The sequence below is a fragment of the Cajanus cajan genome, chromosome 3 (assembly GCF_000230855.2).
Source record: "Cajanus cajan strain Asha chromosome 3, NIPB_CcT2T_4, whole genome shotgun sequence".
NCBI classification, from domain to species: Eukaryota; Viridiplantae; Streptophyta; class Magnoliopsida; order Fabales; family Fabaceae; genus Cajanus; species Cajanus cajan.
The window spans coordinates 33,470,218-33,542,306 of record NC_138519.1 but is presented as its reverse complement, the minus strand read 5'-3'; the positions used below and the strand labels follow the sequence as shown (position 1 = coordinate 33,542,306).

Below are 72,089 nucleotides of genomic sequence, written 5' to 3'. Positions count from 1 at the left end.
TGCAAGGGCTTGTTGTGATTCGGTCCCCCAGCGGGGATCTCTTCATCGGTGAAAGTGAGGTGATCATTAGTCGTGATGTGACTAACAATCCCCTCAAACTTGTCTTGGGAGATAGTGTGCGACACGTATGCTTCGTTCAAGACTTTCAACAGAGCTTGTCGATGCGGTTCGGAGCTTAGGATCAACGACAATAGGGTAATCTTTGCGGGCGTCCTATGAAGTTGATCCATGATGGAGTACTCGCTCTGTCGGATATACTTTAACAACTCATCAGTCTCCTCCTCGGATTCTTTATTTTCCTCGGTTTTCTCTTCTTTTTCTTTCCCTTTATTCTTGGGAGCTTTGTCATGAAGATCTTCGGGAGTGTAGATCCTGCCACTCCTAGTCATGCCCCCAAGTCCAGCGATGTTAGAGATATCGCTGTCGGCAGAAGAATGGATGTCGTATATCCATGGCACAGCCTTATTCGATTCGTAGGGAAAAGGCCTTGGAGTAGTGATCCTTAACGGTGTTGGACCTTCCCCCTTGTTTGTCTTGATTACCAACAACGGAGTTGATGTGCGTTCGCTTGGCACGGTTGTTGGCTTACACTTAATAACAAACGGCGTGCGATCCATCTTGAACATACGCATCGATTAATCCTGTCTTTTTATTAATGTTTATTAATGAATTACTAGGAGGGATGTATGAAATGCAAACCTAGATCCCTCCATGATCTTCGATAAGAATGCATGATATGAGATGATGGCGTTGAATATGCATGCATTGTGTTTATTCAACTAAGCATTATCATGTTTTCGGGGTTTTCCTAAGATGATGCATGATATTGCTTGGTTTGGATAAATAATATTCTTTTTTTATTTTTCTTTGGGTATTTTGTTTTTTTGTATTTTTATTTTTTTGGGTGAAAAGGGAAACTACCTATATGAATGTGATGAAGGTAGATGTTAACACCATGTAACGGAAGATTCTTATTCCTATTTATTCTTATTTTAAAAAGGAATGTTGTATATTTAAAGAATGCAATGTATGCTCAAACAATGTCACATAAACAATGCACAAACAATTCACTCATCCACGAACAGTCACGAGCGAATCACGAGGTAGGGGTATCCTGCAGAAAAGTGCATATTCAAGGTGGTTCTAACTGTTCTCACCGGTCTGAGGCCCCCAAGGTGCCCCCATTATAGGGACCCAATCCCTCTCATCGTAAGTCGATGGAAAGTTCCAACGCACTGTCGGACTTGAGTTCATGGTTATCACCTTGAGTGATGCTTTCCGACAACGGTCTACGGGCACCTATAGACCCATTCGACAACCGGCCGTACTAACATCCACTCCCTATGGCTTTCCACTCATGCCCCCGGGTATAGAGGGAACTGTTGTGTGCAAAGGTTTGTGTGCAGTTTATACTTCAAACAATTGCGGAAATTTAAACATACAGCAGTTATTAAAGCCAAATAGATAAAACATGCTATCATACAAGTGAGGGGTAATGAAGTAATTTTAAACTATTATTTAAAAAAACAATCCATCACTAAATGGGACTGACTCTCGAGGCTTCCCCAGTGGAGTCGCCATCTGTCGCCACCCGCCGAAACGGACCTTGGCATTCGCGACGATGGTCAGACTCTTTTTATAGTTTTGGAAAATGATGGATTGTTAGAACGACTTATTCTCAAACTGAGACCTCATCGAACTAACAATTTTATTAAATGATTCACCAATCCATGTTAATCCCAAGCGGGACCCTCCATGGATTAGTGGTTTTCGCAAAAAGAAGGGTTCTTGGAGTCGCCACCAATGTTTTACTCAAAACATTGGAAAAAGGGATAAGACAATTGATTTTCGCAAATCAACCTTGGCCATTACAACCAGAGTTGGGTAAGGGAGTCGGTTACGTGTGGGGAAGGTGTTAGCACCCCACAACGCCCCTTTCGGGTTCCCTATGACAGATTATTTCATAAATAACAGTGTAAAATTACTAAATTACCCCTATTTATTATAAACGGCTATGAATAAGATATCTACATGATGAATAAATTAAACATGCGATGCAACAATCAGAAAGCAGTAAAAGGAAGGATTTTGAAGAAGAAACCTTTGAAGCGTGCTTTTATATATTCAAATGTTAGGAGGCTTTTTGGCGCTCCCTCCCACTACACGCTCGCTCACTCCTTCCCTAAAAATTAATCTTTACTATGGAAATCAAAAAGATTTCCCTTCGACTAGTTCGAATTCTCAAGCTAAATGCTCAGAACTCAAGAACTTCGTCGGATCGGCTCTCGGAGAGATTCCTAGGGCAGAACACTGCTCAAAAACCCCAGAATACTCAAGAAGAGAGTCCAAGAAGTGTGGAAAAGTGTGGAATGACGTCCAAATGACGTCCTATATATAGGAGTGAGGCGCAGTACGGCCTCTGACATCAATACGGCCCGTACTGAAGATTTGAACTACAGTACGGCCGTATTGAATTCAGTACGGCCGTATTGGTTTGAGTACGGCCGTACTGAAGTTCAAAAACTTCAGTATGGCCGTATTGGTTTCAGTACGGCCGTATTGTAGTTCAAATTGTTCAGTACGGCCGTACTGAACTTCTAGGAGGCCGTATTGAGCTTCAATCCTCCCACATCTTTATTTTAAGCTACTCTAAGACTTCTAAACCTACGAAAAATCATGCTAGGGTCTTCCAGGGTCTTCCAGGAGTCCTTCCGGCTGACTTTCCTTCGGTCTTTGAGAGTCTTCGAGTCTTATTTCCGACCCGGACAATTTTAGGGGTCTACAATTAGGTATCTATTTGTAATTTGTTGACATACCTATGAGAAAGGTATGAGAAAAAGTTTTGAAAAGTATAGGAAACTCTATTGAAATTTAAATGAATTGTAAAACCTTGAGTACATTAATATGCTTAGATTAGAAACATGCATCATATGCATTACAAAAAAATATATTGTTGTTGTTGTTATATAAATTTTGATGTGTCATTGTTAGTAAATGGATTTAGTAAGGCCCTACATGCATGATTATGTTAATTAGAAAAGAAAATAGATTCCCGTTGTATAACATAATGCATATAATCATTGTGAATGACTGCTTTATTTAATTAAGACTTTGACCCACTTTGTGATTTCAAATTATAAGAATCATAAATGTCTCACTCCTTTATTTCTTCATTTTTTTTATATGGTACGATTTTGTGTGAGCAATAGTCAATGGCTTTTCTGGGTTTTCGACTATGATAAGGTTCTCCATGGATTATAGTAATGAGGGATTCTAGACCCATGATGATGTAGATACCTTTATAGGGGTAGTTACTATTTCTTTTATGCCTATGGACTCTATTATTATGGTTTCACCTTTCTTTATAGATTTGCATGTGATATTGACTTCTCCTCCTACTCTTGACTATGTGTGGATACCCCCACCATCTTCACCCCTTCTAATGATATTATTGTTGTTGTACTGTTACCATTTATACTTTGAGTCATCATCTCCTACTAGTATATTACCTAGTTTTCCTTTACCATTATATTCACCTAGTACGTAGTTTGGCTTCCTTCTTGGATGGGCACTTGGATTTGTGATCGAACCTTTTGAACCACATAGAAGAGTGGAAGATGATGACCTTGAGGTTGAAGATGAAGTCACAGAATGATCTTTCTGAGGGATCACAAAAGGTCGGGTAGTGAATGGGTATATATTATGGTATAGATTGACTATTCTAATAAGAACTTTTCCTTTTTGACTATATTATAAACGAGTAAGGTAGGATGAAACTTTTTGTTTGTATTTGTACTTATAATCAATTAGTAGTCAAGCTTTTTGAAATACTATGCTTTAAAATAGTGTGTGTATCTGATGGAAGTATGACAGTCTCGAACGTAAGAGTGTTGATTATGATATATTAATCATACTTATATTGTATCTACCTTAAATTTAGAATACAAAGTACTTGCTAAAAAAATGGTCATAATTTCTTCTTTCTTGATAACCATGTAAGTATAATTATTAAGAATATTTTTCAAAATAATTTATTACAATCTATTGAAAGATTTTGGGTGTTACATCACCTTGTACCCTTTATCACATAGTTAACTTATGTTAAGTAAGCTATGTCTAAGATCTTTTACAAACAAATCATTTTCAATCATAATGGAAGAAAAGTTGCCAATGTTATCAACACTAAGGATTTTCCCTTTGTTGTTATCCCCATATGTCACATATACTTCATGCTTGTAGAAGGATGATGGAGGACCATCCTTGGAACTTTATGTGGGACCCATCACTAGGTCCATGACTAGGAGATTGGAAGAGGATAAGGGGGCTAACAGCCTTAGAGACATGCTTCTTATGGATATTAATCATTCTCCTAAGCCTTGTTAGCATTAAATTTATTATTCCTATTTTACCATGTCTTTAATTTCCTATTTTACCCTTGTATTTTGGGTACCTTAGACATAGAATTTATTTTACTTGTATTTCCTATTTTACCCTTGTATTTTGGGGTGTCTTAGTCATAGGATTTATTTTTACTTATATTTCTCATTTTACCCTTGCATTATGGGGTGCCTTAGATTATAGGATTTTATTTTATAGATAGGGTATTTTATTAAGGTTGGAAACTATGACTAGACATGTTTGTTAGTGGCATTGGATTTATTTTTGGACTTGGCAAGGCTTAGGCCCAAGTGGAGGGCACCTAGGTTGCATGGTCTTATCATGCACCTAGATGTAGCTTAACCAAACCCAAAGATTCCATCCTTGGTCACCAAGTAGCATCTAGGGTTAATTTAGGTTTCATTTGAAGTGCATTTGGCTTGTATTACTTGGCCATGCACTCTCAAATGTAACCCTAAATGCATAATCTCTTCTATAAATACCCTAGGCTAGCCTCTTTGTAAATACTTTAGAATTTATAATATTGAGTGAGCCTTGTGCCTTAATATTTTCTTTAGTCACTCTTGGCTAATATTTGGCCAAACCCTACCATCTTCACCTTGAGATAAACCCTAGAAATGTCTTTCATCATCCATGGAGTGAGCCAAACCCTAGAGTGTCCTTTCAAGCCTTTCATCAAACACCTTCTAGCCAACCTCCATTTTCATCCTTTCCTCCATCAAAGACGTCAATCTTGAAGAAATTGATCCAAGGAGTCAAGGCTTCCTTCACATTGATCTTCATTTCTCCGTCAATTCTAGGAAGGATTCCATCAAAGGATTTGCTTAAGAACTTTGAAGGATCTCCTAACATGTACTTGGAGTAGCCACTATCTAAGTACCATATAAACTATTGCCTCTTACTCACTCCTACAATACAAAAATCTAGAGAAAAGTTTGGATACCCAAGTTGAATTGGGTCTTTGCTATTAGTTATGGGTTTGTAACTCCAAGTAGATGTAAAGGGACATTTATTTTCACATTAAAAAAATGATAGAAGAGCTTGAGGTTTTCTAAAGTTGAATAAGTTTTTATAAGAAATTTGTTAAGTATTGTAACCATATCCTATTCCAATTTTATCAAAAACACTTATTTGTCTTCCCAATATGATGTTCAAATTAGCTCCTTTTCATTTTGTGAATTTTGTAAGAGTAATTTTCAAATCATCATTTTCCTTTTTCAAAATCAAGCAAGCTTCACATAGTATGTTTTTTATTATAAAAAAGGTGATGATGCACAATTGCAACTAGCATTTTTATAGATTGTATCAAGTGATTCACACTCAAATTTCAAAACATTAAATTCTTTTTCCATCATAAATGTGAGCATTTACAAAGGTGACCTTATCTATAAAAGAGGTTTTGCAAACTGATTTCAATTTATTAATGTTATTTTGGACATTTTGTTATATCCTTTATTTTAATGTGTATGTGCAAGGTAGAAGGTGTCTCAAAAAGTGTAGAGAAAGAAATACACTAAAAAATGGGTTGAATAATGTTAATAAAAAATTTAACATTTTTTTAAAACAATGAAGCAGTAGCATAAACCTTAATGAATGCAGATGAAGCAAGAATAAAGAGCACAAAGTATTTTTATATTGGTTCATCTTAACCACTAAAACTACATCCAATCCTTGATCCACTTGATCAATTCCACTATCTTTTACAAAGATACAAGTATTCTTTCATAAGTCACTTTTGGCTCAACCTATGTATACTTTGACTTGTCTCTTCAAGCAAACTACCCTATTATTCTTTGAACAACAAAGTTTCTCTAGACTTCAAAACCAAATATTCTTCAAATAACAAAGCATCTTCAGGTTTCAAGTTAAAACATACAATTCAAGCTGGGTAAGAATAACAAAAGTTTTGTCTATCTCACAAGACATGTGATACAACTTTTAAGTACAAGAGTTTATACAGAAAGAATGATTAAAAATAATTGAAGTTGTTCTTTCTTTTTTTGAGTTTTTCAAGCTTCTTTATATAAGTGCATGATGAAGATGATTATTTCAAATCCTTAAGCTTCATTATTAGCTTGCTTCGTCTTCCTTTCTTGTAGATAAGATGTTTGTTAGTGCATTAAATGTGAACAGTAAATAAATTTCACCAAATGCTCACTTCTTATATGATCAAGGAGATTTCTTATCACCTTTTTAGTATACATAATGGGAGAAACTATTGTGTGTATTAGTTAGAAATGACTTTTAAGTGAATTTGTACACTTCGAGACATTTGTTTATCCTTTATCTGAGGAAAAGTAAATCTTGGTTCCTTTATGAAGTTCAAGTACCAAAAAAGCTTTATTCCTTCAATTTGTTAAGAAATATCATAGAAATAGATGATATGGTCATCAAACATAATAAATGTTATATTTAATGCTTTCGTCTTAGACAGACGAAGTATTCTGTTTTGAGAGATATCAAAAAAGAATATATCATCACAACCAATCATCTTATATGCTATCACCCTAGTTGCATGATTTTAAAAACATTTCTTTATAAAAAAAATGTCACAGTTTGTTATCCTTAAAACACATGTTTCTAAGGGGTCTAAGATCATCCTTTGATCTAACAAAAAACTTTAAGGTATTCACCAACCTTTCTAAGGATTTAAAACTAGAACAAAAAAAGATTAAATGAAAAACTCAAAACTTTTCTCCATATAACTTTAAAATACTTGTTTCTTTGCAAAATATAGTGAAAGTTGATAAAAAAATTGGATGTAGTCTCGAGGATTGAAACGAACTAGTGTAACAACACCTAGTATTTGTTTTTTTGCTTCGTGTGTAATCCTTAAGGCTTACATTACTACTTGACTATGTCGATAAAGTAGTGAATTTTTTATACATTATTCAAAATTTGGATTGACACTATTCAAAATAAATAATATTGTCGCTGGTTCTAATTATACACAACAAATTGGATTTTTCTTTAGTTCTAATTATAAAACAATGATTAGTTTTTAAAGTTACTCAAGGTTAAATTTTGTTTATACTCTTAATTTATTGTTAACTATATTTTTTATACATTCACTTAAAACTAACATCAAATATATTAGTCACTTAAAGTAAAATATATCTTCAGTGTAAAATTTCAATTTACGGCAAAATTAATTAAAAACAACCAATTTAATTACTTTTCTCGTTTTTATGATTTGTCTTATGTTGTTTATAATTAGCACTAGAGGTAATATTATATAATGGGTACCTACGTGTATGGATTTTATCATACTTTTCCATGTATGGATTTTTCAAAGTTTCTTGCACAGCTTTCTTGTTTTTTAAAACTTTTTCTAAAATTTTCCAAAGAAATGTGTTGACTTATAGCTTTTAGATAGGATATTTAGTTTAAATTTAATACAAGTCTAAATTCACTCAATTCTTAATGCAATGAACATACCTAACAACACATATCATTGAGCATGAAAACAAAAATGCAAGAATATGAATTCAAGTGTATGGAAAGAGAAGAATGTGTAATATTTTGAAATTTTCATACCATGTTATAATATTCTCAATTTTATTATCTTTTTTTAATAAACTTAAAACTTTTGTTACCATACTTGAATAATAAATAGAAATACAATGTTTTATTTTTCTTAAAATGTTATAAAAAATGTTAAACAGATATATATAAAATTTTAGTGTTATAAAAAAATTTAGAAAACCAAAATTTTTTATATAGTTATTTTATTTTAAATTATTAATAGGATTCTTTTCAAAAAAAAAAAAAGATAAAACCTGCAACCCATATCTACTACAGGTGTACAGGGAGAGATAATGTTTATCTCTAACAAATGATGCCTTAAAGGCATCCTAACTAGATAGTTATAATTAAAAATAAATTGCCTATAAATAGGCCAACGGGGGACCATGGGGGAAGAAAGGAGAGTGAGCGAAGAAAAAGAAAATAAGAGAGAATATGAAGGAGAGATTGAGAAAGGAGAGGGAAAGAATTAGAGAAGGAGCATAAGAAAAAATATATATACGTAGTTTAAGGAGCAATTCTACTTCTCTATTAAGGTAAGGAGGAGAAGACCTTTATCCTTTTAATTTTATATACTATTATATTTGTTTATTTTATGTTAAATTTATGTATATTTACTTAGTGAGGTGTCCCTAACCTCATTTACTTGCTTAATCTAAGATACTTTTTACTCTTAATAATTAATTAATGAGATATTCCTAGTTTATGTTATTTAATTATTTTATGGTATTTATCACTGTCATTTACTATATTAATATTCTTTAATACATTCCATTTTGTAAACTATATTATATTAAATTTTAAATAATTAAAAACATTCAAATTTATTTTAAATAATTTTAAATTTTTATATTAATACTAACTATAATATAATTTTGTTAAAATATCATAAGCTCATCTTTTTATTATTTCTTCATATATTATAAAGATAAATGTTACTATATGGCCATAAGAAATAAAAATTGAATTAATTTGTAGTTGGAGGTTTGACCTTGGGGATTTAAATGAGTAAAGGACTTAAGGTGAAATATCCTTTTATTGGTTGATATTATGATAATGCTCATTTATCTAGACTAGTCACTACTAAAATAATTCAAATTTTATTATAACAAGAAAATCATATATATATATATATATATATATATATATATATATATATATTTAATGTTGGTTATAAATAATTTTGTACATTCTATTTAATTATTTGTATTTAACGGATATTTGTTCTCTGTGACACCCTCTACCCCAACATAAATATGAAATCATGATAAAAAGAACGTCTTATTGAGTTAAAAATGTTTAAAATTAAAACAACAATTCTAATAACGTGAGAGTAGAGAATTCACATTCATCAACTTAAAACATTATCAAATATGGAAAAGATAAAACATAAGTTTTTCCAAACAAAATACATTAATGAAATCCTAACTACGCCTAGCTATGCCCCGATGTCACATATCCTATCAGAGCATGCCCAACTGAGGTTTAAGCTTCATCACCAACATCCTCATGCTGATAATCACCTGCAACACAATTTTAAACACATACAGGGAACAACAAGGGAGTGAGAAACATCTCACTCGGTTCTAAGTGTAGAAATAATAGTTAGGTAACACACACACAATTCATACAATCAAAGTCATAGCCACACATTATTTAGGTACAAATTTAAATTATACATATAACAATAACACATGCATAATCATTCATCATGCAATGATCTCATGGACTCGACTCATAAATGCTTATGGCGCCAGTCACGTGTCTCATAATCACATTTCTCATCAGTTCATCACTGGTGACCTAAGGTACACCTTGTTAGGTTGTTACATCACTTGGTGACACAATGTACACCTGTTAGCTGGTTACGTCAAAACTTTTCTACTTTCAAAATTAATCACATATTCATACATCTCATTCAATAAGGAGTACAACAGAAGAATCAGAAATCAAAACAAAAAATATTTGTATTTTGCCTGTTTCTAGGAGCATGCATCAGGCAAGGGATTGGGGGCCAATTCGACTACCCAACAATTATCCCCACATCCCGAGCGAGGTTTCTCACTCCCCCCTTACCCGGATAACAGAAGAAGACGCTAAAACTGGATCTTGCTGGTCTCTTTCTCTGGGCTCCCCTTGCTCTTTAGAGAGTGTAGAAGAAAAAGAAGTCAGAAAATGAAAAGTGTGCTTTTAGGAGTGTGAGAGCTCTCTATTTATAGGCATCAGGCGTCGCCGAAACGGCCCGTTTCGAATCCGGAACGGCCCGTTTTGAACTCCTACGTTATGTGTAAAATTCACATCCAGAACGACCTGTTCTCAAACCAGAACGGCTCGTTCTGGGTTGCATTTAACCCATAACAGCAATATTTGGAACGCCCCGTTCTGAACTAGGATTACAAGCCTTTTTAGTAGTTTGGAACGGCCCGTTCTGGGCTACTAAATCACACTCATTTTAGTAGTTTGTAATGACCCGTTCCAATTCTAGAACGGCCCGTTCTGAGCTACTAAATCACCCCTATATATTTATAAAAATTACCAAATTACGCTCAATAATATAAAATAAAATAATATAAAAACTGGGGTGTTACAATTCTCCCCTCCTTTTAGAAATTTCGTCCCCGAAATTTACCTGAAAACAGAAAAGGGTAGGCTCCTCGCATCTTGCTTTCTAATTCCCATGTAGCACTTTCTTCAATATTTCCTTCCCAAATGACTTTAACCAAAGGGATTTCCTTTCCTTTCAACTGTTTTACCCTCTTGTCATCAATCCTCAAAGGGACCATTTCATAGGTGAGATTATCTTTCAACTGAATGTTGTCAGACTCAATGATGCGGGAAGGATCATGAATATAATTTTTGAGTTGGGAAACATGGAAGACACTATGGAGATTTGAAAGCGATGGAGGTAAAGCAATTTGATAGGCCACTTCACCGATCCTTTTAAGAATTTGGTAAGGACCAATGAAACGTGGAGTAAGCTTACGGGATTTAAGTGCTCTACCTACTCCAGTCCAAGGAGTGACTTTAAGGAATACATGATCACCTTCTTTAAACTCAAGCTCTTTCCTTCTCTTGTCACTGTAGCTCTTTTGTATACTTTGGGTTGCTCTCATCCTCTCTTGGATCATCCTGACCTGTTTGGTGGTCTGTTGAACGATCTCGGGTCCTAATATGGCATTCTCTCTAGGCTCTACCCAACATAAGGGTGTCCTACATCTTCTACCATACAAAGCCTCATAGGGGGCCATCCCAATACTAGAATGGTAGCTATTATTGTAGGTAAACTCTATCAAAGGTAGGAAACTATCCCAACTACCCCCATGCTCTAAGATACAAGCCCTCAACAAATCCTCCAAGGACTGTATGGTTCTCTCAGTTTGGCCATCTGTTTGGGGATGGTAGGCTGAACTCAATCTAATCTTAGTGCCTAAATCCGTATGCAAGCTCTGCCAAAATCTAGAGGTGAACCTAGGATCTCTATCAGACACTATACTAGTAGGGACACCATGCAATCTCACAATCTCCTCTATGTGCAACTTAGTTAATCTCTCCAAAGGGTACCTAATATTAATAGGAATAAAATGGGCAGACTTAGTCAATCTATCCACAATGACCCATATAGCATCCAAGTTCTTCACTATCCTAGGTAATCCGACTACAAAGTCCATAGAAATGCTATCCCATTTCTACATAGGCACATCTAAAGGTTGCAACAAACCGAAAGTTTTTTGGTGTTCAACCTTAGCTTTCTGGCATACTAGGCAAGCATACACAAATTTATCTGCTTCCCTCTTCATCCTAGGCCACCAAAACATCTTCTTAAGGTCTTGGTACATATCTTAGTAGCTCCTGGATGGATACTAAGGCTACTCCTATGACCTTCTTCTAGGATTGCTCTCTTTAGCTCAAGTACACTAGGAATGCATAATCTATCCTTAAATCTCAACACTCCATCCACTCCAACTCTAAACTCACTCTCCACACCTTGATTCAACCTCCCTACTTGACTCAATAAGAAAGGATCCACCTTTTGACCTTCCCTAATTTCATCTATCAAGCTATTAGTCACTCTCAAGGCTCCCAACCGAATACTCTTAGGGGTCAATTCACACACTAAGCTCATATCTCTAAACTCTTCAATCATATGCAACTCCTTAATCATCAAAGAAGAAACTCCCAAAGATTTTCTACTTAAAGCATCAACTACGACATTAGCCTTACCAGGATGGTAACTCAATTGAAAATCATAATCCTTAAAGAATTCTAACCATCGCCTTTGCCTCATGTTCAATTCCTTTTGGTCAAACAAGTACTTGAGACTTTTATGGTCACTAAAAACCTCAAATCTAGACCCAAACAAGTAATGTCTCCATAACTTAAGAACAAATACTACTGCAGCTAACTCAAGGTCATGGGTAGGGTAGTTTTGCTCATGGGCTTTAAGTTGTCTAGAAGCATAGGCTACTACCTTACCTTCCTGCATAAGCACTCCTCCTAAACCCAATTTAGAGGCATCACAAAATACCTTAAAGGTCTTACTAGGGTCAAGTAACAATAACACAGGGGCACAAGTTAATCTTCTCTTAAGCTCTTGAAAACTTTCCTCACACCTGGAATCCCACACAAAGGGTTGGTCCTTCTTAATCAACCTAGTCAATGGAAGGGCTAGCCTAGAGAAATTCTCTATGAACCTTCTATAATAACCCGCTATTCCTAGAAAGCTCCTAATCTCAAATACTGATCTAGGTGCACTCCTTTCTAACACAGCTTCTACCTTAACAGGATCTACAGCTATCCCACCCTCAGATGTTACATGTCCTAGAAAGTTTACACTATCCAACCAAAACTCACATTTTGACAATTTAGCATATAACTGCTTCTCCTTAAGGGTTTGAAGGGCAATCCTAAGGTGCTCAACATGTTCCTCTCTGGTCTTAGAATACACTAGGATATCATCTATGAATACCACTACAAATCTATCCAAGTAAGGGTGAAAGATCTTATTCATGTAATCCATAAAAACTCCAGGCGCATTAGTCACACCAAAAGGCATAACTAAATACTCATAGTGTCCGTAACGGGTCCTAAAGGCAGTCTTAGGAACATCCTCAGCTCTCACTCTAATTTGATAGTATCGTGACCTTAAATCTATCTTACTGAACACACAAGCCCCAACTAGTTGATCCATAAGGTCATCCATCCTAGTCAAGGGATACTTATTCTTAATGGTCACTTTATTCAATTGCCTATAGTCTACGCACAACCTCATGCTCCCATCTTTCTTCTTAACCAATAAAACAGGTGCTCCCCAAGGTGAAACACTAGGCCTAATGAATTGTTTCTCTTGCAACTCCTCTATCTGTTTCTTAAGCTCAGCTAACTCCTTAGGAGACATCCTATAGGGTGCTATAGATATAGGTGAGGTACCTAGCACTAAGTCTATGCTAAACTCAGTCTCTCTCTCAGGTGGTAAACTACACACATCCTTAGGGAATACTTCTGGGAATTCTCTCACTAAGGGAATCTCATCTAGCTTACTATCAGTTTCAAGTGTTAAGGAAGCTAAGATCATGTACACCCTTTCATTTTCTTTTACACAAGTTTTAATTTTGGCAGCACTAAGGAATTCTGTCCGCTTACATTCACCAAAAGAAATAGATTTGTCAAAGCAGTTTAAGAGAACATGGTTGGACGATAGCCAGTCCATACCAAGGATAACATCTAATTGACTAAGAGGTAAACAAATCAAGTCAACTAGAAACTGCTTGTCAGAAATAACCAAAGGACACTTTAAACAAACTTGGGATGTAATTATAGGACCATCAGTAGGGGTTTCAACAATTAAATCAAAATCTAAACAAGACACTGGCAGATTCAACTTTTGGACACAAAAGACAGAAATAAAGGAATGAGTTGCACCAGAATCAAACAGTACAACAAAAGGAATCTCAGCTATGAAACAAGTACCTTGTATCAAATTTTCTGACCGAGCAGCTTCAGCACTGCTAAGAGCAAATACTCTCCTAGTAGCCTTCGGACACCCAACTTGATAACTCGATTCCGTAATACGTGGTCTCGGCGACTGTGGACACTGGGTGCTGATATGACCCTTTCCATTACAATTGAAGCACGTGACATCCTTGTCAGGACATTCATAGCTAATGTGGCCTCTCCGTCCACACTTCTTGCATCGATCCGCGGGAGTAGAAACGGAGCCTCCAACACTCCTTGTGCCACTCCCAACAGAACCCCCAACATAAGGCTTGCTCCCACTAGCAGCAGATCGACTCCCTTGGAACTTAGTAGAAGCAGAGTAAGGTTTACTTCTACCCGAAGCACTAGAATTTCCAGCATGCATAGGACCTCCAACCCCCTTGTAGAAAACGGCACGTGCACGGTTGTCACGATCATAGATTCTACACTTGTTGACAAGAGTCGGGTAGTTATAAATCTCTTGATAATTGATTCTTGTCTTTACCTTGGGACGAAGGCCATTCACGAACTTAATGCACTTAGCCCTTTCACCACCCTCACCATGCTAGTAAGTACAATAGCGAACCAAAGCATCAAATTTTGCAGCATACTCTTCCACTGTATCATTCCCTTGCTTCAGTTCAAGGAATTCCACTTCCTTTTGACTCCTCACATCATCCGGGAAATACTTCTCAAGGAAGACCCTCTTGAAGTTATCCTAATTTAAGTGCACCCCTCCATCAATCATCCTTTGAAGTGCTCCTTCCCACCAAAAATAGGCATCAGCAGTCAACATAAAGGTAGCCAACCTCACCTTCTGAGTGAGGGGACACTCCATCGCATTGAAGATCATCTCAATCTCCATTATCCAATTCATCGCAGCATCTAGGTCATATCCTCATTTGAAGGTAGGTGGGTGATTTCGCTGAAATTGCTCCAACCAGTTAGGAGCGACTTCAGCCCTATTGTTGTTACTCATAGCTTGTGTTAACGCTTGAAGGGCATCAGCAATCACACGATCGTTTCTACCAGCCATAATCTAAGAAGAGAAACACACAATTAAGTAATCAATCATCACACTAGCATATAAAATAAGTTCCAAAAATCATTTCATTCCATCATTCAACTACTAAACAAGCATAGTAGACTCATAACTCACGGCCGATTGGATCGACCTGCTCTGATACCACTAAATGTGACATCCTCTACCCCAACATAAATATGAAATCATGATAAAAAGAACATCTTATTGAGTTAAAAATGTTTAAAATTAAAACAAAAATTCTAATAATGTGAGAGTAGAGAATTCACATTCATCAACTTAAAACATTATCAAATGCGGAAAAGATAAAACAAGTTTTTCCAAACAAAATACATTAATGAAATCCTAACTACGCCTAGCTATGCCCCAATGTCACATATCCTATCAGAGCATGCCCAACTGAAGTTTAAGCTTCATCACCAACATCCTCATGCTGATGATCACCTGCAACACAATTTTAAACACATACAAGGAACAACAAGGGAGTGAGAAACATCTCACTCGGTTCTAAGTGTAGAAATAATAGTTAGGTAACACACACACAGTTCATACAATCACAGTCATAGTCACACATTATTTAGGTACAAATTTAAATTATACATATAACAATAACACATGCATAATCATTCATCATGCAATGATCTCATGGACTCGACTCATAAATGCATGTGGCGCCAGTCACGTGTCTCATAATCACATTTCTCATCAGTTCATCCTTGGTGACCCAAGGTACACCTTGTTAGCTTGTTACATCACTTGGTGACACAATGTACACCTATTAGCTGGTTACGTCACTTGCTGACCAAAAGGTACACCTGATTAGCTGGTTACATCACTTGGTGACCAAAGGGTACACCTGGTTAGCTTGTTACATCACTTGGTGACACAATGTACACCTGTTAGCTGGTTACGTCACTTGGTGACCAAAAGGTACACCTGATTATCTGGTTACATCAATTGGTGACCAAAGGGTACACCTGGTTAGATTGTAAATGCAAATGATGCATGTCACACATTCACAATTTCATGGACTCATCACTTCACATTTCACATTCATCACATCTCACATTCTCATAGTTATAACTTATCTCATTTCATCACATTTCATAATATCATGTCTAATATCATTTGTTCCTATTTCACATAGTCAAACTTATAATTATTCCTCATAGGGTTTCTCATAGAATCCACAGACCACTCTAATTCATATTAGAACTAATATAATTTCAAAATCAAATATATATTTACACTATACATCACACAAGGAACGTAACAGAACATTCAAAAAGAAAAACAGAAAATATTTATATTTTGCCTGTTTTCTCATAGGGTTTCCCGTAGGAACACACAGAGCACTCTAATTCATATCAAAACTTTTCTATTTTCAAAATTAATCACATATTCATACATCTCATTCAATAAGGAGTACAACAGAAGAATCAGAAATCAAAATAGAAAACATTTGTATTTTGCCTGTTCCTAGGAGCATGCATCAGGCAAGGGATTGGGGGCCAATCCGACTACCCAACAATTATCCCCACATCCCGAGCGAGGTTTCTCACTCCCCCCTTACCCGGATAAGCAGAAGAAGACGCTAAAACTGGATCTTGCTGGTTTCTTTCTCTGGGCTCCCCTTGCTCTTCAAAGAGTGTAGAAGAAAAAGAAGTCAGAAAATAAAAAATGTGCTTTTAGGAGTGTCAGAGCTCTCTATTTATAGGCATCAGGCGTCGCCGGAATGGCCCGTTTCGAATCTAGAACGGCCCGTTCTGAACTCTTACATTATGTATAAATTTCACATCCAGAACGGCCTGTTCTAAAACCAGAACGGCCTGTTCTGGGGTTGCATTTAACCCATAACAGCAATATTTGGAACGCCTTGTTCTGAACTAGGATTACATGCCTTTTTAGTAGTTTGGAACGGCCCGTTCCAGTTCTGGAATGGCCTGTTCTGAGCTACTAACTCACACTCATTTTAGTAGTTTGAAACGGCCCGTTCCAATTTTGGAACAGCCCGTTCTAGGCTACTAAATTACACTCATTTTAGTAGTTTGGAACAACCCATTTTAATTCCAGAACGGCCCGTTCTGAGCTACTAAATCACCCCTATACGTTTATAAAATTATCAAATTACCCTCAATAATATAAAATAAAATAATATAAAAACTAGGGTGTTACATTCTCACTCCTTTGGTTTTTCTTATTTTTTTTAAATATATTAATTGATATATAGATGGATTCACCTCACATTGGATCTTTTACTGCGTTGCTACACACGCTTTTTCCTAGCATGTAGTGGGCGATTGACACACAAAATAATACTGTTACTTTCCATGGACGAGGATCATCAACGATTATGCTACCAAATAAAGATACTCCAATCTTTTTAGATGGACCTATAACTATTACTTTTACTCTACCATCGACAAGTCATGTTAACCCCTTAGATAATATAATAACTATTATTATACTAATATTGTAAAATAAGGAGGGGAATCATGAAATAGAAACTAATAAACCACTCCTTCTTTTGTAAATAGTTTGTAAAATTTTGATAAATGTAATGTATAATTATATGAAGCAGTAATAACTAAACTTTTTTTGTATGATCTCTAAGCACTTGGGGTTTTATACGATAAGTAATAATTTAATAATATTACTAAAATATTTAATAATTCTTTATTCATTCAAATGAGTGTAATAGAATGCACAAACAATTTTAATCTAATTTAGCCATATCCACTTGTGACCTACATCTAGTCCTCAATCAACCCAATTGAGAATTTTCACTAATAATTAATGTCAGGAGTTTTACAATTACAATAACACATGCAATACACTTTTACACTATTAAAGAAACCATTTGTTGAACCCTAAGAAGCACCTAATTATAGCACCCTACTACAAGATTCTCTTCTTTTAAGAAACCTACTTAAGACAACAATAAATATAGAGAATTAAGGAACGAATTCACTTGATTTACTAAACAAATTAGAAAAGGTGATTCAACCATGTAGCTTACCTTTCACCCTATGAAGATGATGATAAACTCAATTCTTGAAACTTCCTTGAGGTTACCACAAAGGTCAAAGAACCTCTTCTTGTAGAGAGAAATGTGTTATTGAGAGTGCTTTTGCAAAATGATATCACAAAGATTCAAGTCTCTCTATTCAAGGAGTGAAAAATGATATATATATATATACATATATATATACATATAAATATATATATATATATAGGTTTTCTGACTGAAATAATTGATTATTTACATGGAAAATTGATTATTTTGTTCTTAGCAATTCTGGAAACCAACCAAAAATAATTTAATTGATTATTTTGATCAATAATAGATTATTCCAAAGACCTGCTTCTGAAATAATCGATTATTATAACAACTATTCTTCATGTAACTGAACAAATAGAGCAAATAATCGATTATTATTTGAAATTATCAATTATCTTAAGTGAAAACTTAATATCTTGATTTTTCATATCATTTATCCTTATAAATTAATCTTAACACATATCTAAGTCATCAATCATCATCTAGATAAAGATAAAATGCTAAGTTACTTACCAAGCACAAAGCACACAAGAAACAAAGCTTAAAATCACACAAAACAAGATACAACTTGCACTCTTATTTATGAAGAGGTTCAAAACACAACGTAAACTAGAAGTTGCACTCTTATCTCTCAAGATGCTCATTTGTGATTGTCAAAACTAACTAGGATCATGTCTTCATCTTGAGCTTGATCAACATAAATGTCTCATAAGCAATATTTTCTTTAACTTGGATGTTATTGAATTCAAGGATGTGAGAAGAGATATGGACATATTTTTTTAATTGGAAAACATGGAAGACATTGTGTAGGTTTGAAAAAAAAGGAAGTAAGTCTATTTGGTAGGCTACTTTGTCAACTCTTTTTAGAATTTGATATAAATGAATAAAACATGAAGTTGTGACATTTTAATGTCTAACCAACCCATTCGACCCATTAATCATTTCCCTCTTTATACATATTATAATCATATCATAATTACCATAATAAATATGATAATGTATTTTTATGAATAGAAAAAATATTTGATAAAATAAAATAGATAGAATCTTCAATATGTTAGTTGTTACCACCTTAGTTAATTCAAATAAAATATATGTAAGAAAAATTTGAAGATAACTAAATGCAATTACTTTACAATATAACTATAAAGTTCAATTTACAATGTTTACGTTCTTAAACTCAATAAATTTTTATAGATAAATTAAATTAGAAAAAACCAAATATAAATCATTTTAACTAAAAAATATCATATATGAACCATTTGTGTATATGATAGTGCATAATTGATACATCTTTTAGTGCATTATATTATATTGGTTGAGATTTGTTTTATTGGACTATTTTGCTTTCAACTCTAAATTCTAATTAATTTTTGTAATTTTTGTCCACTTTAACATATTGTCTTGCACAAACCATATATTGAGCTCCCAAATTCAAAATTGCACGTTCTTGGTGCCCCTAGGAAGCTAAGAGAAAGCTTTACGACTTCTTTGTTGGCAATTTCACCTAGTTCGAACATCTTAGGGTTCAAAAATGCACCACTTGGGTTTATTTTAAAAACTTATTGCATAAGTTTAACCTTGTTAATTAGTTGATTAGTAGGTCAAGCCTTGTAAAAATTATGATTAGGCCTACTATATTGTTTTATTAATATGTATTGTAAGACTTGTTATGGACATTTTCTTTAATTTTTTTAGATTTTAGAATTACTTCTTCTACAAGATTCTCTAAATTCTCTTTCTCTTTCTCAGATTTTTCTCTCTGTATTTTCTAAACAAATGAACTATAACAATGTGACACCCTCTACCCCACATACATAATACACAATAAATAAATATAAACTACATTCTTGAGAAATAAAACTTTCTTAAAAATAAGGTTTCAAAACACATAGATAGAGAGTTCACATTCATATTTTGCAAATCATAGTCCAATGCAGAAATAAAAACATCAATCTTTCCAAAACACAATAACAGTAATGAAACTCCTATGCTAAACCAAGCTAAGCCCTGATGTCACATATCCTATCAGAGCATGCCCAATTGAAGTCTAAGCCTCATCACCAACATTCTCATGTTGATGATCACCTGCAACACAATTTAAACACATACAAAGAACAACAAGGGAGTGAGAAACATCTCACTCAGGTTCAAGTGCAGAAATAAAGGTTAGATAGCACACACACACACAACAAACATAAGTCACAAGTACAACTCACATGTAAACAATACGCATACATAATCAACATCACTTGCACAGTCATTTATCATGTAATGATGTCATGGACTTGACTCATAAATGCATGCATGTGGCGCCATACGGAAGTTTCACATTTTTCATCACTGGTGACCCAAGGTACACCTAGAATAGTTTGTTACATCATTGGTATGCGGCCTAAGCGGCACACCTAGAATAAGTCATTTCATCACATTGACTGTTACATCACTTGTATTCGGCCTAAGCAGCACACCTGACATAAGTCATTTCATCACATTACCTGTTACATCACTGGTATGTGGCCTAAGCAGCACACTTGGCATAAGTCATTTCATCACATTGCCTGTTACATCTCTGGTATGCGGCCTAAGCAGCACACCTGGCATAAATCATTTCATCACATTGCCTATTACATCACTGGTATGCGGCCTAAGCAGCACACCTGACATAAGTCATTTCATCACATTGCCTGTTACATCACTGGTATGTGGCCTAAGCAGCACACCTGACATAAGTCATTTCATCACATAGCTTGTTACATCACTCGTATGCGGCCTAAGCGGCACACCTGGAATAAGTCATATATGCATATGATGCATGTCTCACATTCACAATTACATTGACTCAACACTTCACATTTCACATCTCATCATATCTCATGTCACATTATGTCACAATGTCATATTACAGATCATATGTTCAACTTTCACATTCTTACATCATATTCCCATAGTCTCATGAAGAAACTTCTCGTCATCATATACATCAAAATAATACATAAATCATACCAAGAACTTATCTAAAACATGAAGCTATCATCAACATTACATATAATGCCTCAAATCATCCATAGATCATATTCCTAATTTTACCTCATAAGGTTTCCCAAAAGAACCTACAAAGCACTCTAATTCATATCAAAACTTATCTATTTTCAAAATTAATCACATATTTATATATCTTATTCAACAAGGAATACAACAGAAGAATCAGGAATCAAAACAAAAAACGTTCATATTTTGTTTGTTTCTCACATGGTTCTCTCAAGAACCCACAGGGCACTCTAATTCATATTAAAACTTATCTAATTTTGAAATCAAATACATATTCATACATCACACCCAATAAGGAACACAATGAAAGAATCAAAAAACAAAACAGAAAATATTCTTATTTTGCCCGTTTTCTCATAGGGTTTCTCGTAGGAACCTACAGAAATCTCAAATCATACAATTACAATTTTAAAACTAAAATTAATCATTCATTCAAGCAATTTATACAATTAATTACATACAAGAGGTACAATAGATGAAACAGATACAATTGGGAAAAACCCCTCATACATGAGCATACAACAAAGACAGGATTGGAGGCCAATCCCACTACCCAACATACATTCCCACACCCAGAGTAAGGTTTCTCACCCCCCCCTTACCTGGATGAGCAGAAGACGAATGGTCTTGGTGTGATCTAAGATCGTTCTTGAGTACTTTTCCTTAAAGCTCTTTGTTTCTCCTCTTTTTTTTCCCTAATCCTTCAGAACGCAAATGAGAGGCAGATAGGGTTAACGCTACCTGACTCCTTTCTTAAAATTAATCTATTGGACTGGGTCAACCCAACCCATTTTCCTTCTCTTCTAACCCACTTCTCTTTTTCCTCAAAATAACTAAATAAAATAAATACATGTATATTATAAAATATTTTTCCTCTATAATAATAATATATTTCTGACCCAAAATATAATAGTATAATTTCAATAACAAAATATCATATAAAATCAACCTCCTCTTAAAACATATAAATATTTATTTAAAAACGCTAATAAAAATACTTATTTAATACGTACAAAATAATTGTCCAAATCAATAATTATTTAAAACGTACAAAATAATATTCCTCTATAATTATTAAAATAATTATGACCAAATACCATATAATAATAATAATAATAACCTTTTTGAAAAATGGGGTGTTACAAACAACCTCATGAAGATGTGTAACTATTCCATTCAATCGATTCAAAATTCCTTGAATTACAGTAAAATTCGCATTCTCAAATTAATTTTAGCTTATGAATTATTTTCTTCTTATTCTCTGTTATAGATCTATTTTTAGTTTTTATGATTATAAATTTCATTTTAAATTGATCTAGAACTAGGATTGAAGTTTATTTGATCTATATCTAGATCTAAAATAACCTAAATTGTCTAAATTAATTGTTCACAATTCTTGAATTTCACGAAAATTGTGTGTTTTTATGAAACTCCATAGATTTAGATTTGCATTTTAATTACATTCATGTTGATTTAAGGTTGATTGAATTCAAATTATATGTTGAATCTTGACAATTTTGCTGCAAGAATTGAAATCTTGAATTGCTACATTTTCAATTTGAAATTTCTAATTAATTTTGTTTTGTGTTTTAATTCTTTTGCAATTACTGTTCCATTGTTCCAAAATTCTCTTCCTAATAATTGTGTGATAAACTTAATTCAATTGTCTTGTATCTTCAAGAAGAATGACCTAGGTTGTTTCCTATATTACAAATCTTAGGAGACATCTAGTAATTTTATAGTGTTTTGGCAATGCTACCAAAATGGACTCATTGTCAAGGATACAATTCATGGTGTCATGATTTTATCACTCCTAATAATTGTTTGTGAAATTGTTTTTGTACATAATAACCAAATTGTAATATTTTGTGTTGAGTTTTGTGTGTTTTGTAAAAAGTTGCAAGCAAGTTCCTGAAATGTTGGTATTTGGGTTGAACCTTGGTTTCTTAGGTAAAAAGTGATTCTACACAAACATACTACCCTTGGGAGTAGCCTAGGCTCAAAATTGGCAAATTCCTTCATTTAGACCATGTTTCTAATATTTTTTTTTTGTGTTTTTGACATTTTAAAACCATCAAAACAATCACAAAAAATAGGAAATATCATATGAAATGATATTCTGGTGGTTCTGTATTTTTTAAAATTCATTTTGTAGGGTTTTGCATGTTATAGGACATGTTAGATGTATATTTGACTTTTCTATTGACTTTGACTTTCTATTGACCGTTTAATTCTAAGTTTGCTTAGTAGCAGTTTACTTTGTATTTGTGTTGCAATGCATGACTAGATCTAATCACATTGATTTGCATGATTTTGATCTTGAAATGGAACAAATATTTCATAGGTTGAAAATTAGAAGTAAATAAGTAGTTCATAATGGTAGTGTAATTATTAGCCCCACTGTTTCGATTTATGATTTTCATACTTGTACATCTGAAAATATGGATAACTATGAATTGAACTTGAAGGAATTGGCTGCACCTAATGTTTTATATCAACCTTGGTGTGTCCAATATCTTGATGTGGAAGTAAACTATGAGCTTAAATATGGATTAGTCCACTTGTTGACTAAGTTTCATGGATTATAGGTGAAGATCCTCACAAGCATCTCAAGGAGTTCCATGTAGTGTGTTCCATCATGAGACCCTAAGGAGTGCCAAAAGATCATGTCAAAATGAAGGAATTTCCTTTCTTTTTGGATGGTGCAACAAAAGATTGGTTATACATATTAACAACAACTATCAATATAAGGAATGACATGAAGAGATTATTCATTGAAAATTTTTCCTGCCTCTAGAACTAGAATTAAAAAAAAATAGATTTGTAGTATAAGGTAGTAAGATGGTGAAACTTTGTATGAGTACCGGGAGAGATACAACAAGTTATGTTCCATTGAGACACCATTAGCTGTAAGGAAACTTATTACAAACGTGGTAGGGAACACTCAACCATTTGGTTCTAGAGGAGTTGTCAAGTGAGTAAATGAGGTAATAGTTGTTACAAATAGCCAAAGGCTAGAAAACAAGTTAGTCAAACTTACCACATCGATGAGGAAATTAGCCATTGGTAAGAAATAACAACAAGTCAGTGCAACAAATTAGTGTCCACTGAGAGCATGTAGCATTTGTGCTTCTACAGACCATCTTAGTGATACATGTCTAACTTCTCCTAGAAGATTCTGACCAAAGTGCTGATGTTGCTAGAATGTAATTGGCCAATAATTTAGACCTCCATACTAGCAAAAAAATTATGATCCATACTCCTAGACTTATAACCCTAGCTAGAAGGACTTTCATAACTTGAAATGGGGTCCTGGAATTAATCAACAACAGCCACAACAACAGAAGTTATTTCAAGTAGCCGGTTCAAGTAAATATCAATCCCCTCATTTCAAGAAATAATAGTAGTAAAAACCTTTGCAACAACATCAACAACAAGGTATTTCTTTAACAGAGATTATTAAACAAACGGTTGAAATGTTCCAACAAAACATAAATACATAGATCCAAAACATGAATGCTTATTCCAAACGTAGTTCCAAAACATGCAGACATAGATCGAACAGTTGGACACCATGTGATGGAATCACACTAAGGCTAAGAAGACCAAGAGGTGATATTTTGACAGAGGCAAGAGGAATGGGTTAGCTTTGAAAACCCTAAGAGGAATGGGCCTACTTTTGGGTTAGCATAAAAATTTATTCCTATTTTGACCTTATCTTTTGTATTTCCCATTTTACCCAAGTATTATGGGGTATCTTAGTCATAGGATTTATTTTCTTGTGTATTTTCCATTTTACCCTTGTATTATGGGGTGCTTTAGATCATAGGTTTTTAATTTTGGGCTAAGGTATTTAATTACGGAGCTAGACATATTTTTGGTGGTGTTTGGACCTATTTTTCGACTTAGAAAGGCTTAAGCCCAAGTGGAGGGCAAAGGTTGCATAGTCTTATTATGCACCTAGATGTAGCCTAACTAAACCCAAAGATTTCATCCTTTGCCACCAAGTTGCATCTAGGGTTAATTTGGGTTTCATTTGGCATTGTAAATTTTGGCCAATGAAACCCTAGATGCCTCCCACTCCTATAAATACCCTAGGCTATGCATCATGTAAATACTTTTGGAAATTAATATAGAGTGAGCCTTTTGTGCCTTTATATTTTCCTTAGTCTCTCTTGTTCATTTTCGGCCAAGAACCCTACCTATCTCCACCTTGAGTAAAAACCCTAGGAGTGGCCTTCATCTACCTTGGAGTGAGCCAAACCCTAGAGTAACTCTCAAGCATTCCATCAAACACCTTCTATCCTTCCTCCATTTTTGGTCACCACCACCATCCAAGGCTAGGCTTTTGAAGAACTAAGATCCGTGGAGTCTAGGAGTCCTCTCATTGATCATCATTCTTCCATCAATGCTAGGAGGTCTTCCATCATGTGGTATCAGAGCCTTGGTTCTTCACGGGTAACATTCTCTTTATCTCTAAATATATTCGGTCATGTCGTGTCTTCCTTAAATGTCTTCTAAGTGTGCTTAAATGAATCATCATAATTGCCATATTTTAATGATCCATAAATCTCCTCTCATGTGTTGATTCATACCATATATTCCTTGTGAATCATCTCGACATTTTAGGCTTTCTTATTTAGGTTCTTGCCTTTTTCTTTAAATTTTTGAGTTGCTGGAAATTTTGGGCTGCATGATATATTAATGCTTTTTATTTTTTTAATCCTTTCGGTTTTGTCATAATCTTGTCTGTTTAAACTACCTTGAAAAGAAATTCCAAGTTTTTATGCTTAACCATTGAAATGAGAAAAATATAACATGCATGCCATATGTTTGATGAATTGGCCATGAACTTATATGTGTTTTAGAGAGTCAATCATGCATGCTAATTAGCTCTAGCATGTTCTACATTCCTAAAATATCATGTGTGATTACATTCTTTGCACATTTTTGTCTTGAAATTTTCGGCCAACTTTGTGTATTTCCTAGTGCACTTAACATGCCTATGTATTGTTTGATGTTTTGAGTATGAAAATGCATTTTATGTGCAAATTCTTGTTGTTGGACATTGCACATTAAAAACCTTAAGAAGACACTCAAAACTTGTCTCTTTAAGCCATTGTAAGTTGCTAAGAGGATACTCCAAGGACTTACTCACCAAACTAACAAATACAAGTGTAAAACCCAAGTAAAGGAGAACTATAAAAATTCAAAAAAAAAAAAGAGTATTGGCTGGACTTTTGAACCTCAAAATCATGACCTAGTCAAGTGTCAAAAGGAACAAAAGAAACAAAATCAAATGAACCAAAGACAAAAGAAAAAGGGAACCTTTGCTAGACTTGTGGAGTTTGGATCCAAAATTTTCATACCTTGGCACTTGGAGTTAATCTTGGACCATTGGAAAATGCTTATTTACCTTATGAGATATTTAATCAAACACCTTAAGTGCATTATTTTCTTTTAAGCCTACTTGTTGAATTCTATTCTAGTGCCATTCTAGGACTTACTCTTTTGTGTGCTTGCCTTTTGTTAATGTACCTTAATTTTAGTTTTTGAGTTTTTCTTTCTACTCTTAAGTTTTTCTAAAAAAATCCACTTGAGTTTAGCATTTTTAATTTTTCCTTTTTAGTTTTCTTCCTTGGCCTCTTATACTCTTGGGTTGTATTTTCTTCTTGACCTAGGTGAGGAAAGCTTCTAAACACAACGCACTTTCTTAGTGGATTGAGTGGAGGGGCTGTCCGATTTGAGTTCAAGGAGCTTTGGAGGATCACACCAAATTAAAGAGTGCAAAAACCTTTGAAAGGCTAACCTTGGGTGTTCATTGTGAAGGGGTAGAGATTTGAAGACTTGGAGATTCAAAAATTTATTTTTCTTACTTGATTCTTTCTTGTTTTAATTTCGGCCTTTTTGTATTTGGCCTTTACTTTCTTTTATTTTGGGTTGTAAGTGGCCATTTTAAACCTCTTCATTTTTTGTGGTAGTTTCGTGTAGTTTGAAGGTGATTTGAAAACCTTCACCTAGGAAACCGACTAGCATATGCTTTAAGTGCTTTCCTTTTCATGCTTTAAAGCTTTGGTAGTATATTTGCCTAGGACTTTACTTTGTTTATTTGTTTCGTTTAGAAGGCTTCATTTTCCTACTAGGGAGGCGTGCACATCACACACCTTAGTATTGTGAAAAAAAATTTGTGAGAAAAGTGTGAAAAGGCTTAGTAATTTTTACTTGAAAAGGATTGGTTTTTAAGTGATTCTTAGTAGTCCACCTCCCTTGAAAGTTCAATTTGTATACTTAGGCCTTTTCATACCAATCTTGCATCTTGAAAACCTTTTTGTGAAAACCTTTTTGTGAAAACCTTTTTGTGAAAACCTTTTTGTGAAAACCTTTTTATCACTCATTCTTTATGAAAACCTTTTTACCAACCTTTTGAAAACAAATTTGTGAAAACCTTTTCTTGATCAAAGATGAGTGATCATTCTAGTGTACATGGTCATAATTCTTGTAGTACTAGGTATAGTGTTAGAGATGAGATTAGAGAGTTAAAAGAGTACATAAGAAAAAAAGAAGAGGAACCCATAAAAAGAGAGGAAGAAATTAGAAAAAGGGAAAAAGAAAATGCTAGAATTAAGGAGGAAATAAAACAATTACTTGCAAAATTAGTTGAGGGGAGAGAAACTAGTGTATCCAAACCTAGGATTGTTCCAACTAGATCTCAAATAGGCAAAGAAGTTAGAGTCCCTAGGAGTATGCATGAGTGATCGAAGCCGTATCCGGTCAAATAAATACAAGTAAATGTTGTACTAGGAAGTGACTCCTAGGTCGTCTCCCAAGGACCGTCTTTTACTGTTAAAGGCTTAAACACACAAAATGGGGGGTTTGGTTTAGAAATTCAGTTTGTAACACAATAAATGCAGATAACACAGTAAGTAAAATGGATTGGCTCCTTGTTTGGATTATAACTCTCTTATCCCTGGTTTCTCAAAAGATTACTCTATTAACCACTTAATCCTTGTTCCATCCGAGTTAACCAATTAAGCGAAGATTAACTCAAGATTTCCCTACACGAATTAAGCAAACGTATACAACATTAACCTCCTCTTCACAATTAAGCAACTGTGGCATTTATACAGAGGTTGACTGGAGAAGAACAAGCAGAACAGAGATGAACACACATACCCAACCTCAAACAGAGATTACAATCCACAACAAGAAGCCAACCCAGTGGTTTTTAGCCTTCCATTAAATTAAAACGCAGCATCGAAACGAAAATGCAAGGAGAAGAAGGAAAACGAAATTACAAGCCAGAGACGAAAATGCAATGTATTCTTCAAATGTAAATATTCAAGTTCCACAACCAGAGAAGACAAAAGCAAAACGAAAAAATGGCAGCTGAGCAAAACGTAAATTAACAAAAAAGGAAGCCAAAATGTCAAGAAACAGCTCCAGAAAACAAAACGTAAAACCAAACACAAATGGAGGCTACTGTTCATGTAGTCACTTCAGCCTTCCTTGTTAGTGGCTGCCAATTCAGCCCTAACCTAGACCTAAACCTAAAATGAAATTGGGCCCCTCCACCATACAAGTCTGACCCAATAATACAATAAAATAAAATACAGATTGAAATTAAATGCTGAGGTGGAAAAATGGTGCAGTAGTGACATGGCAGATGACGTGGAAGCTCCACTTGAAGTCCAGAAATTAATTCCAAGCCCAAATAATTATTAAACTGCCCTGAAAATGAAATTTGGAATAATTAGATACAGAAAATTCAAATTAGCTAAAATATGAATTACCGGTCCAATTACAGCCCAAATAGAAAACAATGCAGAATATAAGCAATTAGGCACAAATCAAAGATTAAAATAAGTACAAAAAGGTAAGAAAATAGGGGAAAATATTGACTCATCAAATTCCCCCACACTTAGCCTTTTGCACTCCTGGGCAAAATCAAAAAGCAGAGCAAGGAATAATTCCAGAGACATCAAAGAGAGTGACACAACAAGAAGAAACAGAAACAAGAACACACGCAACAAAACAAACAGATTTACACAATCCTCAATGAATCCTGGGAAAAGAAAATGAGTAGACAACATCCAAAACAGAAGTTAATTCAAGGCTTGTAATGAGCTTCAAACAAAAAAAAGGGAAATAGGCTCAGCAGGGGTTATTAGAGGAGTTAATTCAAGGTAGGCTTATTTGGCCAGAGGTTTATCAGAACAAAAATGCCTTAATCATATCCAAACATGCATGTGAGTCAAGAAGTATCAAACAAAGTCAAGACAAGGCAACTGTGCAAGCAATCAAGAGGCATAACACACAAGTAAGAACAGAGAGTGGCTCAAATCCTCACACAAGGTATATCTGTCACAATTAAAACAACCTCTCAAACCTCAAAATCATCTTTCCAAGCAGAGAAAAACAGGGATTTCAAACCATATAGTATCAAGAAACTCCTATCCAAGAATGAAGTAAGTGCCTACAAACTATCAAAACCCAGAAATCAAAGAGAAACATGCAAAACTGCACAGAACACCTAAACATAAAAAAAAACTAAAATAACACCTAAAATAACAAATAAACCCTAAAAGCATGTAACCAAAACAAAACAGTTCCCCCCCACACTTAAATCACACATTGTCCCAATGTGGCCCAAACAGAAGATCAGAGCAATCAGAACAATCAATAAATCTAGACAAGTGCAATAAAAGTAAAGAAGGAGAAGGGGAAAGAAAACTCCCTAAGTCATGGTGGGAGAGTAGCAGGGTCGAGCAGAGACATCTCCTCTTCAACTGCATTCAACAAGGATGGATTGTTGAGGAAAGGCTTCAGACGGTGTCCATTAACTTTGAAGCTCTTGTCTGTGGATTCACTTTTGACCTCAACTGTACCATAAGGAAAAACATTAGTAACAACAAAAGGTCCAATCCACTTTGATCGTAACTTACCACCCATGAGTTCGAGCCGAGAATTGTACAAGAGAACTTTCTGGCCAACCATGAAGTCCTTCCTAGCTATCAAGCTGTCATGGAACTTCTTGGTTTTCTCCTTGTAGAACTTAGAGTTCTCATAGGCTTCAAGGTGGATCTCTTCAAGATCACTCAGTTGCAACTTTCTTTCCTCTCCAGCCTGATCAATAGAGAAGTTGTAGGCCTTCACAGCCCAGTAGGCTCGGTGCTCTATCTCCACAGGTAAATGACATGCCTTACCAAAGACAACCCGATAAGGAGACATCCCTATGGGTGCTTTGTAAGCAGTCCTATGTGCCCAGAGAGCATCCTCTAGCCTATTACTCCAATCTTTTCTGTTGGGCTGGACAATCTTCTCTAAGATTCTCTTGATCTCCCTGTTTGAAATTTCTGCTTGCCCATTAGTCTGGGGATGGTAGGGTGTAGAAATTCTGTGCACTACCCCATACTTCTTGAGCAAAGCCTGCATAGATCTGTTACAAAAATGGGTGCCCTGATCACTAACAATAGCTCTGGGTACTCCAAACCTGCAAAATATGTTAGATCTGACAAAATCCACAACAACCCGAGCATCATTAGTTCTAGTGGCTTTGGCTTCCACCCATTTTGAAACATAATCAACAGCTAGGAGAATATATGAAAAACCAAAAGAGACAGGAAAAGGACCCATGAAATCAATACCCCAGACATCAAACACCTCACAGAATAGCATGGGCTGTTGAGGCATCTGTTGTCTCCATGTATGGGTTCCTCCTGCTCTCTGACACTGCTCACAAGTGCTGCAAATCTTCCACGCATCCTTGAAGATGGTGGGCCAGTAAAAACCACAGTCAAGCACCTTGCGAGCTGTCCTCTGAATGCCAAGATGACCACCAAATGCATAAGAATGACAGAATTGCAGGACGAAGTCAACCTCATGGTCTGGCAAGCATCTCCTAATTACCTGATCACTGCAAAACTTCCACAAATAGGGGTCATCCCAAACATAATGTTTAGCATCACTCTTGAGTTTATCAATCTGAGCTCTAGATGCTAAAGAAGGAAAAACAGAAGCAACTAAATAATTAACAATGTTCGCAAACCAAGGGGTGGGGGAAGGAACAGAAACAGAAGAAACAATCAACAAATTTTCATCAGGAAAGTTATCCTGGATGGGCAAGACATCAGCACTGTCCTCAGCTCTCTCAATCCTGCTGAGATGGTCTGCCACTAAGTTTTGTGCTCCGCTCCTGTCACGGATGTCCAAGTCAAACTCTTAAAGCCAGAGCATCCATCTGATCAGCCTAGGCTTTGAGTCAGCCTTCTTCAACAGGTACTTTAGAGCTGCATGATCTGTAAAAACAACGACACGAGAACCAAGCAAATATGATCAAAATTTATCAAGTGCAAAAATAATAGCTAAAAGTTCCTTTTCCGTGGTCGTGTAATTTGCTTGAGCAGCATCTAGCGTCCTGGAAGCGTAGTATATCACCCTAGGTGATTTGTCAACCCTCTGTGCTAAGACAGCCCCCAATGCATAATTTGAAGCATCACACATCAGCTCAAAGGGAACTGTCCAGTCTGGTGCCTGTATGATAGGAGTGGTGGTCAAGGCTGTCTTGAGGCAATCAAACGCCTCCTTGCACCTGTCATCAAAATCAAATTCAATATCCTTCTGAAGCAAGCTGGATAATGGAAGGGCTTTCTTGCTGAATTCCTTAATGAAGCGCCTGTAGAAACTTGCATGGCCAAGAAAAGATCGCACCTCTCGCACGCAAGAGGGGTAAGGCAATTGTGCAATAACAGATATCTTTGCAGGTTCAACCTCAATGCCCTTACTAGAAATGATATGCCCCAAAACTATACCCTGCTCAACCATGAAATGACATTTCTCAAAATTAAGAATAAGGTTAGTCTCAATGCATCTATTCAGAACTCTATCTAAACTATCCAAACATGCATCAAAGGAGGATCCATAAACAGTAAAATCATCCATAAACACTGTGAAGTCCCACATCGGTTAGGAAGGAGAACGAAGCATGCCATATATATGGGTGTGGATACCTTCCTTGTGTGGACGCGTTTTGGGGTGGCATGCGTGCCATTGCCAGAAGCAAAACCGTGAGGGCTGTGGCCAAAGCGGACAATATCCACATGCGGGTTGCTGGGCTGTTACATTTGGTATCAGAGCCGGGACCCGGGCCGGTGTGCCAGCGAGGGCGCTGGACTCCCTTGAGGGGGGTGGATTGTGAAGTCCCACATCGGTTAGGAAGGAGAACGAAGCATGCCATATATATGGGTGTGGATACCTTCCTTGTGTGGACGCGTTTTGGGGTGGCATGCGTGCCATTGCCAGAAGCAAAACCGTGAGGGCTGTGGCCAAAGCGGACAATATCCACATGCGGGTTGCTGGGCTGTTACAAACACCTCTATGCAATTTTCAAGGAAATCACTAAAAATACTGAGCATGCACCGCTGGAATGTGCCAGGGGCATTGCATAGGCCAAAAGGCATCCTCCTATAGGCAAAAGTACCAAAAGGGTAGGTGAATGTGGTCTTTTCCTGATCCTCAGGAGCGATATGAATCTGAAAATAGCCAGAGAACCCATCAAGAAAACAGTAATGAGATTTACCTGCCAGACGCTCAAGCATCTGATCAATGAAGGGCAGAGGAAAATGATCTTTCCTTGTTGCTTGGTTGAGCCTCCGGTAGTCAATACAGACCCTCCAACTATTTTGGACTCTGGTGGGTATGAGCTCATCCCTCTCTTTCTTAACAACAGTGAGGCCTGTCTTCTTGGGGACCACTTGGACCGGACTCACCCACTGACTATCTGAAATGGGATAGATGATCCCAGCTTGTAGAAGCTTGGTCACCTCTTTCTTCACAACTTCCAAAATGACAGGGTTGAGTCGCCTCTGGGGCTGTCTCACTGGTTTAGCTCCATCCTCCAATAATATCCTGTGCATGCATGTTGATGGGCTAATACCAGGAATGTCTGCCAGGGTCCAACCAATTGCCTTCTTGTGCTTCCGAAGCACATGCAACAACCTCTCTTCTTGATCAGCATCAAGGGATGTGGATATGATCACAGGGAATCTCTCATCATCCTCCAAGTAAGCATACTTGAGGTTCTCTGGAAGAGGCTTCAACTCTAGTGTGGGTGCTGGTTGAACATCAAAAGGAACCAAAGAAGGGAGAAGGGGTTCCGCAGCCTGTACCTCAACCTGCAAGTCAGATTCTTTTGTACTTCCTGCAACATGGTTAGTGCATTCTGACTGTATAAAATCAAGAGCAAGAGGTACAGCACCCAAAGTGTAAAATTCAGATGCCTCATAATCAGTTTCAGATTCAGATTGATATTCAGATTCAGACTCAGACTCAATGCATGGAAGACAGCTATGCAAATCAAGTGAAAATGAATGCTTCTTAGCATGAGAAGAATCAAAATCATGAATATGCTCATCAACTAGATCATCAATCAATTCAGCACGAAAAACAGAATGAGCTTCAGAAGGAAATTTCATGGCATCCAAAATATTAAAATGAACAACAATATCACCAAATTCCATAGACAAGGTGCCAGCATAAACATCAATCTTGGTCTGGGCTGTTTTAAAAAATGGTCTACCCAAAATGATTGGGGCAGAACCATGGGAGAATCCCTCCTCCATATCAAGAACATAAAAATCAGCGGGAAAAATTAGTTCACCAACCCGAACCAAGACATCCTCTATAAAACCTGTGGGGTGGGAAACACTCCTATTGGCCAACTGAATGACCACACCCGTAGGTTGCAAAGTACCAAGAGACAAAGAATTGAAAATAGACAGAGGCGTGACATTAATTGAAGCTCCTAAATCAAGCATGGCATTTTCAAATTTATTGTTACCAATAATGCAAGGTACACAAAATGTACCTGGGTCCTTACACTTTTCAGGAATATGTGGAACAAATTTACCTATGAGTGCGGAGACATTTCTGCCCATGCTGATTCACTCATTGCCCTTCAGCTTCCTTTTGTGGGTGCACAAGTCTTTCAGGAACTTAGCATATCTGGGAATATGCTTGATGGCATCCAGCAGAGGTATATTCACCTCCACCTTCCTGAAAGTCTCCAAGATCTCCTTATCCACCTCTTCCATCTTTTTGCTTGGAATTGATTTTGGTGGAAATGGAAGAGGGATAGGAGGCTGATGTAGATCATCACTATGTGCACTGGAAGAAGGTCCACCTGCATGAAAGTTTTTGCTACTACCTGTATGGACCTTTTTCTCAACTGTAGGCTCAGGTGGGGGTACAGCAGCTGTAGGTCGTGCTGGTATGTCAATTTGTTTACCAGACCTCAAGGTGATGGCACTCACATTTTTCGGATTCTGCACAGTCTGTGAAGGCAACTTGTCTAAATTTTGAGACTGTGCCTGATTCAGTTGAGTAGCCATCTGACCCATTTGATTTGTCAAACTCTGAATGGAAGCTCTTGTCTCTTGCTGGAACTGCATGTTTTGCAGAGTCATCTGCCTGACCAACTCCTCCAATGAAGGCTCAGAAGTAGAAGGTTGAGGAGCTGGTGGTGCAGGAGCTTCGTGTTGTCTCTGTTGCTGCTGTTGGATAGGAGGAGGTACATATCTGCTAGGACCAGCATTGTTTTGGAAGGGAGGGGATGGCTGTTGGAACTGTTGTTGTTGCTGTTGCTGCTGGTTAGACCATTTGAGATTAGGATGATTTCTCCAACCTGGATTGTACCTATTGCTGGAGAGGTCATAACTCTGCTGCTATTGTTGCGCTGGTCTGTTATTGTAGATATTTGCAGCATAGGCTTGTGGGGCATCAGGGCCTGTAGAAGAGTCTTGCAAGGAGGGACAAGCATCTGTTGGATAATTCATTGAAGTGCAGATGCCACATACTTTTGCTGGTGGTGGAGCTAATTTTTGATTTGCAGCCAGTTGTGAAACCAAGGTGGTGAGAGCATCAATCTTACTCTCCAGCTTTTTGTGTTCAGTGGAATCTGGGGCTACCACATCATGCACACCCCTCACAACTATGGCATCACTCCTCATATTGAAGTGTTGTGAGTTGGACGCCATTTTTTCAATCAGCCCTCTAGCAGAAGCAAGTGTCATATATCCTAAAGCTCCTCCACTAGCTACATCAATCATGCTTCTATCCATCATGTTCAACCCCTCATAGAAATATTGCAATAATAGCTGCTCAGAAATTTGATGGTGAGGGCAGCTAGCACACAACCTCTTGAATCTTTCCCAGTACTCGTATAAGCTCTCCCCTGTGAGTTGCCTAATTCCAGATATGTCTTTCTGGATTGCAGTGGTCCTGGATGCAGGGAAGAATTTTTCGAGGAACACTCTCTTCAAGTCATCCCAGCCTGTTATTGAACCAGGAGCCAGATAGTACAACCAGTCCTTTGCAAGATCCTCCAATGAAAAAGGGAATGCCTTTAGGTAGATGTGATCTTCAGGGACATTAGGAGGCCTCATGGTGGAACAAACTATGTGGAACTCCTTGAGATGCTTGTGTGGATCCTCACCTGCACGACCATGAAACTTAGGCAACAATTGGATTAGTCCAGTTTTAAGCACAAAAGGAACATCTTCCTCAGGATATTGAATGCATAGACTCTCATATGTGAAATCAGGTGCAGCCATCTCCCTAAGAGTCCTCTCATGAGGTCCATTATGTTCACCCATGTTTTGTGGTTAACTTGAATCAAGTTCAGATGCAACACTTACACTAAGACTATCACTAACACTATCACTATGGCTATGACTAAAACTATCTAAAGATGGAATGATATGCTCTCTAATTAATCTATGGAATGTCCTATCAATCTCAGGATCAAATGGATGCAAAAAAATCAGGACTGCTCCTAGTCATGCACTACATGCAACACATGCATCAGGACATGTGAACAGTAGGGGTAAAAAGGGAATTTCCATGAAAACTCAGAAAACATCCAATCTAATGCACCAATATCATCCTAAAATCATAAGACACTACCACAAAAATTTTGAAACCAAAATTCAAAACCTAACTATTTTAAAAAAAAATATATAAAAGTTTGGAAAAATAGTGAGATAAAACTTCAAAAATAAAAAAGAAATAGTAAATGACGTTTTTTTGAAGATCTGGCTGGGGCCACCCAGCATAGCGGTGTGGGTTGGATAGATCTTTTTTTTCTACACAAAATGAAAAAAAAGTTTGCCTAATTCCGATAACCAAAGCAAAAGTTATGGCCCTTTGAAGTTTTGCTGAAAATAATTTTCAAAAATTTTGGTATCTTCAAATCTTGATCAAACTAAGTGCCCTAGCTATTTTTTACACAAAATATAGGTTGAAAGAAGTTACCACAAAAAAAATCAGACAAAAATAAAAAGTCTAGCTATCAAAACCAAAAATCACAATTAATTGGAAAATTCTAGCACTATTCAGCACTATTCATGCGCCACATTTTGCACCAGATTTTTGCACCAAAATTGGACCAGTTCTGCACCAATTTCCCCCAATTTTAGAACCCGAACAGAGGAGTATTAGGGAGAGAAAACAGAGCATGCCCAAACCAAAACAGAGCATGCACCAAACTGGACCAAAAAACGCACCAAAACAGGGGAAAAACGCACCAGATTTTGAGCCAAAATGCACCAGAATTTGAGCCAAAAAAAGGCACCAGATTTTGATGTCTACACTTATGGACGAATTGAAACTCAACACAACACAACACAACAATGATTTAGCACACCAAATGGAATCAATATAATTGGACAATGAGCTATGAAATGCAATAAAGATCAGTTATCACAAACACATAACAACAAATGCACCAAAATTCGAGTTACTGTTCCATTGGTTTACTGATACACTAACACTGATATACTAATACACTAAAACACACTACACCAAAAACACACATAGCATAACAAAGACTCTAAAACACTAAACACACAACAAAAATAAATAACACACAGCCTTTAACAGGAACCGATGGTCCCCGGCAACGGCGCCAAATTTGATAGAAGCCGTATCCAGTCAAATAAATACAATTAAATGTTGTACTAGGAAGTGACTCCTAGGTCGTCTCCCAAGGACCGTCTTTTACTGTTAAAGGCTAACACACAAAATGGGGGGTTTGGTTCAGAAATTCAGTTTGTAACACAATAAATGCAAATAACACAATAAGTAAAATGGATTGGCTCCTTGTTTGGATTGTAACTCTCTTATCCCTGGTTTCTCAAAAGATTACTCTATTAACCACTTAATCCTTGTTCCATCCGAGTTAACCAACTAAGCGAAGATTAACTCAAGATTTCCCTACACGAATTAAGCAAACGTATACAACATCAACCTCCTCTTCACAAATTAAGCAACTGTGGCATTTATACAGAGGTTGACTGGAGAAGAACAAGCAGAACAGAGATGAACACACATACCCAACCTCAAACAGAGATTACAATCCACAACAAGAAGCCAACCCAGTGGTTTTTAGCCTTCCATTAAATCAAAATGCAGCACAGAAACAAAAATGCAAGGAGAAGAAGGAAAACGAAATTACAAGCCAGAGAAGAGAAAGGATAATGCAATGTATTCTTCAAATGTAAATATTCAAGTTCCACAACCAGAGAAGACAAAAGCAAAACGAAAAAATGGCAGCTGAGCAAAACGTAAATTAACAAAAAAGGAAGCCAAAACGTCAAGAAACAGCTCCAGAAAACAAAACGTAAAACCAAACACAAATGGAGGCTACTATTCACGTAGTCACATCAGCCTTCCTTGTTAGTGGCTGCCAAGTCAGCCCTAACCTAGACCTAAACCTAAAACGAAATTGGGCCCCTCCACCATACAAGTCTGACCCAATAATACAATAAAATAAAATACAGATTGAAATTAAATGCTGAGGTGGAAAAATGGTGCAGTAGTGACATGGCAGATGACGTGGCAGATGACGTGGCAGCTCCACTTGAAGTCCAAAAATTAATTCCAAGCCCAAATAATTATTAAACTGCCCTGAAAATGAAATTTGGAATAATTAGATGCAGAAAATTCAAATTAGCTAAAATATGAATTACCGGTCCAATTACAGCCCAAATAGAAAACAATGCAGAATATAAGCAATTAGGCACAAATCAAAGATTAAAATAAGTACAGAAAGGTAAGAAAATAGGGGAAAATAATGACTCATCAATGAGGAAGAAAATACAATAAGAGAGATAGAACTTAGAAGAAAAGAAAAAAGAAAAGAAAATAGAAAAGAAAGAAAAAATAAAGAAAAGTATAGAGAAAGTTCAAGAGTGGTTGAAATGAAAAACTTTACCATTGAAAATGATTTAAAGAATCTCTTCATTCATCAAGACCTTAACTCTTTATCTCATGTTGCCACTAGTCATGAAGTGGAGATTCAAAAACAAATCCTTTTTAAAGAAAAAGAATCTCAACTTCAAGGTTTAGTGAAGAAGAAGTGGACTTCACTTAGTCCCACTTCTTGTGCTACTTCCTTGGTGGTGCCCAAGAAAGAAAAGCCTTCTTTCTTTAAGACTCTTTCTACTATAGTTATCTTCATAAAGCACGCAACTTTTGATTTGTATGGTTTGTTGGATACATCTCATGGTGTTGTATCTTTTTTTTTTTTATCTTGAAGGAAGTTCACACTTATTTGAACTTAACTTAGTTACTTCCCTACAAGACAAACTTAGATTATATGAGTTTTCTAGACTCCTCTTAACACCTTTTTCTCACATGTATCTAATAAATAATGCAATACAAAGTTTTTTAGGTAATTTTTTAGTTAAGTTTTCCTTATTTTCCTATACATACCTAGGTTACTACATTGGATACCTCCAAAAAGATATTTTAATTCTTAGGACTAATGCTTTAGTGTGTTAGTCTTTTTAACTTTTAGGTTTTAGTTATACACCTAGACTTCACCATGGGGAGGATCTTATCCTTAGCATTAGGGAGTCTAGTCCTTTTAGTTTACAAAATCTTTTTAGCATTTTTAGTAGAACTCCTCTAAGGATGCACTTTCCATCTATATCATATACTATTGCCTCTCATGCTTATTTTTATGTTTTTGTTGGTCATGACGAAGAACCTCTTGATTTGAGGTCAAATCCTTTTCAAGAAGGAGGGGATGATGGAATAACACTAAGGCCAAGAAGGACAAGAGGTGGTATTTTGACAGAGGCAAGAGGAATGGGTTAGCTTTGAAAACCCTAAGAAGAGTGGGCCTACTTTTGGGCCTTAGCTCCTACGTTTTTATTAGCATAAAAATTTATTCATATTTTGACCTTATCTTTTGTATTTCCCATTTTACCCAAGTATTATGGGGTATCTTAGTCATAGGATTTAATTTTTTTTTTGTATTTCCCATTTTACCCTTGTATTATGGGGTGCTTTAGATCATAGATTTTTAATTTTGGGCTACGATATTTAATTAGGGAGCTAGACGTATTATTGGTGGTGTTTGGACCTATTTTTGGACTTAGAAAGGCTTAGGCCCAAGTGGAAGGCAAAGGTTGCATGGTCTTATCATGCACCTAGATGTAGCCTAACTAAACCCAAAGATTCCATCCTCGGCCACCAAGTTGTATCTAGGGTTAATTTGGGTTTCATTTGGTGTGCATTTGGCATTGTAAATTTCGCCCAATGCAACCCTAAATTCAACCCTAGATGCCTCTCACTCCTATAAATACCCTAGGCTATACATCATGTAAATACTTTTGGAAATTAATATAGAGTGAGCCTTTTGTGCCTTTATATTTTCCTTAGTCTCACTTGGTCATTTTTAGCCAAGAACCCTACCTATCTCCACCTTGAGTAAAAACCCTAGGAGTGGCCTTCATCTACCTTGGAGTGAGCCAAACCCTAGAGTACCTCTCAAGCATTCCATCAAACACCTTCTATCCTTCCTCCATTTTTGGTCACCACCACCATCCAAGGCTAGGCTTTTGAAGAACTAAGATCCGTGGAGTCTAGGAGTCCTCTCATAGATCATCATTCTTCCATTAATGCTAGGAGGTCTTCCATCACCATGGTCAACCACTTACAATCTTAAGGTTTTGGAAACCTTCCTTCCCAAACATTAATTAACCCTCAAGGGAATTTGAGTGCCACTACCTTGTGGAGTGGCAAAGAGTTACCAAAGATGGTGTAACAGAACCTAATTCCATTAAAGCATAATCGAATAATGATGTAGAAACCATGTAAAAACATATTCCACTTCTTTTCCCATCCAAAACAATTCAACCTAAGAGATTTGAACTAGATAGTGAGTTGTTAGAGACCTTTAGGAAGGTGGAAGTCAACATTCTTCTCCTTAATTCCACCGACAGATTCCTAAATATGCAAAGTTCCTTAAGGATTTTTTCACGAATAAGAGAGAACTAAAGAGGGATGAGAGTTAAGGTGGGAAGAAATATTTTTACATTACTTTAAAACAAAAATGTGTGTGCTCATATTCCTTCAGATTTACAACCATATTTGCCAAAAAAGTTTATAGATCCTAACACCTTCATTGACCCTTATACCATAAGGGAGTGCATTTTCACCGAATGCTATGTTGGGTCTTGGTGTTTCTACTAATGTCATGCCTACACCAGTTTTTAGATCATTGCATATTACTCATTTGGTGCCAATAAGTGTGGTTATTTAGTTGGCAAAGTTTGTGCCGGTTAAAGTTGAAAATTTTCTCTTCCTTATAGATTTATACATTTTATACATGGAGGACGATTCATCCAACCATACCACTTTGATTTAAGGAGACCATTTTTAAGAACAGTTAGAACCAAGATTGATGTGCACGTAGGCATTTTTCCTTGGAGTTTGGTGATAATATTGAGTATGTCAACATGTTTGAGGCCATGAAACATGTGACACCCTTACTACCCCAACACATATATTGTATAAATAAACTAAGGAAATAAATTTTTCAACGTCGATAAAAGGGTTCACATAAAAACCTTTAGAAACATTCTTCGATATCCAAAATATTTTGAAAAAGAAACTTGGAAAATAAAATATAAGAGGTTACAAAATGTTTTCAAAATAATAAGTATAGCTCCATTTACAAATAAAGTTCATGTCCTAGAAGTCCTCTGCCCCGATATCACAATATCAGAGCATGCCCACAACTCAACTGTTGGCATTCTAGATGCCACTCATAGCCGGATCTTCCTCACCTAAAACATCCACAAATTATACGGTGAGAAAAGAAAACATCTATATGTAAAGCACACAAGGAAAAATTCAACATATCATCTCATTATAAAATATTCATAAACATTTCAATATATCATAACTCTATCAATCATGCATCATCATCATGTCATAATTCGCAATCACACCAATCTTCACAAATCTTGCAATCACAATCATCACAAATCTTACTATGTCAAGGTCACGCTACCTTTCAGCCTAGGGTCGTGCTCACCCCTGACATCACACTGTGTCAAGGTCACGCTACCCTTTTAGTAGCCTAAGGCCGTGCTCACCCCTGACATAACACTGTTCCAAGGTCATGCTACCCTTTTAACAGTCTAGGGCCATGCTTACCCCTGGTCATCAGTATGAGGAACCACAATCACAATCATACCAATCCATCACAAATCTTACAATTAACCCTATGCCAAGGTCACACATGTAGCATCTCTTGCTCGAGGTTGTGCCACCCCCGACATAAGCATTAATTACCTCACACATCCCACCCTATGCTAAGGTCACGCCTGTAGCATCTCTTGCCCAAGGTCGTGCCACCCCCAACATAAGCATGAGAAATCACATATCCTACATTGTGCCAAGGTCACGCCTGCAACATCTCTTGCTCGAGGTCGTGCCACCCCCGACATAAGCATGAGGAATCACCCATCCCATACTATGCCAAGGTCACGCCTGTAGCATTTCTTGCCTAAGGTCGTGCCTCCCCTGGTCACAAGTGTGAGGAACCACAATCACATTCTCATTCACATCCACGTCCACATCCACATCCACATCCACATCCATATCCACATATCAATTCCACAATACATACACAATCCACACAAAATGGTGGTTCACATACCCCCAAATAATTCACCATGAATCCTTATCTAGATCATCAATTTTATCAAATAATATAACAATAACATTCATAAGTTCATATAATAATCAATAGAATTAGCAATTTAATACAATTTTAACATAAATAGTAAAACCCCCAATTGTTCCAAAACCTAGCTCACAAGCACTTTTCTACAATTTCGTTCTCTCTCCTAGATCATCATTCTTACAAATTAAATCTATATTTATAATTCTCAACACATACAGAATCTAATGGTATCATTAATTCCTCAAACAGAAATAATCCAATTTTTCCAAAACCTAACTTACAGACACTTTTCTATAATTTCGTTCTCTCTCCCAGAGCATCATTTTTACAAATAAATCATTTATTCATAGTCCTAAATACATTCAGAATCACATAAGATCAGTAATTCTCCAAACAAAAATAATTATAAAATTACTCATAATCCTAAGGGTTCTTCCTCTACCCAATTCCCTCATGTAACTCTACATATAAATAATCCCCTTTTCCCCCGTACCTGGATAAACAGCAGTTGACACTAAAACAGAGATCTCTTGGTCACCTCCTCTAAGTGCCCCTCGATCTTCAGAGAGTGTAGAAGGGAAAGAAGAGAATGTAGAAGAAAGAAATCAGAACTGAAAGAAGTCACAACTGAAAAATATGATTTTAGGAGTGCCAGAGCACTCAATTTATAGGCATCAGGATTCGCGGAACGGCCTGTTTCAAATCCGGAACGGCCCGTTTTCAAACCAGAACGGCCCGTTCTGGGGTTTGCCTTAAAACTCTCAACGTTCATATTTTGGAACGTCCCGTTCTCACCTCTGGAACGGCCCGTTCTCACCTCTGGAAAGGCCCGTTCTCAACTAAGAATCGTAGGCAAATATAATGGTTTGGAACGGCCCGTTCCAAATCCAGAATGGCTCGTTCTGGACTACCAAAAGTAGGTCTATTAGTAATTTGGAACGGCCCATTCCAATTTTAGAACGGCCCATTTCGGGCTACTAAACCACCTTAATTGGGCTCTTGGCCTATTGAAAATTGGGCTGTTACAATTCTCCCCTCCTTTATGAAATTTCGTCCCTGAAATTTTTGTAATGGTAGATTCCTCACATCTTACTTTCTAATTCCTATGCAACCTCAATACCTTATAGATGTACAACTCTATCAATTTCACCAAGGAATGTCTATTATCAACAAGGGTAAGACAAGTAAACTTGGTGAGTCTATCCACTATAATCCAAAAAGAATCAATTTCTTAAGCATCTCAGACAAACCTATATCTAAAGTCTATCTACACACCATCTCGCTTCCAAAAATGGGACGTCTAAGTGCTACAAAAATTCCTAAAGGCTTCTAGCATACTAAACACGAGTATACAAATTCCTCTACTTCTCTCTTTATCTTAGGCCACCATGTTTCCGCTGCACCACTTTGATACATCCTCCTAAGGTCACGATACATCTCAGTAGCTCCTAAATGAATGTTAAGAGTGCTTTTATGTCCTTCCTCTAAGATCATCTTTCTTAATTCAAGGTTACTAAGCACATATATTCTATCCTCGAACCCCTAAAACACCATCAACCTCCACTTGTAAGGGCTATCCATACCCCTACCAATTCTCTCCACTTGGTTCACTAAGAAAAGATTTAACTCCTAGGCTTCTCTAATCTCATCCATTAATTCACTAGTTACTTTTGACATACCCAATCCAATGCTCGTCATTATTTTTCCTTACTTTCTTACCTTTCTGTACTTATTTTAATCTATGATTTGTGCTTAATTGTTTATATTTTGTACTGTTTTCTATTTGGGTTTTAATTGGACCGGTAATTCATATTTTAATTAATTTGAATTTTCTGAATCTAATTATTCCAAATTTCATTTTCAAGGCAGTTTAATAATTATCTGGGCTTGGAATTAATTTCTAGACTTCAAGTGGAGTTGCCACATCATCTGCCATGTCACTGTTGCACCATTTTCCACCTCAGCATTTATTTTTAGTCCTTAGTCTATTTTATTGTAGTTGGGTCAGACTTGTAATTGTTAGGGGCCCAATTTCATTTTTTAGGTCATAGGTCTAGGTTAGGGCTGACTTGGCAGCCACTAACATGAGAGGCTGAAGTGACTACATGAACAGTAGCCTCCATTTGTGTTTGGTTTTACGTTTTGTTTTCTAGAGCTGTTTCTTGACGTTTTGGCTTCCTTTTTTGTTAATTTACGTTTTGCTCAGCTGCCATTTTTTCATTTTGCTTTTGTCTTCTCTGGTTGTGGAACTTGAATATTTACATTTGAAGAATACATTGCATTTTTGTTTCTCTTCTCTGGCTTGTAATTTCGTTTTCCTTCTTCTCCTTGCATTTTCGTTTCTGTGTTGCGTTTTGATTTAATGGAAGGCTAAAAACTACTGGGTTGGCTTCTTGTTGTGGATTGTAATCTCTGTTTGAGGTTGGGTATGTGTGTTCATCTCTGTTCTACTTGTTCTTCTCCAGTCAACCTCTGTATAAATGCCACAGTTTCTTAATCTGTGAAGAGGAGGTTGATGTTGTATACGTTTGCTTAATTCGTGTAGGGAAATCTTGAGTTAATCTTCGCTTAGTTGGTTAACTCAGATGGAACAAGGATTTTTGAGAAACCAGGGATAAGAGAGTTATAATCCAAACAAGGAGCCAATCCATTTTACTTACTGTGTTATCTGCATTTATTGTGTTACAAACTGAATTTCTGAACCAAACCCCCCATTTTGTGTGTTTAAGCCTTTAACAGTAAAAGACGGTCCTTGGGAGACGACCTAGGAGTCACTTCCTAGTACTACATTTACTTGTATTTATTTGACCGGATACGGCTTCGATCAGTGAGCTTATACATTACGCTTATGTTTTTAACCTCCTTAATTAAATCCAACGCATACATCATCAAAAACGATAGGTGAATCATCATCCTACTCAAGGCATCTGTCACAATATTAGCTTTACTTCTATGACCCTCTCCAAAGATCAAACACCTAGGCATAAGTTTACTAGGTACTCATACTCGGTATCTAAATCTCACCACTCTCCTACATCCAAGGCAAACTCTCATCCACTATCTTGTCCTATAGCCTCATGTTTTGTCACCAAAATGAATCAACTAATTATGCCTCTCCAATTTCCTTCAACAATCCCCTCGTTACTCAAGTCATACCTAGTTTTACACTACTAGGAGTAATCTCACAAGTCAAACTTAAATCCCTAACTTGAGTCCAAAGATCCATCTCTCTAATCATGAGGGAAGATAAATATAAAGGTTTCCTACTCCAAACATCGGTCACCACAATGGCTTTGGCCAAATAATAAATAAGATCAAAATCTTATTCCTTAAGAAATTCCAACTATCTCTTTTATCTCATATTCAACTCCTTTGGTCAAAAGATATTTAAGGTTCTTATGATCACTAAATACCTCAAACATAGAATCATATAGGTAGTGTCTCCAAATCTTAGTATAAATATTAAAACCTCTAAATCAAGGTCATGGGTAAGGTAATTCCTCTCATGAGTTTTCAATTGCTTAGAATCACAAGCTACTATCTTTCTTTCTTGAATCAACACGCCACCCAACCCTATTTTAGAAACATCAACCTATACCACAAAAGGTTTACTAAGATCATCCAATGCTAACACTAGTGCACTAGTCGATCTTTCCTTAAGAATTTGGGAACTATTCTCACACTTACTATCTCACACAAAAACAACACTCTTCTTAGTTAATCTGCTCAAAGGTAATGCTATCTTAGGAAGTTACTCAATAAATATCCTACAACAATGAGCTAATATAAGAAAACTCCTAACCTCACTAACTGATTTAGGTATCTCCCACTTAAGCACAACTTCTACTTTAAATAGATTAATATTATACCTTCGCTAGAAATTACAAGACCTAAAAATTCACTTCATACAATCAAAAATCATACTTAGATAACTTAGCCTAAATTTGTCTTGTATACATCTTCATCCTCATCTCCAATATGATCATATACACCCTAAGGTCAATCTTACTAAACACATAAACACTCGCTAATTAATCCATAAGGTCATCTATCCTCATATTAACATACATACATATCAAATCATATTAGAATACCTACTTTAAACCTTCATATATACCATCCTTAAGCATGTACGAATCAATCATTGTTTACTCCATATAGCATGTACGTGAACCAACTTTACCACATAGCATCATACAACCTTAAACGACCTCTCAATCCACATGACAACACCTCAGAATATCATATCCAAATCAGTTTTCATCCTTGCATTGCCTAACAACTCAAAACATCATGACATAGTACATATTCCATCAACAACTGGCAACGAAAAATGACACCTAAAGAGTTATACTCCTCCACATGATCTCAAGCCTATCTCAAAAGAAAGCTAAGAGAATAAGCTATAACTCTTATGAAGTCATGAGATTCTAAAAAAAATCATCTTCTTAGCTAAAAATTCAAAAATCCAACAAATATATTCAACGCTTACAATTAGACTTCTAACCATCAAAGCAACTATAACTAGAGTTCTAGATCTCCGTTTTATCTAATTCTAGTTCCATTAGAAAGATAACGTCCAAGGCTACAACTTTCTTGAAGACTACAAAAATCTAATTCTATCAATACGGTACTCAAACTGGCACAACAAAACTACAGCAAAAAAACTTCCTCTACACCAAACTATAATAGTGTATCAACATCAAAGGCCACAAAAATACCTCAATCCTTTCAAACTCACTCCTTTACCTCAAACTCATATCCAAGCTTCTCACTACAATCCTAAACCAAAACAACTCACATACTCCACACAAAAGACTTAGAGTTAAAATAAAATCCTTATGCAACCTAACCCCTAACAAGGTTAATATGGAAGCATCAAAACTTAAGGAAATCACCAACACTCTGACCTTTCATCAAGAACACTCAAAGCTCTAATGCTCAACACATAACCTCTTAGATTCAATCACTAGAACTATAGCTTTCAGAACCTCCACCAATCCTAAACTCTTAATACACTCGATAAATCAATGTCTCACCCACATTCAAAGTCCTAATAGCTCTAGTTGGTTAGTAAGATACTTCATCTACTACCACTACTTGCACCTATACTCGCAACACGAGCGATGCCACCCAACCACTACTTCTTATGTAAGTAAGAAGTAACGAAACAAATAAGCAATTATGAATAGCATCAACTAAGCTATATCATGTTTTTCAGCCAAATTTCTGGAAAACAATACATAAGTAAGCACAACACTAACAACACAAGGGAAACATCATCATTATCGTCATCATAAAGAAAAACATTGTGAGAGTACACACAATTAAATAACAACAAATGAAATCAATCGTCATACTAGAATATCAATAAGTTCAACAATCAATTCACTACATCATTCATCTACCAAACAAGCATAGTAGACTCATAACTCACGACCGATTGGATCGACCTGCTCTGATACCACTAAATGTGACACCCTTACTACCCCAACACATATATTGTATAAATAAACTAAGGAAATAAATTTTTCAACGTCGGTAAAAGGGTTCACATAAAAACCTTTAGAAACATTCTTCGATATCCAAAATATTTTGAAAAAGAAACTTGGAAAATAAAATATAAGAGGTTACAAAATGTTTTCAAAATAATAAGTACAGCTCCATTTACAAATAAAGTTCATGTCCTAGAAGTCCTTTGCCCCGATGTCACAATATTAGAGCATGCCCACAACTCAACTGTTGGCATTCTAGATGCCACTCATAGCCGAATCTTCCTCACCTAAAACATCCACAAATTATACGGTGAGAAAAGAAAACATCTATATGTAAAGCACACAAGGAGAAACGCAACATATCACCTCATTATAAAATATTCGTAAACATTTCAATATATCATAACTCTATCAATCATGCATCATCATCACGTCACAATTCGCAATCACACCAATCTTCACAAATCTTGCAATCACAATCATCACAAATCTTACTATGTCAAGGTCACGCTACCCTTTAGCCTAGGGTCGTGCTCACCCCTGACATCACATTGTGTCAAGGTCACGCTACCCTTTTAGTAGCCTAGGGCCGTGCTCACCCCTGACATAACACTGTGCCAAGGTCATGCCTGTAGCATCTCTTGCTCGAGGTCGTGCCACCCTCAACATAAGCATTAATTGCCTCACACATCCCACCCTATGCCAAGGTCACGCCTGTAGCATCTCTTGCCCAAGGTCGTGCCACCCCCGATATAAGCATGAGAAATCACACATCCTACACTGTGCCAAGGTCACGCCTGCAACATCTCTTGCTCGAGGTCGTGCCACCCCCGACATAAGCATGAGGAATCACCCATCCCATACTATGCCAAGGTCACGCCTGTAGCATTTCTTGCCTAAGGTCGTGCCACCCCTGGTCACAAGTGTAAGGAACCACAATCACATTCTCATTCACATCCACATCCACATCCACATCCACATCCACATCCACATCCACATCCACATCCATATCCACATATCAATTCCACAATACATACACAATCCACACAAAATGGTGGTTCATATAATAATCAATAGAATTAGCAATTTAATACAATCTTAACATAAATAGTAAAACCCCCAATTGTTCCAAAATCTATCTCACAGGCACTTTTCTACAATTTCGTTCTCTCTCCTAGATCATCATTCTTACAAATTAAATATATATTTATAATTCTCAACACATACAGAATCTAATGGTATCATTAATTCCTCAAACAGAAATAATCCAATTTTTCCAAAACCTAACTTACAGGCACTTTTCTATAATTTCGTTCTCTCTCCCAGAGCATCATTTTTACAAATAAATCATATATTCATAGTCCTAAATACATTCAGAATCACATAAGATCAATAATTCTCTAAACATAAATAATTATAAAATTACTCATAATCCTAAGGGTTCTTCCTCTACCCAATTCTCTCATGTAACTCTACATATAAATAATCCCCTTTTCCCCCGTACCTGGATAAACAGCAGTTGAAACTAAAACAGAGATCTCTTGGTCTCCTCCTCTAAGTGCCCCTCGATCTTCAGAGAGTGTAGAAGGGAAAGAAGAGAATGTAGAAGAAAGAAATCAGAACTGAAAGAAGTCAGAACTGAAAAATATGATTTTAGGAGTGCTAGAGCACTCAATTTATAGGAATCAGGATTCGCGGAACGGCCCGTTTCAAACCCGGAATGGCCCTTTCTGAAATCTCACGTCATGTGTAAAATTCACATCTAGAACGGCCCGTTCTGGGATTTGCATTAATACTCTCAACGGTCATATTTTGGAACGTCCCGTTTTCACCTCTGGAACGGCCCATTCTCACCTCTGGAACGACCCGTTCTCAACTAAGAATCGTAGGCAAATATAATGGTTTGGAACGGCCCATTCCAAATCCAGAACGGCCCGTTCCGGGCTACCAAAAGTAGGTCTATTTAGTAATTTGGAACGACCCGTTCCAATTTTGGAACGGCCCGTTCTGGGATACTAAACCATCTTAATTGGGCTATTGGCCCAATGAAAATTGGGCTGTTGCAAAACATCCTATAGAACCATTCTATTTTTTGTTTCAATGTTCTTGATTTACTTAATGATGATGGCACAAATGAATATGTTGATTTTGATACTTTTTCTAATTTTACTGATTTGGATGCACTTTGTGACACCCTCTACCATGCATGCCATAACACATAATACAATATAAAACTGAATAACCTCAATATAATAAATAAACTCAAAGTTCACGTAGGTAAAGAGAATCACATATTAACATAAACTAAACATAGAAGAAAGAACAATTTCAATGGAAATAAAACTTAAACTACTCAAAGTAAATAGCAAGAATCAAATTCTAACTAGTCTTAACTAATTCCACAGTGTCACGTGTCCTATCAAAGCAAAACCCAATATTGAGAACTAAGCCTCATCACTGACATCCTCAACACCATGCTGATGATTACCTACAAAAGCCACCAAAAGACAACATAAAAGAAAAGGGAGTGAGAAATATCTCACTCTGTCTTATGGTGCAGGAATGAAAACTAACTAGCCAAACACAAACAATACATACAACATGATATAACATACACAGTTACACATCATCATATTTAACTCATTCATAGCATAGTGAGCAACAACAAATAAGATTTATAGTGCATATGCAATGCACATAGAATACATGTTATCATGCATGTGACGCTAGTAAAAATATCACATATCACACTTGTACATTGCCACTAGCAACACACTATAGTAGTCTAGGATTACATGTCAAGTCACACCCTCTTTGCACTTTCACAAGAAGGATATACTACTAGGATCTGGTCGGGATAGCTAAGCCGCAAAAGATACATCCCATGCTCACGAGGTCTAGGACTTCCAAATCGAGTTATCCCTGAGGTTGGTTCGCAAGCTTTTACATAAGGGACCTTCCCTGGTGGTGTATTCTATATTGTACCCTCACAAAAACATTTTTATGCACATGATGCATGTCAAACAAATTCTATGCATAACATTTCACATGATCTCATTAATTCATTGTTAACTAATCCCATATCATAAAATCATCAACCATTCTCAATATTGTAATTAACAATTTAACCATATCAATTAAATATTAGCAATCAATGAAATAAGGAATCACATCACTACAACTTATACATAGCTTACAAGCATATCAGTAGCACACTCACATACCACATTTTCATAACTTAATCTTCTACAATATCGAATGGTCCAAACACCTTAACTATATATGTGTGTGTGTGTGTGTGTGATATTAAGTTGATCTTAATTTTATTAGCAAGCTAAGACAATTATCTCTAACTTCTATGTTGACCTCAAGAGCTAAATATGTCATCTACTATTTTAAATAAATATAAAATTGTAACGTTTCAACCTAAATTTGACAGTCTGACCTTTGCTCATTAATTTGATCATAACTTGAGTTATAAACCTTCTTTTTAGGTGATTCCAATAGCATTTGAAAGCTAACATCCAAGGTGTTGGAGAAAAAGACACACACTAGAAGATGGGTTGAATAGTGTATATCAAAAACTCGCACTTTTGCAATGAAGTAGTAAAAGTTGTGATAGACGAAGTACTGGAAATCAACAGATGAAGTGGCACAAGTGTTTTATATAGAGACTACGTCTAGTTCTCAATCTAACCAGATTAAGTTTCACTATCTTGTACAAGATACAAGTATTCTTTCACAAGCCACTTCTGGCTTAACACCAAGTATTCTTTCAACAAGCCTCTCCAGGCTCAAACCCAAGTATTCTTTCAACAAGCCTTTCTAGGCTCAAACTCAAGTATTCTTTCAACAAGCCTCTTCAGACTCAACACTAAGTATTCTTTTGCACAAGATTCTCTAAGCTCAACCCTTACAAATAAATTTGACAAGAATTATGATGATAGCTTCATGTCTTCTAGACGTGATGCTATTAAACTTGAGCACAAATTTAGCTACAATGAACTATATACAGGACTTATAATGAAGAACTTCTTTGTAGTGCTTCAGCTTTGTTTGCAGTGTAAAAATGAAAATTGCTTAATGAGTGTTGATCTTTTATGTACATCATTTTTTCTTCGTATGTGTTTTATATGCTCTTCTCTGAAGGCTTGATCCTTATATAGTAGCTTTTCTTTTTAAGATAACTGTTACAACAACGTTGGATTTAAACGTTCAGATTTCACAAGTTGCTTCATTTATCTTCCTGACTGATCCTAGAGAATACCGTTGATGTATTTAATGCGAGCATTAAATGCTTACCAGTGAAGTTTGTATCTCTTATCTAATCCAGGTAGCTACTTATCATCATTTCCTTCTATTTTGAGTGTAGTAGAGTAGTATCAATGCATGGCAATTAGGTTGATGTAGAGTAGTCTTTTTCAGAACTTTTTTCGTGATATCCAGGATTTGGCTTTTTAAACTTTATACAGATATTTTTGTCTTTTTTCCTTTTTGATGCACTTTTAGAGTTTTGAAGTTCCTTTTTGTTCAATCTACTGAGGAATAATACATTAAATAAAGTTCAACATTAGTCTTATATACAATGCTCATTTAATGTCATATTAGATAGACTATATGCTTTGTCTGACTTCTTACATCTTATAGATGACATATATTTTCTTCATATTTTGTCTGATATGATTTTATCTTTGAAGAATGTTGACTTTTTCTTAAAGAAAATATTTTGTTTGTCATCATTAAAACTTAAAGAATCGTCTATTGTCTTAAATAGGATTTTTGATTTAACACAAGGCTACAACTTTTAGGTGATCACAAAACCTAATTCTATGATTTAAGTCTACTCAAAAGGCTTATAATGTATGCACATTACATTTCATGCGTAGAATATGAGATTCATTTTTGAACTCACATAACTCGTTCAATCCTTAAAATTTTTATGTGATTATTAAGTCTAAATTGTAGCTCTAAATTTCTACTTTCTAACCTAACAATCAGAACTCAATTTCATTAATCACAAGTAGAGAAATTAGATAAATACCAAGGTATGTGCATACCATAATTTTCAGAATCTAACATAACTCACACCCAAACTCTTTTCTCTAAATCCAATTAGTAAGAAATCCTTATAGGTTATGTTACACTTCTAAAAGACACAATTTACAAATAATTACATACCCAATCAATCTCCTCTCGTACAATCACAAACGCATTCCCTTAGGCTTTTTCAAGAAACTCATAAAGATCTCAAGTCTTACAATTACAATATCGAAACATGAAATCAATCATCCATTCAAGCAATTCATACAATTAATTACATACAAGAAGAATAAAAAATGAAACAAACATAATAGGGGAAAACCTTTTATACATGAGCATACAACAAACACAGAATTGGGGGTCAATCCCACTACCCAACATACAAACCCATGAGGTTTCTCACTCCCCCTTACCTGGATAAGCTATAGACGACAGGTGCACAGCTTTGAGGTGATTTCATTCTTGCTCCTGTTCTTTGAGCTCTGAAGCGCGTACGTGAAAATAGAGGCATGAAAGGGTTTGATCAGAAAACTCCTCTTTTTTTTTAAAAAAAAAAAAAAAAAAACTAACCTCCTTCCAACCCTCTAGTTAAAATACACTAACCACAGTTATCTTGAAGATCCCTTCCCTTATTAATATTATACTATAAAATATCATACAATATACTATAAAATATATTATATAGTTAAAACAAATATTTAATAGTCCCAATTAATAAAATAAAAATACCAAAATTATTAATAAAATACATATTATATTTTATGAAAAATGGGGTGTTACACACTTGTGATGATACAATTACATGTGCTACATGTGCAAGAATTACTGATATTATTATAGGAAGAATCCCAAGTTGTGAGAAGCCATAGAGATGAGTTAATCCTTCCATTCTAGATCTGGTGAAGAAAGAGGTCATATAGTTATTTGTAGTAGGGATCATTTATCCCATTTCTGGTAACCAATGGGTTAGTCCTATACAAGTGGTTCCTAAGAAAACTATGATCACTGTAGTGAAGAACCAGAATAATGAGTTGGTTCCAACTAAAGTTTAGAGTAGTTGATAAGTGTGCATAAACTACAGGAGACTTAATCAGGAAACTCGCAAAGATCATTTTACTCTTTCATTCATATATCAAGTGTTGGAAAGTCTTGCATGTAAATCCCATTATTTCTTTTTAGATAGATTCTCAGGTTATATGCAGATTTACATTGAACTAGTGGACCAATACAAGACAACATTCACCTATCCTTTTGACACATTTGCTTATAATAGGATGTCATTTGGCCTGTGCAACTCTCCAGTCGCCTTGTAGAAGTGTATGGTGAGTATTTTCTTAAATTTATTAGATACTTGCATGGAGGTGTTTATGGATGATTTCAATATATATGGTCTTTCATTTGATGCATGCTTAGAGAGCTTATCTAGGGTGTTGGACAAGTGCATTGAAACTAACCTTGTACTGATTTTTGAAAAGTTATTTTATGGTAGCACAAGGTATAGTTTTGGGGCACCTATTCTTTAATAGAGGCATTGAAGTTGATAACGCTAAGATTGATGTCATTATTTCTCTACCTTACCCCACATCTATACAAAAAGTTCATTCTTTTCTTAGACATGCAAATTTTTACAAGAAGCACATCCAAGACTTTAGCAAGATAACATTGCCATTATCCAAGCTTTTACAGAAAAAGGTGTTGTTTGTCTTTGACTAGCCTTGTCAGGAGGCCTTTCAGAAGTCAAAGAAAAGGCTCACCATTACCCTCATTATTCAACCACCAGATTGGGAGCTTCCTTTTGAGCTCATGTGTGATGCATCCAACTTTTCCCTTGGAGTTGTTTTAGCTCAATAAGTTGGAAACTTTCTCGTGTCATAGCTTATGCCTCTCGCAAATTAGATGCAACTCAGGCTAACTATACCACCATTGAAAAAGATCTTTCAGCTATTATTTTTTCTTTGGATAAATTTCGTTCCTATTTGTTAGGCTTTAGGATTGTTGTATTTTTTGACCATGTAGCATTGAAATTCCTATTGAAGAAAACCAATGCTAAACTAAGGTTGATTAGATGGATGCTTTCAAGAGTTTGACATTGAGATCAAAGATGAGAGTGGTGCTGAAAACTTGATAGTTGACCACTTGAGTAGGATTGAGAGGAGGAAGATTGATCCCCAACCTATTAAAGATAATTTGCCTGATGAGCAGTTGGTTCATTTACATGATACTGTTATGGCTCCATGGTTTGCTAATATTGTAAATTATTTGGTTGCAGGTGTTTTCGTTCCACAAGCATCTAGTTTATAGATTTTTAAACTTAAGAATAATGTTACATATTATGTATGGGAAGACCCTTATTTATGAAAATTTTGTAATGACTAGATTATTCACAGGTGCATTCCAAATTATGAGATCTAGTTAGTGTTTCATTTATGCCATGCTTCCCCTATAGGAGGACACTATGAATCATATCAGACAATTAAGAAGGTGCTAAAGAGTGGGTTTTACTAGCCCACCATTTTCAAAGACGTACATCAAGCCTTCAACACCTATAAGTAGTGTCAGATTTAGAATGGTTATCACCCGTAAGCATGAGATGCAGTGATAATGTTAATTTTCACTTAGAATTATTGGTCATTTATATATATATATACAATCACACACAAAAAATCAATTCTTCTCTAGATTTTAACTAGTTTAGTCATTTTTTATGATTTTTTTGTAATTAATTGGATATTGGTTACTATCATTTAATTATACCACTAATTCCTATTCTTTGCCTAATATATATTCAGGAATCAAGGGAAGCAATACAAGTGAGAGAAAATGCATGGAAGTCAAGAAAGAAGATTTGAAGACCAAGTTAAAGGCTTATAGCGTCGAAAGCCACTTTACCTACGCCCAACCCACTCAAAAAGAGAGCACCATGCTCTTCAATCTTAACTCAAGCCCAGCGTAGTCTTGACAAAGAGACACTTGCACTCTAGTGTCAGACATCACACTACTCACACCCAATGCCACCTTAGCATATAACTCCTTTTTTGCATTCTAGTGTTCATGGTCAACGTGATTCAACCTACATCGAGTGTTATTTTTAGTACATAGAAATTTTGGCTCACTTTTTTCCTCTCTCTTCGAGGGATTGGGGGCATTATTCGACTAGGCTACTTCTTGGACAAGTTTTGGGATTTTTAGGGTGTTGTTAGGGCTTGCTTGAAGACCTTTAATCATCTCCTTGGCTCTCCACCTTCCACCATAGATCTTATTTTCTTTTTGTGCTCTTAATGACAATGAGAGACTAAGTCCATTTTATTGAGGTTAGATGTAACTAATTGAACTCTTACGTAATTTGTACAATTATATATATATATATATATATATATATATATATATATCTTTCCACTTCAATGTTAGTATTTTGTTTCTTCTCTTAATGCTTGTCGACATTAACATTAAATGCGAAAGAAGATTGAGTAATTATATGCATGATAGTAAGGTTCAGTGAAGTCTAATCCCAACATTAACATTCCATATCATTTTTTAATCTAAACCGCCTCATAACTATTTGATATATATCAAAAAGAATTTTATTTTCTCTTACATAATTTTTATTTCTTTTACAAATCAACACCCAATTTGTGGAAATATTCTTTTGTTTAATTTAGTTATAAATTGTACCTATTGTCGTGTATTACACAAGTCGAAGAAATGATTAAATACTTTTTACTAGCTAATTGTGCAACTGATACACTTGCCATAATCGTTTAACACCCAATAACCGATTCTCTTTTGTTAGGTCTTTCATGTGTGGGGTATTGATTTTATAGGTCCATTTCTTGTATCTTTTGATTATTCTAATACTTTTTTGTTGTTGATTATGTTTCCAAGTGGGTGGAGACTAAGGCCACCAAAAATAATGATGCTCATATTGTTGTGGATTTTGTTAGATCTAATATTTTTTGTAGGTTTGGTGTGTCTAAGGAAATTACTAGTGATTGGGGGAGCCATTTTTTCAATCAGAGCATGTATGCTGTGCTTCATAAGTATGGGGTTGCACATAGAGTTTTTTACAACATATCATCCCCAAACTAATGGGCTAGTCGAAGTTTTTAACAAAGCAATCAAGCAAATTTTGTAGAAGACAATTCACCTCAACAAAAAAGACTGGAGCAAGATTTTGAAGGATGTTGTTTAGGCTCATAGGATGGCTTACAAGACACTGATTGAGATGTTTCCTTATCAAATTATCTTTGGTAAAACATGTCATCTACTATTTGGTGAAAAGATGATATAGAATTCCTTAGGATATAAGTTTTAATGATAACAAACTCAAACATTTTTTAAGAGAATTTTTTTTAAAGATCATCTATAAGATGAATAGTGATAAACGATTGGTTATTTTGATATTAAGTCTCTTAGATGCATTATTTTGTTTGTAAGGCAAGAACATTTAATATATATCATTTATCATGTCTGATAACCAAATCATCCTTGTCTATATTATTCCTTAATAGATTGAAAGGAATAAAAAGCTTTTTTGGAACTTGAACTACAAAAAAGGAACACAAATAGGCTTTGCATTAGAAAAAAGACAAGAAAATTCCTCAAAGTATGTGAAGTCCTAAAAAAATTATTTCTAATTGACACATGCAATAGTTCCTCTTTTTTGGTACCAGTAGGATGATAAATAACTTCCTTGATTAGATAAAAAGTGACAAATTGGTGAAATGCATTTAATGCACCAATGGAGACTTCCTTCACAAGGAAGGAAGATGAAAACATTTGAAACAAAACCTATGAGAGATGCTCAAGGATTTACAACAGTCATCTTCATGAAATTCCTATATAAAGAAGCTTGAAGATTTATAAAGAATAAAGACACACACATAAAGCGAGAAACATAATTGTAAAAATTTATAGCATTGGTGAAGTAGCCTACCAAATAGACTTACCTCCATCTCTTTCAACTTGTATAGTGTTTTTCATGTCTCACAACTATGAAATATGTTTATGACCCTTCTCATTTAGCAATACTTTACTCCAACAACAATAAACGTGCAACCAAGTCCAATTTAATTATCATCAAGTTTTTAGCTGTTAAGAAAATAGTTCAAAATAGACAATTTCCATAGAGCATATAAGAATTGATCTCATGGTATCTAATTCACATACTAAGGGTTTAGTATCCAAAGTTTTTCATAAGCACACTACTCATGTCCCTGAGTCTGACAATATTCAATTGCAAAAAAATCTCACCTATGAAACTATTCCTTTGAGGATTGATGATAGAGGGTGAAACAGTTGAGAGGAAAAGACACCCCTCTGGTTAAGGTTATTTGGAGAGGGAACACAAAGGAAAGTGCTATTTGAGAGTTGGAGAGTCAGATGTGAGAGTCATATCCATTTTTGTTTGTTTCAGGTAATTTCGAGGAAAAAATTATAACATCCAAAGTTTTTCAAAAATAAATTAATAATATTTTTAATTAATTAATTGTGATTATAAATATGAGTGTTTTAATTAAATAAAAAAAAGGTTGTAAAAATTATTTTTTATATATATACGTGTGTTGGAAAAAATATATTTTATTTTATGTATTTATTTATAAGTTTAATTAAGTAAAGGGAAGGAAAGCATAATCATGGTTATTTGATTTTTACTAATGGGTTAAATGCGGGTTAGGGAGTTTAAGAGGGGTTAACGTCAATTTTTTTGTTTTTATAGTTTCTTATCCTTTTACGCTTCTCTCTATGCATCTAAACTTTTGCACCTAATTTCTAGTGTCCATTAAGGTAAGGAAGAGTGTGTGTTCTCGCTCTAGGGTGTGAGATATATGTGGGTAAAGAGATTGACTCCCAATCTCTTTTTTGTAAACTATGATTTATGTTTTATACTCTTCTTATGTGCCATATTTGTGATGATTGAGATATATGGATGTTTAATTTCATGATTATTGGTGTAGAATTAGGCTTATTGTACGTTTTTATTGATTGATGTTAATTACTAGGTTGTCTTGAACAATTTTTCACACTTTCTACAAATGCATCAAATTTGTCATGGCATTGAGTGTGGGAGCAATAGAGAGCACAGACTATTTGTGCTCTCTATTGCTTATATGTTGGGTGTAGGGTGGTCCATGCTAAGCGTGGGAGCTCCAACAGCTCCCTGGTGCAATCTCGTTAGGTGACATGATTGTTCATCACTACAAGAAAAAAGTAAATTACCAAAGGATAATTTTCGACGGATACAAATCTGTCAAAAAATTTATATTTCCAATAGATTTTACCAACGAAAAAAAAATTGTATGAAAAATTATATTATCGACGGATAATTTCCAACGAATACAAATCTGTCAAAAAATTTATATTTTTGACGAATTTTACCGATGGATACAAATCTGTCGAAAAATTTATGTTTCCAACACATAATTGTCGAAGGATACAAATTTGTTAGAAAATTTTTATTTTTAATGAAAAAAAATTCGTAGGAAAAGTTATATTACCGATAGAATATTTTTGACAAATTTATATTTGTCGCAAATGTAAAAACATTTTACAAAACTTTTTGATAGATGCTTAAGTCAAAATTTTCTGATGGAATGTTACTAACTGATAATGGTTTGCCAAAAAATTGATCGGTCAAAAATGTTTAATAATCTATCGGAAATTATATTCATCGAAAATGTTTAATATTTCGTTCAGTAATAATATAGATGATTAAAATTGACAATCATATATTAAAAAACATCAATAAAATTTTAAATATCATATATTATGATATAGCTAGATAAGATTTTAAATTAGTATTTTATTAATGGTTTAAATAAAACAAGGATAAATACATCTTTCGAATTTTATATCTTAAATTTAAGATAAATAAATATATTAAGTTAATTAATAATTTATTTAAAATGATAAAATTTAATTTATAAGTATGTAATAAATAAATATTTATAATTTTATAAATTATATTATCATTATAAATTGTAAAAATAATATTTTAAAATATGTAAATTATTATATAAACTTTTAAATGTATAATAAATAATTTAAATTGTATCATAATATTAATTTTAAATAGAAGTAAGTATATTGTTAATTATAAAAGTAAGTATATATCTATAACAATAGATAAAGGGAATACAATGGGTTTGGTTTCCACTTTTTTAAAGTCATTTTTATCCTTTAATTTTTGACATAATTACCACTTATCTACATATAAGCAGTTAAGATAGTTATTTTTATCCTTTCACTGAAAAAAAACTGCCACCATCGTGCCTCAAATTCTGTCCAATTTTCATTATCCAATTTTGTCCCTTCATATAACTAAATGAAAGATAGTTATTTTCTCTTAAAAAAAATGCACAACTGTGGCACCCTTACTACCCCAACACATATATTGTAATAATATAGATAAACTAAGGAAATCAAATTTTCAAAATAGGTAAAAGGGTTCACATAAAACCTTTAGAAACATTCTTCAATATCCAAAATATTCTGAAAATGAAACTTGGAAAATAAAACATAAGAGGTTACAAAATGTTTTCAAAATAATAGGTTCAACTACGTATACAAATACAATTCATGTCCTAGAAATTCTCTGCCCCGATGTCACAATATCAGAGCATACCCATAAATCAACTGTTGACACTCTAGATGCCACTCATAGCTGGATCTTCCTCACCTAAAACATCCACAAATTGTACCGTGAGAAAACAAAGCATCTATATATAAAGCACATAAGGAAAATGCAACATATCGTCTCATTTTGACTCTATACTTAATAAAATATTCATAAACATTTCAACATATCATAACTCGATCAATCATACACCATCATCATGTCATAATTCGCAATCACACCAATCATCACAAATCTTGCACTTCACACTATGCTAAGGTCACGTTACCCATTTAACAATCCAAGGCCGTGAAACCCCCGATATAACACTGTGCCAAGGTCATGATCCCCCTGTAGCATATCTAGCCCAGGTTCGTGCTCACCCCCGACATGTTATTCAAGGTCACGATACCCACATAACAATCCAAGGCCGTGCTCACCCCTGATATAACACTGTGCCGAGGTCACGTTACCCCTAACCCAGGGCCGTGCTCACCCCCGACATGTTAACCAAGGTTACGATACCCATGTAACAATCCTGGGCCGTGATCACCCCTGGTCATAGGTGTGAAGAACCACAATCACATCACAGTCCACACAATTCTTACAATTAACACTATGTCAAGGCCACGCCACAATTGACATAAGTGATACGTGTTAATTGTCTCACTCATCCCACATCATGCCAGGGTCACGCCCTCCCTGTAGCATCACTTACCCAGGGGTTGTGCCATCCCTAGTCATTGATGTAAGGAACCTCAATCATAATCATATTCACATTCATCACATCTCATCTTATAGCTCAATAACATATCACATACACACCACGGATAAGTCCAACAAAATAAGGGTTTCATACACCTCAAGCAATTCACATATAAATCATCAATTTTTATCAATTGATATAACAATAATATTCATAAATTAATATAATACTCAACAGAATTACCAATTTAATATAATTTCAACATAAACAGTAAAATCTCCAATTATTCCAAAACCTAGCTCACAGACACTTTTCTACAATTTCGTTCTCTCTCCCAGATCATCATTCTTACAAATTATTAGCACATTTATAATCCTCAACACATACCGAATCTAATGAGATCATCAATTCCCCAAACAGAAATCATCCAATTTTTCACAACCTAAATTACAGGCACTTTTCTATAATTTCGTTCTCTCTCCCAGAGCATCATTTTTACCAATTAATCATATATCCATATTCCTAAATACATACAGAATCAAATAAGACCAATAATCATTTAAACAGAAATAATTATAAAATTACTCATAATCCTAATGATTCTTCCTCTACCCAATTCTCTCATGTAACTCTACATATAAATAATTTCCTTTTCCCCCGTACCTGGATAAACAACAGTTGAACTAAAACAGGAACCTCTTGATCTCCTCCTCTAAATGCCCCTTGGTCTTCAGAGAGAAGAAGAGGAAAAGAAAAGAGAACAGAAGAGAATAAGAAGAGAGAATGAGAGATGTGAGAAAATGAGAGGTGAGGGGCGCTATTTATAGGATTTCTGGCTCACCTACCGGAACGGCCCATTCCAAAAGTGGAACGCCCGTTCTGGACCCTTCAAACCTACCCAAATTTCTCAACTGCAACGGCCCATTCTAAAATCGGAACGGCCCGTTCTCAAACCCAGCAGAACGGCCTGTTCAGCTTCCAGAACCGCCCGTTCTCCCTCCGGAACGGCCCGTTCTCCAAACCAGAACGGCCCGTTCTCCAATTGGAATGGCCCGTTCTCCCACTTCATTTTCTAAGCATTTCCTTATTCTGGAACGGCCCGTTTCAATTTTGAAACGGCCCGTTCTGGGCAACAAATTGGACCCTTGGCCCAGCGAAAAATTGGGCTGTTACAATACTCCCCTCCTTTATGAAATTTCGTCCCCAAAATTTTTGCAATGGTAGACTCCTCGCTTCTTACTTTCTAATTCTTATGCAACCTCACTACTTTATTGATGTACAACTCTATCAATTTCACCAAGGAATGTATAAGGTAAGACAAGTAAACTTGGCGAGCCTATCCACTAAAACACAAATAGAATCAATCTCTTAAGTGTCTCAGACAAACCTACAATTAAGGTCCATCCACTTACCATCTCACTTCCAAAATGGGACGTCTAAGTGCTACAAAATCCCTAAAGACTTCTAGCATACTAACACGAGTATACAATTTCTCTACTCCTCTTTTCACCTTAGGTCACTACACTTCCGCTGCGCCACTCTGATACATCCTTGTAGCTCCTAAATAAATGTTAAGAGTACTCTTATGTCCCTTCTCTAAAATCATCTTTCTTAATTCAAGGTTACTAAGCACCCAAGTTTGTTCTTGCACCTCAAAACAACATCTATTTCTACTCATAAATGGTTATCTATACTTCTACCAATCTTCTCCACTTGGTTCCCTAAGAAAGGATCTGACTCCTAGGCTTCTCTAATCTCATCCATGAATTCACTAGTCACCTTCAACATAATCAATTCAATGCTCCTAAGGATGATCTCACACACCAAGCATAAGTCATTAAATTCTTCAATCAAATCCAACCCTTAAATCATCAAAAATGATATATCAGAGGTCATCATAATCAAGACATCTGCCACAATATTAGTTTTACTTCTATGATCATTTCTAAAGATCAAGCACCTAAGCGTAAGTACACTCGGTATTCATATCAGATCTTTAATTTCACCACTCCATCTACTCCCAAGTCATACTTTTATCCATTACCTTATCCTATAGCCTTATATCTTGTCACCAAAATGAATCAACTAATTATGCTTCTCCAATTTGCTTCAACAATCCATTCGTTACTCAAGTCATACTTAGTTTTCACACTACTAGGAGTAATCCCACAAGTAAAACTTAAATTCCTAATTTGAGTCCAAAGATCCATCTCTCTAATCATAAGGGAAGATAAATATAAAGGTTTCCTACTCAAAACATCGATTACCACAATGGCTTTGGCCAAATAACCAATAAGATCAAAATCTTATTCCTTAAGGAATTCCAACTATCTCTTTTGGTCAACAGATATTTAAGGCTCTAACGATAAATAAATACCTCAAGCTTAGAATCATATAGGCAGTGTCTCTAAGTGTCTCTAAATATTACAACTGCTAACTTAAAATCATAGGTAAGGTAATTCCTCTCATGAATTTTCAATTGCCTAGAATCATAAGCTACTACCGTTCTTCTAGCATCAACATTCCTCCCAAACCTATCTTTAGAAGTATATCTATATACCAAAAAAGTCTTACTAAAATCTAGTAGTATTGACACTAGTCAATCTTTCCTTAAGAGTTTTAAAACTACCTTCTCATTTGTTATCCCATACAAAGGCAACTATTTCCTAGTCAATCCAGTCAAAGGTAATAGTAAGCGACCCAGAGAAGTAAGCGACGAAATGCTTTGGGGAGTTTTGAACTACTGCTGAATCTACGGGTAGGCAAGAGACAACCTGGTGAACTGAAACATCTTAATAACCAGAGGAAAAGAAAGCAACAACGATTCCCATAGTAGCGACGAGAGAATGAGAGCAGCCTAAACCGTGAACCACTATCTTAAAATTTATTCAATAAATTTCCTATAAACTATCCCAATAAAACTCCTAACCTCACTAATTGACTTTTGGTATCTCCCACTTAAGCACAACTTCTACCATAGGTAGATCTACGTTATATCCGCGCAAGAAATTACAGGGCCTAGAACACTCACCTCATACAATCAAAAATCATACTTAGATAATTTAGCCTAAATCTATCTAGGATACATCTTCAGAATTAACTCCAATATGATAATATCACATCTTAAGGTCAATCTCACTAAACACACAACCATTCACTAATTAATCCATAAGGTCATCTATCCTCATATCCACATACATGCATATCAAATCATATTAGAATACCTATTCAAACCTTCATATATATATATCCTTCCCAATCATATATATGAATCTATCACTATTTTACACCATATAGCATGTGCATGAACTTAACTTTACCACATAGCATCATACAACCTTGAACAACCTTACAATCCACATGACAATACCTCAGAACATCATAACAAAATAATTTTTATCCTTGCATTGCCTAGTAACTCAAAAACATCATGATAGCATACATCTCCCATCAATAACTGTCAAGGAAAATGATACCTAGAGAGTTACACTTGTCCAATGATCTCAATCCTATCTCAAAAGAAAGATAAAAGAATAAGCTATAACTCTTATGAAGACATAAGATTCCAAAAAGATCACCTTCTTAGCTAAAAATTTCAAAAACCGCAACAGATATATTCGGCACTTGCAGTTAGACCTTTGATCACCAAAGTAGCTATAACTGGAGGTCTAGACCTCCGTTTTACCTGATTCCAATTCCATTGGAAAGATAATGTCCAAGGCTACAACTTTTGTGAAGATCATAAAATCTAGATCTATCAATACTATATTGATATTGGCACAACAAAACTGCAACGAAAATATCCCATACACCATACAACAATAGTGTACTAACATCCCACAAAATACCTCAACCATTCCAAAATCACTTCTTTCCACCTTAAACACATATCCAAGCTTTTCACTACATTCTAAACCAAATCAACTCACACATTCAGCACAAAAGACTTATAACTGAAATAAAATCCTCATGCAACCTAACCCCTAACTAGGTTAATATGCAAGTATCAAAACTTAAGGAAATCACCAACACTTTGACCTTTCATCAAGAACGCTCAAAGCTCTAATGCTCAATACATAGCCTCTTAGATTCAATCACTAGAACTATAGCTTTCAAAAACTCCACTAATCGTAAACTCTTAATTGTAGACACCCAATTTCGTCCGGGGGCACACAAACAAGGACATGGATCTCTGTTACGAAGGGAAGGAGCTCCCGAAGCATGCCAACGAGAAGACAAGACTTCAGAGGGCCCAAAAGCACAAATTAAATATTTTTATGGGCCCAGAACGGGCCGTTCTAAAATCGGAACGGACCGTTCCAAGGTCCGGAACGGGCCGTTCCGAGGCTCCCAAAAAGCCAAAAAACCCTAATTTGGAACGGGTCGTTCCAAGATTGGAACAGGCCGTTCCAAACTCCTCCAAAAAGGGGTAAAAGCGTATTTGGAACGGGTTTGAAACGGGCCATTCCTAAATCTGGAACGGGCCGTTCCAAGGCAGTTCCAGACCAATCATGTGTGCTTAATTTGGACCCCAGAACGGGCCGTTCTGAAATCAGAACGGGCCGTTCGGGTTCCTCGGAACGGGCCGTTCCGGTTTCAGAATGGGTCGTTCCAGGGTCCAAATTAACCCACAACGGCCATATCCAGAACGGCCGTTCCGATTTTGGAACGGGCCGTTCTGGACCCCCTTCCCGAAGTCTATAAATAGACAGCTGGGGCTCATTTCTCCGGACCCCGAAAATTTCGTCCAGCACTCTCTAGAGCTCGAAATTTCTCTCTTCTTCTCTCTCTCTCTCCTATTGTATTTCTTGAGTATTGTGAGGCATTTGTGTAGTGTGAAAGGTTGCCACAAAGCACCTTTTTTGAAGATCCAATAGAGCTCATTCAAGAGGTATTTCAGTCAATTTTCTTTTCTTTATTTTATTTCTTATCTTTAATAAATATTGTTTATAATAAAAGCAATCATGTAGATATTTTAGGATTAATTGTATAATTTAATTTTTAAGCATGTAAATAATTATTAATAAAAGGGGATCTAATATTTAATTTATTATTTCTTATTACGTTAACTTCATCATAGGGTACCGATTTAGGGCATTGTAGGGGTGTTTAATACCTTCCCTACACGTAACCGACCCCCGAACCCAATTCTGGTTATCAAGGCCATTATTGGACTTTTAAAAACCTTTTCTTTTTCCAATGTTTTGAGTAAAACATTGGTGGCGACTCCATGAACTCATTTTTCAAAACCATTAATTAAGGATTAGTCTGGTGTCCGGGCATTCCTTAATTGATGAGCCTTTTAAAAGGATGTCTAAACCATTAGTCGCGAGATCAGAAATTTTCGGGTTGCGACAGATGGCGACTCCACTGGGGAGGTTTAAAGAGGGTCAGGCCCATTTAATTGATGAAGTTAATAAAATAAAAATAATAATTCAAATATTTTTCTCCTTTACTTTGTTTGCTTTATTTGTTTGGCTTTAATATTTGTTTGCCTGTTTAAATTCAGCATTTGTTTGAAATAAAAATTGTACACAATCCTTTGCACACAACAGTTCCCCCTACACCCGGGGGCATGAGGGTATTAACCATAGGGAGTGGTTGACGTACGACCGGCCCAAGTTTGGCCTTAGAGCCTGCGAGCCTTGTCGGAAATCACACTAAAGGTGATAACCGGTTACTCTAGCCTGAAATACTGCGACAGACCTTAAAGTTTGCCAGGAGACGGCGACAGAGATACTGGGTCCCTGTAATGGGGGCACCTTGGGGGCCTTAAAGACCAGTGAGATTAGAACCGTCTTATACAACGCACTTTTCTTGACAAGGACCACAAACCAAGGATTTGATCATGATCGTTCGTGGGTGTACATTTGTTTGAGCATATGTGTGTTGCATTTGTTGTGTTCTCTTTTCTTTATTTTATTTCTTATCTTTAATAAATATTGTTTATAATAAAAGCAATCATGTAGATATTTTAGGATTAATTGTATAATTTAATTTTTAAGCATGTAAATAATTATTAATAAAAGGGGATCTAATATTAATTTATTATTTCTTATTACGTTAACTTCATCATAGGGTACCGATTTAGGGAGCTGTAGGGGTGTTTAATACCTTCCCTACACGTAACCGACCCCCGAACCCAATTCTGGTTATCAAGGCCATTATTGGACTTTTAAAAACCTTTTCTTTTTCCAATGTTTTGAGTAAAACATTGGTGGCGACTCCATGAACTCATTTTTCAAAACCATTAATTAAGGATTAGTCTAGTGTCCGGGCATTCCTTAATTGATGAGCCTTTTAAAAGGATGTCTAAACCATTAGTCGCGAGATCGGAAATTTTCGGGTTGCGACATTAATACACTCGATAAATCAATGCCTCACCCACTTTCAAAGTCCTAATAGTTCGAGTTGGCTAGCACAAGGCTTCGTCCACTACTACTGGCACATATGCTCGCAACACGAGCGATACCACTCAATCACTACTTCTTACGTAAGCAAGAAGTATCAAAACAAATAAGCAATCATGAATAACATCAACTAAGCTATATCATGTCTTTTAGCCAAACTATGAGTAAACAATATAAGTGTAAACACAACACTAACAACGCAAGGGAAACATCATCATTATCATTATCTTCATCATAAAGCAAAACATTGTTAGAGTACACACAATTAAATAAACAACAAACATAGTCTTTCATCATTAGTACATCAATAAGTTCCACAATTCAACTCATCATTCAACTACCAAACAAGCATAATAGACTCATAACTCACGGCCGATTGAATCAACCTGGCTCTGATACCACTAAATGTGACACCCTTACTACCCCAACACATATATTGTAATAATATAGATAAACTAAGGAAATCAAATTTTCAAAATAGGTAAAAGGGTTCACATAAAACCTTTAGAAACATTCTTCAATATCCAAAATATTCTGAAAATGAAACTTGGAAAATAAAACATAAGAGGTTACAAAATGTTTTCAAAATAATAGGTTCAACTACGTATACAAATACAATTCATGTCCTAGAAATTCTCTGCCCCGATGTCACAATATCAAAGCATACCCATAAATTAACTGTTGACACTCTAGATGCCACTCATAGCTGGATCTTCCTCACCTAAAACATCCACAAATTGTACGGTGAGAAAAGAAAGCATCTATATATAAAGCACATAAGGAAAACGCAACATATCGTCTCATTATGACTCTATACTTAATAAAATATTCATAAACATTTCAACATATCATAACTCGATCAATCATACATCATCATCACGTCATAATTCGCAATCACACCAATCATCACAAATCTTGCACTTCACACTATGCCAAGGTCACGTTACCCATTTAACAATCCAAGGCCGTGCTCACCCCCGATATAACACTGTGCCAAGGTCACGATCCCCCTGTAGCATATCTAGCCCAGGGTCGTGCTCACCCCCGACATGTTATTCAAGGTCACGATACCCACGTAACAATCCAAGGTCGTGCTCACCCCTAATATAACACTGTGTCGGGGTCACGTTACCCCTAACCCAGGGTCGTGCTCACCCTCGACATGTTAACCAAGGTCACGATACCCATGTAACAATCTAGGGTCGTGCTCACCCCTGGTCATAGGTGTGAAGAACCACAATCACATCACAGTCCACACAAATCTTACAATTAACACTATGTCAAGGCCACGCCACAATTGACATAAGTGATACGTGTTAATTGTCTCACTCATCTCACATCATGCCAAGGTCACGCCCTCCCTGTAGCATCACTTACCCAAGGGTCTTGCCATCCCTAGTCCACTACAAGAAAAACTCAAATTTCCGACGGATAATTTCCGACGGATTTGGATCCGTCGGAAAAAAAATATTTTCCGACGGAAAATTTCCGACGGATTAAAATCCGTCGGAAAATCTATATTTCCGACGGAAAATTTCCGACGGAATTATTCCGTCGGAAATTTCCGACGGATCTAAATCCGTCGGAAATTTCTGACGGATTTTCTGTCGCAAATTTCCGACGGAATAATTCCGTCAGAAATTTCCGACGGATTTATTCCGTCGGAAATTTCTGACAGATTTTTCTGTCGGAAATTCCGTCGGAAACTCTGAATACACTATTTAATATTTTCTTATTATATGGGTCTTTTCAAAATATAAATATATATATTATTTGTAATGAATAACATAAATGAGTGAGTGAGGTATGCCTAATTACCTATATATATATATATCATTAATTTGTTTTTAAAAAATACCAACAATTTAATTAAGAATAACATATTTTTTATTTAATTTTTAAAAATCACTCATCTTTCAAAATATCATTATTAATTAAAATAAAGGAGGAAAAAGTTAATTTATGTTAAGCAAATTAATCATATGCGTCTATCATTTGTTTCTAATTAATTACATCCAATATATATACTATGTCATTTTTATGAAAAATTTCATTCATCTTTGATTTTGAAAATAAGAATTTTTCAATTCATTTTTTAAAATTATTACTTAAAGTTGATATATATTTTAAATCATAGTGTGCATGATATTTAGTTTAATATATATATATATATATATATATATATATATATATATATATATATTCACAAGTTGAAATGAAATAAGAGATCAAATCTATTGATATTTGTATTAATAATTTATTTTCTCTTAATAGTATATAAATAGTATTATCTTATATAAGTAGTAATTGTATGTGCCACTATTAAATAAATAAATAACAAAATTAATACTCACTTAAAAATTTGAGAATATATATATACAACGTCATTTATAAAAACTTCAAGTAGGGGTTAATGTAACTTTTCCTAGCTAGATTAAATGTTCTTTATTTAAAAATTAAAACATTATATTTAAAATAATTACACTAAATAATTATTTTTGTTCCTAATCTTGATTGATTTAAAAAAATATCTCTCCAAGTTGTAGTAATTTCTTAAATTTGCATTTTATTAATTGATTTATGAATTTTATATTTAAGTAGTAAATCAGTAAAATATATATATATATATATATATATATATATATATTATTCATAATATAATTAATTATCAAGCGGTGTGTAATACTTAATATATAAAAGTTACACCCGGTATCAGTGTTAGTATAACCTGTTTGTCTATATATATATATATAGAGAGAGAGATAGAGAGACTGAGAAAATGAATTGAAGAAAAATAGTTAAATATATAGTTGTTTGATTATCTATATAGTAATTAATAGATAAAAGGGAAATATATATACGTCATCTTGTAACTTATTTTTGTCTCCAAAATAATGGATAATTATATACCCTCAATTCTTAAGAAATAAATAAATAATTTTTAATTATTAATTTTACTTTTTATTAAAAGATTTAAAGACATGAAGTGTATAATGGTATGTGATAACCTAATTTAATATATGAATAGGGATCCTTTTACTCCAACAGTAAGTTTACCTAGACTTACTTTATTCAATAACTCATTTTAACGATCAAACTATTCAATTTAAAATTCTTAATGCATAGATCAAATCTGCAAATTTTTAGAAAATTTAAAATCATTTGATACTTCATTTCATTAATTCAAATTGATTGATAATCATAGAATCATTTTATATATAATTTGCTTTCCTTTTGTGTTTCATTTTCTATTTATGCTTTTTTAGTTTATCAGTTGTCGTCCTACATGTGTTTGTTACCTTTTTCTTTAATTTTAACAGGTATCAGCTACTCCAATGTTAAAAATAAATAGCCCAACAAAAAAGTATGTTAAATCATATATACAAAATGTTATATTAATTGAAGATGATTTCTTATAAAACAAAATTAAATCTGTCGAAAATTTTATATTTTTGATAAGAAAATTTTTGTAGGAAAAGCTATATATTATTGATAGATTATTTCAGACAAATTTATATTTGTCGAAAATGTAAGAACTGGTTTTAAATTTGATATGAAAATATTATGATATAATTAGATAAAGTTTTAAGTTAGTATTTTATTAATGGTTGATAATTAAAAAATAAAACAAGGATAAATACATTTTTTGAATTTTATATGTTTGATTTAAGATAACTTACAAAATAACTCTTGGTAAAGTTATTGCGCTCAATAACTCATGGTGTGTGTTGAATTTCATCGATCCAATTAATTGTTAAATTAAAAGTTATTAAATTTTACTAATAGTTAATTAAAAAAATTAATTAGTTTTAGAATAAATTATTTGTTAATTAACAATATAATTGAAACATTAATTATTTTAAATTATTTAACTAAAATCTTATTAACAATTTACTATATGATCTTAATATTTTTGTATAACTAATATATAATTTTAAATTTGATATGAGAATATTATATATAATTAGATAAGATTTTAAGTTAGTATTTTAAAAATAGTTGATAATTAGAAGAAAAAAAAAACAAGGATAAATATATTTTTTGAATTTTATATGTTTGATTTAAGGTAAATAAATATATTAAATTAATTAATAATTTATTTAAAATATTAAAATTTAATTTATAAGTATGTAATAAATAAATATATATAATTTTATAAATTATATTATCATTATAAATTATAAAATTAAACAATTTAAATTATAATTTTAAATAGAAATAAGTAGATGTTAATTATAAAAGTAAATACATATAAATAATGAATAATTAAATATATTATTATTATTATTATTATTATTATTCGTAATATAAAATTATTATATATTATTATTATAGTACAAATATGAGATTGTATATTTGAGGATGACTTAAATGAATTAATTTGTACAAGTTATACTGACAACATACATATACATTTCGGTAGCTTGCTCATCAGAACTTCACAGTTAAGCGTGCTTGACCTGGAGTAGTACTGGGATGGGTGACCTTCTGGGAAGTTTCCCAGAAACTGCACAAGTAAGGATAAAACACGTTAAATAGTGAAATATTGTGAAATAGAACCCTTGAGAGGCCAAATATAAGGGTTGTTACATTAATAAATTTATTAAAATTAAAAAAAAAAATTATAATTTCCGACAGAAATTTCCGTCGGAAATTTCCATGCAAATTTCCGACGGAATTTTCCGTCGGAAATTTCTATGGAATTTTCCGACGGATATTTTCGTCGGAAATTTCCGACGGAA

The 72,089-nt window shown here is 35.1% G+C and overlaps 2 protein-coding genes across 2 annotated transcripts; both read right to left on the bottom strand.

The window, feature by feature from the left end:
* Positions 1–14,794: 14,794 nt before the first annotated feature.
* LOC145956256 (uncharacterized) lies at positions 14,795–33,982 on the bottom strand. Its single transcript, XM_083071824.1, has 7 exons — positions 33,556–33,982; positions 33,299–33,462; positions 32,527–33,220; positions 31,330–31,345; positions 30,669–31,242; positions 30,249–30,476; positions 14,795–14,935 (listed from the first exon to the last, which is right to left on the bottom strand). The coding sequence occupies exons 1-7, from the start codon at positions 33,980–33,982 to the stop codon at positions 14,795–14,797; spliced, it is 2,244 nt and encodes a 747-aa protein (XP_082927950.1).
* A 6-nt stretch (positions 33,983–33,988) lies between these two features.
* LOC145956255 (uncharacterized) lies at positions 33,989–35,698 on the bottom strand. The gene is made up of 4 exons (XM_083071823.1): positions 35,629–35,698; positions 34,901–35,538; positions 34,252–34,768; positions 33,989–34,131 (listed from the first exon to the last, which is right to left on the bottom strand). The coding sequence occupies exons 1-4, from the start codon at positions 35,696–35,698 to the stop codon at positions 33,989–33,991; spliced, it is 1,368 nt and encodes a 455-aa protein (XP_082927949.1).
* Positions 35,699–72,089: the final 36,391 nt, after the last annotated feature.

Bases quoted from the DNA above. Each gene is read 5' to 3' on its own strand.
- LOC145956256 (XM_083071824.1), bottom strand. From the start codon at position 33,982: ATGGGCAGAAATGTCTCCGCACTCATAGGTAAATTTGTTCCACATATT. The intron at 33,221-33,298 runs GTACCTCTTGCT...TCTGACTTGCAG, and splicing joins AATTTTACACTTTGGGTGCT to GTTGAGGTACAGGCTGCGGA. The intron at 30,477-30,668 runs GTCTCTTTTGGT...AGATCTATGCAG, and splicing joins ATTTCATGGGTCCTTTTCCT to GCTTTGCTCAAGAAGTATGG.
- LOC145956255 (XM_083071823.1), bottom strand. From the start codon at position 35,698: ATGGGTGAACATAATGGACCTCATGAGAGGACTCTTAGGGAGATGGCT. The intron at 35,539-35,628 runs GTCTATGCATTC...ATGGTCGTGCAG, and splicing joins ACCTGATTTCACATATGAGA to GTGAGGATCCACACAAGCAT. The intron at 34,132-34,251 runs GTAGTAGCAAAA...AAAAGATGGAAG, and splicing joins TGAGAAAAAGGTCCATACAG to AGGTGGATAAGGAGATCTTG.